We start from the raw sequence: 72,089 nt of genomic DNA on the forward strand, positions 1-72,089 counted from the left end.
TGTCTTGGCTGCTTCTATCATCCAGCTTTTGCTTCATTTTTATAATGTGACAGTCAGTTTTTATGTGCCCAACTTTACCACAATCATAACAGGTTGAAGCTGCTGATAACGGTTGATTTCACCATTATTTGTGATTCAATTTTGATACTAAATCAGCCCTTTTTTACTTAGAAACTTGCTTGAACTCTTGTTTTTAGTTTAAGTTATGAATAAAAAGAGTTGTGGTTAGAACTTGTGATTTTTATCACTAATTCCCTTGATTTTGTAGGAAATTGGAATGATTTGGAAGACGAGTTAAAGTACCAAGGAGTTGGAATCCAGAAAGGACAGAAAAAGCACCAGAAAAGAAGGCTATAGAAGGTCGCAGGACGCCTAGTTTCCCCTTTCTAGGGCCCTCAGCGCAGGATGTCTTACATGGGTGCCTGGGTGCCCTTTTCTAGAGCCCTCAGCACAGGAGGTCTCGTATCAACGCTTGGGTGCCCTTCTTGGGGCGCTGAGCGCCATCCTCCTTGTGTCGCACACCGCTTGGGCACCCTTTGAGGGGCCCTGAGCGTCACTCCTCTCGCACCAGCACATGGCTACCCTAAGTAGGGGGGCTGAGCGCCAACGTGTTGGGCTTGGAGTTTGTTTCCTGCTCTATTTAAGGATTTGTTCGTCCTAGGGTTTGTATCTTTGGGCAGCAAAGACGCAAAAACACATTCTTCCACTCTCTAGAGGCAGAATTGGATGCGAGAGCTCTCCTCTTCAGTTTCTAGGGTTTTTCTAGAGGCAAAAACACATTCCATTGTACACCTAAATTCTCCATGATTATGAAGAACTAAACTCATTTATTATTGAGGAAGATGTAACCTCTAAACTCTCATGTATTTGAATTTGTTCTGAATTATTATATGCTTTTTTCATTAATTGTTAGGGATTTTCTCCTTTGCTCTATGCTTGTTATGTTTTGATCATTCATGACATGATTTTATGGTCTTCTTTATTATTGGGAAATACCTAGAAACCACGATCTGGAGAATTTCTCCCAAAAGCAATATTGCCCAAGGATGGGGATAGGAGGTTTGGTTGTCTTAAGCTTATGTTCGTAATGCAAAATTAGTTATTAGGGATGCAAGGGATTGTGGTCTAATAATTAAGGATAGACTTTCTTCGCCGAGGGATCGGGTTTTAAGTAATTTATATAGTGACATTAACAATTGAATGAAGAAGATGAATTCTTATATGAGAGTAAGGATGGTGCTATCTAAACTCCAACAACATACTCATCTCATATTATCAAAATCATCCATTCACTTTGTGTGTGCCCCAATTGATCAAATTGCATTCATATTTACTTTTTATGCATGTTGCATTCTAAACCAATGGAATTGTTTTTAAGTCTTAATTAGTTAAGGTATTACATGATTGTCTAGTGTCGTGAATCTTCTGGGATACGATACTTGGTCTTACCATTTTATATTACTTGATATGATATGGTACACTTGCCAATGAGTTAACAGCTGCAACTCCTTTTCTCCTATTTGATCTTGTATTTCCTACAAAATCAGAATTGGATTTATTTTTGGATTTCATGACTTTGGAAAACATTTTTACCATAAGATTCATTGCTTCAAGATCTGATCTTTCAATTTCAGAATCAGCTTCTTCAACATGTCTTCTTGATGTTGTTTTACTTGTAGTCTTGAGGGCAATAATGTGTTTTTGTTCTCCTTCTTCTTCCTCTTTCAATCTTCCAAGTTCCCTCTTCTCTTTATTAAACAATCCTCTTAGAAAACCTGTAGTTGAGCTTTTTATTTGAAAATGTAAGAACTTCCAAGCTAAACGACCCTTTATTTTTAAAGGAAGTTCTTACAAACACTACATTAGAAATTATTCTGATTAGCACGTTGATCTTTATAAAGCTTATACTTTGGGTCAAGTTCTAAACCTTTAAAAGAATATCTCACTCGCTTGAAAACGTGCTAAATCAGAAGGATTGGAAAAAACATTTTTCATAAACACTATTCAACCCCCCCTTCATTATTCAACATTATTTCCCCCTTCTAGTGTTTTTGAGGTACTTGTTCATTTTGGTCTGATTACTACAGTTCTTCACACTAGGTAGGTATCTTCTCCAAGGGGCACTTGTCCATTCTAGTCCGAATGAGATTGTCTTCAGAAAACACTGTAACACTCAAGTCAACTCTGTGTGTCAAACAATGATAAATGTAATAATTAATATACCTTGTAAGACGTACTATTTGTACTATTATTCATGGACCATTACTTAGATAAGCATGGACCATTACTTGGATAAGCATGGACCATGTGACCTAATCACTTATTAATCTTAGAAATCTTTACATCATCATTTTAAGCATAAATTATCATAACTAATCCATATTGTTGGTATAAATATATTTAAACCGAATGAATATACAATGAGTGGATATATGTCAACTTAATAAGTTGACATGTAATCGGCCATAAAATCGAAATATATCTGAAGATATATCATATATTAATATTAATAATTCAATTACATTTTTTAAAATAAATTTTTTGTTAGTTTCGTTAATTATAACACTATCTTGTTTATTTTCAAGAATCTTTTCAAAAGATAAAAGAATAATAACCTTGCATGTATAAAATTGTATGATACTCATTAATTTTAAAATTTTACAAGTGACTTTTCGATACAAATTATTAAGTGATATATTAATACTTTTTTATCAGCAATTAAATTAAAAAATAATTATAGACAAATTATTTAATTTCCTTTAAAGAAAAAGAGAATCGAATATACCGTTCAAACTTTATAGAATCAAAATTAGCATTTGATAAATTATAGATCAAGTTTAATTTAACTCATTTCTTAATTTTTCTATGAACTGTGACTTAGCATTGAGATGCGCTCCGAAACGAGACAAGAGCTTCCTCAATTCACGAGGTAGACGAAACCAAAGCATCTTCGTCAGAACCTTCAAAACAAACCCGCGCTCTCATCATGAGCCTTCACAAACCCTTCTTTTTCTTTTCTTTTCTCTTCTCTTCTTTTTCTTAGCTTTTCAATTTCAAATGTGGTAAGAAAAAGTGGATTATTAAAAATAAAAATAAATCAATAATCAAAAGCCAACCATGCCCGCGATTTGCGTGCTAAGTTTATGCAAATTACTGATATGTACTGTTTATATAAAAATAAGGAAAAATTATATTGTAAATAATGGTGCGTGAGAAATAAATAATGGCCTCAGAATGTTTACGATGTTAGAATATACAAATAATATAGTATTATTATACATATATATCCGTATGTAGCGAGTATCATTTTCCGTCCTGTCATATTACCAAATTCTAAGTTCGAATTAATTTACTACTAAATACACAAACAAAAATATGCACATAGTGAAAGCCGTGTTGTTCAATTAAACATTTCTAGTACAGAATCATAACCATGTTCATAAAATTGAAATTGAGAGGTTTTCAGAAGCTTAAATTTTGAATATGACTTTAAATTACAGAAACAGAAAAATATTCTTTCATGTTAAAAGCGATGAATATAAGAAAAGAAAGATATTAATTTATATATATAGAAAGTTAAACAGCAACGGCAACAACATTGAGGAGAAGACAAATTTCTTCTTCGGTTGTAAAAAAAAGCAGAATAGAAACAAAAAACTTAAACCTGCTTTTTTTTTTCTCTTTTGTTTGGTTAATTTTAATCTATTTACATTAAAAAAATCGACCATGATGCCAGCTACTGATTTGTTAATAAACCACCGAGCCGCGAAAAAACCGGATCATTTCGCTGTTCATGCAACCTCCGGCGGAGGAGGAACATTAAGGTCGAGATCCAACACTCTCCGATGTGGGACCCGCTCGTAGTCCACGACGGAGGACGAGTCGGAATCACTCTGGGTGGTGGCGGCGACGGCGGTGCGGCGGAAGGCGGTAACGGGAAGATCGAAAGCCCGCACCTCCGCACGGGCGAACGCGTCAAAGAAAACCACGGGGCGGGCAACAGGGAAGACGAACGCCCCGGTGGCGGCGAGTGGGGTGAGAGTGAGGTCAAGCGGCGGCGGCGGAGAGGGGGACTCGAGGGTGCTGCTCTGGCTGGGGCTACGCGCCACGTGGGTAAGTTCCGCGTGTGTGGGAAAATTTGTCTTCGCCTTCGCTCCGCGGAAATCACGCGCCGCCGCATCATAAGCGCGCGCGGCCTCCTCGGCGGTGTCGAAGGTTCCGAGCCAGACGCGTGTTTTCTTCCCGGGGTCGCGGATCTCGGCGGCGTAGCGGCCCCAGGGTCTCTTCCTGACCCCGCGGTACCGGATCTCTTTGTCCAAACGGGTCGAATTGGACCCGCATACATCGTTGGATCTGTTGTCACTGGGAGCCATTGTTTTTGTTTGGGCGAGTTTGAGATTGCGAGAGACAGAGAAAAAGTGAGAGAGTAGTGTTGCAGGCTTGAAACAGGGAGACAATAGTCGTGTGGTGTTGGAAGGGTTTTTATAGCGAAAAGTTGGGTGAGAGAGAGAAGAGTGTGTGCGTGCGCGTTAAAAAAGCTACGCTCCTTTTGGGCGCTTGTTGCGTACTCAACGTAGATTCACTTGCTTAAATAATGTGCTCACTAGTCTCGTGCTCCTAATTTCATTCCTAATTATTCTTTTCATGTGGCTAGAGAGTAACACAAATGTGTTTTCAACTTTTAATAATTTAAATAATTTTATTTAGTGAAATCCATCTTGTTGATGTTTTCATAAGATTATATCCATGTTAAGCAAAATCTATCACTAATTACAATCTCAATTTCTCATTTTTAATTAATGATCATTATTTCGTTTGACTTACTTAAAGGAATCAAATACGTGTTACTCACTCGATCAGTAAAACATATTATTTTTTTCACTTTTGGAACATTTTTAAAATGTTATTAATATTATATATACTTAAAATTACTAAAGTATATATAATTAGTAAAACCTATAAAATAAAATTACAAAATGACACACATTAACTAATATGATAAAAGAAATTATAATAAAATATTAAATTTTATATTTTGTTATTTTTCAAGTATGAATAATCCAATAAATCATTGTTTTAGTTTAATAAATAATTTTAAATTAAAGTCTTAGATATGCTATAATAATACTTTTAAAAATGAGTCACAATAATTTTATTTAACTAAAACAAATTTGTTTCAGGTGAGAGATATACATTCTAAAAGATTATCTTACCAAAATATCTTTATGCTGCTGCTGCTAAATATAATACAAGTCATCGTAAACGACAAATTGTTGACATATTTTCAAAAATTTTGGTTAAGAAAACATATAGAAAAATAGAAAAGATGTTTCAAGTGTTGACAAATTTTTTAAGACAAATGTGCAGCAAGTATATAGCTAACTGTATTTTTCTTATCTTACCCTTGATTTGTAAAGAGGTAAAGGAGAATGATGAAGAATTTTAAAATTATAATATAGTTTGCATGGCAGAGAGTGCAATTTTAGAAGTGGGTAAAATTCACTATAAAATTATTTATTTATTTTTATCTATCTTTCTGTTTTCTATTATTCTTATTAAATTATACAAATTTCAAAATATTTTACCTCCATTCTTAATTTATTTATATTTTATCATACTAAAATATTTTAATCTTAGTTTTAAAATATTTTTGAACTTAATCTTTTATTTCTTTTTTAAGTAAAAAACAAGCCTTCATTCAATGATATGATACGGAGGAAGAAGGACAAATGAGAGAACTAAAAACATTATAAGAAAAATTACATCTACCTATACATAAACTTCAATATGGTAACCAATATAACACTTTGATTTATAGGATTTTAGGATTTTACAAAAATCGATAAATTTTAAAATTTTTTATTATAACACTGAAAACAAGAAAACCTTGTCCAATTACATTATTTCGAATAATAAAAATGACTAAGGAATAAAAAAACTACAATTACTTTATTTTAAAAGTTTATACCAAAAGAACTTTTAAAAAAACTCAAATTTTTTCTCGTTATCTCACAAATTTATCATGTCTCCAGAATATCTGCAATATCATCTACTCACATATAACACATTATACAATCATCGCAAATAATTTCATTCGTAAACATACAAACATAAACATGTATGGGGTAAACTACCGATAAAACAATCATAATAACAAGATACATACATACATACTGATTATATCAATCATAATCAAACATACAAGATACATACCTTCTGATTATACCAACCATAATCAAATACACAAAAAGATACATACATTCTGATTATATCAACCATAATCAAACACCCCATACATAGTAGTAATAACAATAAGATTCCTAATCATATAACATAAACAATTCAATCATACCGAATTACTCGATCCTTGATTCTTGAACTTCGATCATCGGTCCTTGATCTTTAACCCTTGATGTTATCACTAACATCTCACACATATACCCTTGGTTTATCCACTCATTAGCACCCATGTTAACTACTTACTATAACCATTATAGTAACACCATTATCAACATAACATAACTTGGAGCATCTCAAGTACCATGATCATCATCATAGATACACCACCATCATGACTATTCCAGTCATGACCAACAACATGAGCATCACCGAACCATAATACCATGGTGGAAAGAGTCCATCTCACTCTTGTACCCTACCTCACCGATTGTAGTCACTCCTACAACCCACTTGTAGCCTCCCCTACAGGACATTTGTAGTCTCCACTAGTACAAAAACAGTGTATAACGTCACGCATTTAACGCCACGCATTCAACGTCGTTTACAATTGTAATTCGACGTAAAATGATATAAAACGTCAAATGCCCCAGCGTTAGACGTCAAAAGGTTAGTGAATTCAATAAAAATTTGAGCGGTAGATTGAAAATTCATTAACTTTATCTTAGCGCGCGAGACCCTCTTTTCTTCGCAAACTTTTCTCGAACGAAGTTTGACAACCATCACATGTAATCTTTCTTTTATTTGATACAAATGCATTTTATGTATGATTTTCGTTTGTTTTGACCGATTATTTTCGTATTTTTTTCCTTTATAGGTGCATTCTGTTTTCTCTGTCACCGGTGACGACACTTTATTCCAACGAACCCACCTTTTAAATGTTAGTTTTCGTTTTCGTTTTGAAGAACTTATTTGTTGAACTTGTTTTTTATTGTTTGGTTGAACTTGTTTGTTGTTGTTGTTGTTTGATTGAACTTGTTTGTTGTTGGTTATTGTTGTTTGTTCTTGATACTACGTTCATAGTTCTTGCTTTATAAAATACCAAAAACTAAAATTTGTTGTTTTTCTGCTTTTCAGGTCTCGTAGAGTTGTAAAAAAGTATCACAATTAATTAAAAAAACAAAAAAGGTGATTAACGTCGTATATTAACAAAATTCGACGTTAAGTTAACGTCGTATATTAACAAAATTCGACGTTAAGTTAACGTCGTATATTGACAAAATTCGACGTTAACTTAACGTCGAATTTTTTAAATTCGACGTCAATTTAATGTCTCCTAATATGACGACATTCGCGAATTCGTCGTCAAAAGCCCAAAATATTCGACGTTGTATGCGATTTTTGTACTAGTGCTCCACTATAGATCATCTCCTTCCTATGCACACAAGGCAAAAGGAAGCACTTATCCGTAGATAGAACCAGGATTTACGAGATACAACAAGTAGACTTATCCTTCACTCTCATGATCATCAATCACATACTCAGGTACATACCAACACTCACTCATGCTTCACTCTCAACCATAAGTCAAACTGACCCTAAACATAACCACTAACCTCAATCTCTAATTATCATCATGTTTCATAGCTCTTTAGGCTTGGTTCACGTTCATGCTTCATCAAACTCATCATTCTTCACCAAAATGCATTGTGATAATCGATTATCACTTAAGATAATCAATTATTTCAGTGAAATTTACCCAAAAACATCATGCAGGAAGGGATAATCGATTATCATTCTAGATAATTGGTTATTCCCGAAACCACACCCAAAACCAACATGCAGATAATCGATTATAACTAATGATAATTGACTATTCCCAAATTGAAACACATGTTGGACATGATTCAAGAGTTCAAACATACGTACATCAACCCTAGATCACGTCGAAATATAGTTAACACATCATGCATGCATTCAAGCATCACATACCCATGTAAACATACTCAAACACATAACATCACTTGGATCATCCAGATCTAATCATTGACATGTTATACCCCCTAATAATAAGGTGCAAAAGGGTCTCCGATAAAAACACCAAATAGGATTTCAATAAGCCAAACTAACTAAGCATAATACTTACAAATGTGAACCAAGAAGATGAATGTTCTCCTAAATAGAGTTGTTGATCCGAACGGTCAGAATGAAGAAAGATACGTCTAGAAGCCACTGTCCAAATATTAGCCTAATCCAATGGTGAATGACTTCACAACGACGAAAACTCCAGTGAAGAATTTATGAAATTCTCCGAAACAGAGTTGCTGATGCGAGGCTTTTTTCTTCCAAACTATACACACATTCATAGGAAAAACCCAACACAAATATTACATGAATCCTATGCCCATGCATACATAAACCCTTGTCCAATAATAGCAACATATAATCATAATCATATAAACATGTATCAACAAGGATTATCAATTCAAAATAACCAAGAACACATATTAGATACAACAATAAAAAAAAAAACAAAGGTAAGTTTCCCCATTCCTTGGCCAGTCATAAGGCTTTATCTATAACTCTAAGACACCATCAATCTTCCTTTACACTAAGAGTTTTTCGTCGCTCTCTCTTCTTCTCCCAAAACATCAATGTCCTCTCTTCCTCTCTTTGCTCTCTTTGATTTAGAGTTTCTAGGGTTTCTAAACACCAAACCACCCCTTAATTAATTTCTATATCAATTAAATAAAGGTAAAAGACTCTTTTTTGCCCCTAGGTAAAAATATAAAAATAAAGAAATAACATAACAATCATGTTCTAACAAAAATATACACTCAAGAACAATAATTTCTAACAAAAACTCAAAGTCTCAAAACTACTTTATTTTTAAAATCCTTATTTTTTTGGATCTTACAAACACAAATATATGTCACTAAAATAAAATTATCAATAATTATCGACAAATTTTTTCAATAATTTAAAAATTTTGATTGTAATTATCAAGAGCAAAAAAATTAACCAGTAAATATTCATTAATTAGTATGATCCAAATATGTTGTGTATAGGGGGAGCAATGTGATCGATGAACCCAATCCCTGTTATGTTATTTTTTGATGTTGACAACACATTAATAACAATAACACATGAATGTTGTCATGTCACAATAGAAAAATGTTTCTATGTTGTGTTATACATATGTGAAATATGTACATGCTTACTGTGTTATATGCACATACTGTGATAAATGCATATGTTGGATATACTATGTTGGTTATGCATACTATATATTGTGATTATGATTTGATTATATCTATGTATGCACACTATATGTTTCTGTGTAATGAAAACCACAAGCACAAAAGCATATCTGCATGACATAATCGATTACAATGTTGTAGTAATCAATTAAGGTCATCAGACAGCTTATGTTTTGAACTGTGGCAAAACAGCTAGTTTGAATCAATTACATTAGTTGTTAAATCGATTAAACCTCGTGTGTTTGCATATATCTTTTTCAAATGTGCTGTGATGAGTTTTTGAGAAGAAAAGTTTTCAAAATCTGTCTAAGTGTTAAAACTTAATCGATTACATATGTTGTGTATTCAATTAAGTCTATTATGTTTTGAAAACTGATTTCATGCTAGTCATAACTACTTTAACGGTCATATTTTTAAATATGTTTGACTAACATTAAATGCAAATTGATTACATTAATTGAGCATTCAATTAAGAGCTGAGTTAGTTTTAATACAGTTACATTTGTTTTATGTAACCGATTACATTACTAACGTAATCGATTACTTTGCGATAGTAACTATAAATTGATGCATTGTTTGTTTCTGTAAGAACTTTTGATCATTCTAACATTTTCATATCTGATTGTTTTGATCTTATAAAGATTATAGATTGTATATACGCTCTAAGAATCGAGAAGTAAAGATTGTGAAGAGCCTTGACAGATTCTTGAGAGAAGATTGAAGAGCTTTGACAGAATGATCAAATTTGCACTGCTGAAGGTGTATTTGCTGTGATTAGAAAGGAAATTTGCACTTGTTGAGTGTGTTGTTCTCTGGACGTGTGCGTCAGGAAGAAGAGTGAGGAGCTCTTGGACTTTGAGAGGGATTCTTAAAGGGATATTGCAACAAGACCGTAGGATACTGTGTGTGCAGGTGTTTTCTGTTTCTATATTTGATTGAGAGTTTGAAAGTTGTTTACATTTGAGAAAGCTCTGTAAATCCTTGGTTGTAATACTCTGATCATTATAGTGAAATAATCTCCAATCTAAGGTTGATTGGAAGAGTGACTAGATGTATGCATTGAGGCCGAACTAGGATAAAAATCTTGAGTTTGACTTTCTTTCCTTATCTCTTTACTTTCTTTACATGCGCATTTACTTACAACACAAGAAAGCTTAAAGATCGTTCTAATTTCTCAAAAATATTTGAAAAGTTTAAGTTTTTATAAAACACCAATTCACCCTCCCCCTCTTGATATTGAGAAACAAGCATCCTTATTTCTAACATATGTCAATAATTATTTGTTTCTAAAAGTCAGTTGGTAATTGGAAACGATATAAACTGTTAGTAAAATTTATCGATAAATATCGTGATTTGATCTCTTTTTCCCTTTTTCTCTTCCATCATTCATCATCACTATTATTTTTTGTCGTCTTCACTACTACTCCATTATATTTGACTCGTCCTCTTCCTCCTTGTCATTTTTCTCCTCCTCTTTCTCTTCCTTCTCTTCAAATTTATTCTTTGTCTTTATCATCGCCAGTGTCATACAGAGTTTCTTTCATAAAATCTTTTTTCTCTCTCAAGAGAATTGTATATTGTTTTATTTTTTATAATGTAGTAGAAAATATATTCTCGAGTATATTCAATTCTTAATACAATTAATTTTTTTAATTCAAGTACGTGATAAGAATTAGATAAGTAATATAAGATTTAAATGTAAAAATAAATGAACAATTCAGTCAAATCAAGTGAAAAATATGTTGATCCAATTTAACTCACATTTTAACTAGTTTGAAAATTTTTATTCTCATGCATAACTCATACCTAGCCAAGAGGTACTTTTATTGTTAAAATAGAATGGCTCAATTTCTCATACCAGAGGGGGGGGGGGGGGGGGGGGGGGGGGGGGGGGGGGGGTGGGGGGTGTGAATTGGTGAAATGTAAAAACAAAATCTTTTAAAATCTTTTTCACAAAAATGATGCCTTGATCGCAAGGTAAAAGATTTTCAATGCAGCGAAAACTTAATCGAATGAATGCAGAACGTAATCAATTGAATAAAGAGAGTAGGGATGAGAAAATTCAAACACTGTGTTTTTATACTGGTTTGGCCAAGCCTACATCCAGTGTCCTTCCAACCACAGGAAACCAATGCACTATAATGATCAAGGTTTTTACAACAAGGCTTTTATAGCGACCACACGTCAAAAATATAAAACACCTTTCTAACCCTCTAATCAAAATATAGGCAGTACACAACAAGACCAGTAGCAAGAATCCCCTCTCCTGCTGTCTAAACCCTTTGAGACACTCTCAAAGTCAAGAACGCCACACACTCTTCTTCCTGTAATCACAACAAGGAACCTCAAACCAATCCTCAAAAGATTGCAAAATCTGATCTCTCAATGACACCCAAATGTGCAAGTTGATCAGCCTTTGAAAAACACAGCAGTCTTGCTCTTCAAGAAATCACAAGTAGTTGATCACCACGATCACTCTTGTTTCTTGGAGCTTTCTGCCAAAGATATGAAAATGTTAGAATCACAAAAGTTCTCACAAAAATCAAATTCGCGTCAATTTATAGAATAACACATCTCAAACGTAATTTAATCGACTAAGCTACTAATGCATTTGAATACAACAATTTTGTTATAACAATTAGCAGCAATCACGGCAGTTAATTGAATTCTCAATTAATGTAGTCGAATATCATTTAATGCTTGGTCAACACAATTGAAAATATGACTCCTAGACATTTATGTCAAGCATTAACAGAATTTCAAAACAATAACAGACTTAATTGAATACAACACACATGCAATCGACTAAGTAACAATGTTAAGCATAGTTTTGAAAAACTCTCTCTTTGAAAAAATCTCACAACACACTTGAAAATAGTTTGTGCAAAGACACAAGTTTTAATCGATTCATCACATAATGAAATCGACTTAAAATTGTTATTTTGCCACACATTTAAAGTTCAACATAAGTTCTTGTGGTTTTCCCCTTCAACATCATATGTCATGCATTCACATATAAAAACACATATAACATAGTGATATGCAATGAACAACACAATCATGCTCTCATATATGCTTAAACAGATTTAACACATTGATCAAAAGCATATAACATGTAAACATAGAACATGTAACACATAATACACATGTATTATTAATTATGTGTTGTCATCATCAAAAACACAAATATCACTGAGATTGTGGGTTAAGCTGAACCTTTGCTCCCCCTATCAACAATCTCAACAATTTAATTTAAAAGAAATTCAAAAAACTTTAAATTTACATGTACTTATATCATAAAAATTTTAAGGCGTTCATCCATCTTGAGTTTTCTTACCAACAACTTCTTCCTCTCAATGTGTTGATAAGGATTTTTGAAGAAGAAGCAAAAGGCCAATATTCGGTTGAATCCTTCTATCCCATTGTTTGACAACATCTTGACGAATGGGAAGAAGTGCAACATTTTCCTAGATATCATACTTTGGGACCACCAATGAAATCATTGTTGGGATTATAGCATAAGATTAGGTTGTCTACTCCTTCTCCTTATTGGGATTTTTATTCTTGAGGGTTCAACCATTTTGGAATGGGTTTTGAATATTTTCAAGAATTTGGAACTGGCTAAAGAAAGAAAAGAGTGCAAATAAGCTAAGAGATACATTTGTAAGGGAGAATAATCAATTTTTGAAGCTTCTAGATATAGGAGAGGGTCCTTAACAGTCAATTGAGTATTTTTAGGCTTCTAAGTTATATTTGTTAATAAAAACATTTTCCAAGACTTAAGGATAAACGATTATTTGTAAATAAAAACATTTTCCAAGACTTAAGGATAATCGATTATCAATCTGGATAAATGATTATTTGTGCGTTAATTTTCAAAAAAACTCTATTTTGAGTTTTCTTAGGCTTCTAAGTTATATATAGAATTCTTAAGTCACTTCTAAGCTCAAAGAATCATTCCTTAGGCAAAGCTTTGAGAAATATATCTGTTAATTGGTGCTTGGTATCAATATATTCTATCACACAATCCCTTTTTTCCATATGATCTCTTAGGAAGTGATGTCTAATCTTAATATGTTTGGTCCTAGAGTGCATTATGGGATTCTTGGTTAGTTTAATAACACTTGTATTATCATATTTTTAGTGGAATATGATTTAGGAATATATCAAAATCCTCTAGCTTTTGTTTCATCCAAAGAATTTGAGCACAATAATTGCTAACAACAATGTATTTGCCTTTTGGTTGATAGAGTAACACAAACTTATTTCTTAGAGTGCTAAGAGACTAATGAGCACCCAATGAAGTGACAAGTTACCCTAGTTATTTTTTTTATCTATTTTGCAGCCTCCATAATCAGGATCAAAATAATCTATTAAGTCAAGAAAGCCATCTAAAGGATACCATAAACCAAAACAAGTAGTTCCCTTAAGATATTTGAGGATTCTCTTAACTACTACAAGGTGTGATTCCGTAGGATTAGATGGGTATCTAACACATAAACATACATTTTTCATAATATCAGGCCTACTAGCAATAAGATAGAGTAGAGATCCAATCATACCTTTAAACATGGTTTGGTTTACCTCAACACCTGATTCATCTTTTTCCAAATAGCAGAAAGTGGTTATAGGCGTATTTGTTTCCTTTATAGGATCAATTCCAAATTTTTTTAGTATTCCCTTGAAATACTTGCTCTAAGGTATGAAGGTTTGACCTTGCATTTGCTTGATTTGTAAGCCAAGAAAGATTGTCAATTCTCCCATCCTGACATCTCAATTTCTCCCTACATAATACTTGCAAATCCTTAACATAGAGAATCATCAATGGAACAAAAAATTATATCATCAACATATACTTGAATAAGTAGAATGTGTTCTCCTACTCTCTTTATAAACAATGTTAAGTCAAATTTTCCTCTTAAAAAAATCATTTTCTAGCAGAAAATTACTAAGCCTTTCATGCTAAAATCTAGGTGTTTGTTTTAATCATATAGTGCTTTCTTTTGTTTATAAATATGATTAAAACCAGGGATTGTTGAACATAAACATCCTCTCTAATAAAACCATTCAAGAAAGCACTCTTAAGATCCATTTGATATAGTTTAAATTTTATAATAGAGGCATAAGCAAGAAGTAAACATATATCTGATGCATGATTGGTTACAGCAATGAATATGTGTTTTGGGTGACTCTTTTATAGTGCTTTTTGTGTTTTCTCTTACACTTGGAAAGGTTTTTATGTGAAGTGTGTGACTTTGAGAGCATGCAAGCCATGCTTAGTTTGAGATTGTAATAGTACATGGCATGAGTGTATATTATTTTTTTAGGTTAAATATGTTTTTACTCCCTAAACTATCAAGCGATTTTGGGTTTCGTCCCTCTTTGAAAATTTTGCTCATTTTAGTCCTCTTAGTTTTGAAACTCTTATGTTTAGTCCTTAAAATTGAACGGCGTTAAGTTTTTGTATGAGGTGGCTAACGATGAACCAAGTCTATGCCATGTTTTTTTTTCTAAAATATTTGCCACGTTTTTCCCAAACCCTTCCTTCTTCTTCCCCAATCACTCAAAACGTTTGTTCATCTCTTTCATACCCACCATTGTTGCTCTCCTTCCATCATTGTTTCTCCTTCGAAACAACTTCCCCACAGTACCTTCACCGTAAACCACCATGGAACCTGCGAAGTAGAAACCCAAGTCTGAGAATCATAAAGTCTGCAAACTGCAAGCAAACCTACCATTGTGCCTAATGAACCAGAAAACCACATCGCAAGACCTCCATGAACCCAAATCGCGATCACTATCTTCCTTCATTCTAATCAGAAACCTAGAAATCCCAATCACCTTTGAAACATAAGAGTTATATTAAAGACCTTCTCAACCGAGTTCGTATATATAAAAGTAAAAGTCGGTTCTATTACAATCAATAACACAATGCAATAGAAGTGGACTATATGAAAGACCGAACGGTGTTGGGCAAGACCGAACGATTATGGTGACGGGATGGAGTGCAATATATGAAAGACCGAACGATGTTGGGAAAGACCGAATGGTTATGGTGACGGGATGGAGTGCAATATATGAAAGACCGAACGGTGTTGGGAAAAGACCAAACGATTATGGTGACTGGATGACGATGGTGACCGAACGGTGATGGTTGCACAAGGCTAGAAGAAATAGGATTCAATCAAGCATGTGTCACTCCTCAAACGAAATCCTCCAAATACCCACTTCTCTTCCGCTAATCTGAAAGAAACCGAAAAAAAAACCACAATCATGATTCTCATCCTCTACCCCACTTCCCTTAACCCATCGCGACTTTCTCCTCCATCAACCCTCACGCTTAACAACCACCATCATCCACTACATTCATCTGCGTCACCAACATGCACAAAAACCAAAAACCAAAAACAATCACAAACTCCTCACGCCTCTACCAACTAGAAATCGCGAGTCTGAGATCGCCATTCTTCTCGTGCACCTCAGTTTCGTAGTGTCACTGTGAAAAACCACTTGTAAATTAAAACCAGGAAACCCAACTAAAATATAAGCAATTGATCAATGCAAAAAATGTCAACCTGTATTAAAACTGGTAGAAGATCCATATCTCAGTAACAGTGGTGGGTGTGAAAGAGAAGAGAGGACGTTTTAAGTGATTAGGGGAGAAGAAGGAAGGATTTGGAAAAAACGTGGCAAATATTTTAGAAAAAAAAAAGAAAAAATGTGGCATAGACCTGGTTCACCGTTAGCCACCTCATACAAAACCTTAACGTCGTTCAATTTTAAGGACTAAACATAAGAGTTTCAAAACTAAGAGGACTAAAATGAACAAAACTTTCGAAGAGGGACGAAGCCCAAAATCACTTGATAGTTTAAGGACTAAAAACATATTTAACCCTATTTTTTTTCATGCTCTATCTCAGTTTGATGCTGGGAGGATTGATGGTAAAATTATGTGTTGCATGTGTAGTGGAGACATTCAGATTGTTATGGTGGTGGTAAGGAGGATGGGTTCGAGTTGGGAAAAGGAAGAGATGCTAGAGTTGGGAAGGGTTTGTGTGGTCGTTAGGGTATAAAAGAAGAAGTGAAGAAGAAAGTAGAGGTGTTGCGAGAACGAGAGACATAAGTTATGGGTGTGAGGTTTGAATGGGTAATGGGTACGTGAATTTGAGTGTGTGAAAGAGAGAATGTTGAGTGTTATAGGTTACAGTGAAGAATTTCATTTACCTTAGGGAGTTCTGGGTTGAGTGGTGAAAGAAATGGGGTAAATGTGTGACCTTTGTGTTGTGTCTAACAAGGAGGAAGTTCACTGCGGAGACATAATAGCAATGAGATATGAACTCAACCATATAAGGATTGACACCACTCTCTACCAAAAACCTTAAGGCAATGGGTCTTTCCCCTTTATATAGTGCTCTATTTTCTCATTTTTATCCAGTGTAGGACTTAGACTCCCACTTGGATTCCCAACAATCTCCCCCTCAAGGGTGAGTCCCTTCCACATTGGTACACTCCCCCTCCAGCGGAAGCATTCCTAACCATTGAGAAGCAGTCAGGCAAGAAGCCGAAGCGCATTCGTATTGACAATTAGTGGTGAAAGGCTTCAGACAAAGAAAGAGTGTTGACTTCAATGAGATTTTCTCACCTGTGGTGAGGATGACATCCATCAGAACTGTGTTAAGTTTAGCTGCTACTTTAGATTTGGAGGTTAAGCATATGGATGTGAAGACATCTTTCCTTCATGGTGATTTGGAGGAAGAGATTGACATGAAGCAACCAGATGATTTTCTTATTGAAGGAAAAGAAAACTATGTGTGTAGGTTAGGAAAAAGCTTAAATGGTTTGAAGCAGGCTCTGAGACTATGGTATAAGAAGTTTGAGTCTGTTATGTGTGAGCAAGGCTACAAGAAGACTACTTCTGACCATTATGTTTTTGTTAGGAAATTTTCTGAGAATGATTTCATTATACTGTTGTTATATGTTGATGACATGCTTATTGTTGGGAAAGATGTATAAAAAATTGACAGGTTGAAGAAGCAACTGGGTGAGTCATTTTGCCATGAAAGACATGGGAGCTACTAAGAAGATTCTTGGTATAAGTATCACTCATGATAGAAAAGAGAAGAAACTTTGGCTATCATAGGAGCACTATATTTAGAAGGTGTTGCAAAGATTTCAAATAGAAAATGCTAAAGTTGTAAGTACTCCTGTTGCTACTCATTTTAAGTTGAGTGTTAAACAAAGTCTTTCAAATGAAATTGAGAAGATAAATATGAACAAAGTTCCTTATGCTTCTGCGTGGGTAGTTTGATGTATGTAATGGTATATACAAGGCCTGATATTGCACATGTTGTTGGTATAGTTAGTAAATTTCTGTCAAATCTGGGTAAAGAGCATTGGAATATTGTGAAATGAATTTTGAGGTATCTTCGTGGTCCTAATGGTTTGAGGCTTTGTTTTGGAGGTGATAAGCCTACTTTGGTGGGTTACTCAAATTCAGATATGACTGGAGACATTGATTCTAGAAAGTCCACTTCAGTATTTGATTCAGTTTGTAAGGGGAGCCTTGGCTTGGCAATCAAAGTTGCAAAAGTGTGTAGCATTGTCTACTATTGAGGCAGAATTCATTGCACTTACTGAAGCATGTAAGGACTTGTTATGGGTGAAGAAATTTCTTGCAGGAGCTTGGTTTTGTGCAAGGTAAATACTTGTTGTATTGTGACAGTCAAAGTGTTATTCATCTTGGTAAGAATCCAACTTTTCATTCTAAATCCAAACATATTGATGTGAGGTATAATGGGATACGTGATGTTTTGGATGCTAAGTTGTTGGAATTAGCTAAAGTTCATATAGATGATAATGGTGCTGATATGATGACCAAGGCATTGCCAAAAGGAAAGTTTGAAGTTTGTTGTGAGATCGTCGGTTTGGCAGATTTCTCCACATAGTCGTGAGGGGGAGATTTGTTGGGCTATTGGGCTCCCTTCCTATGTGGAGAATAGGCCCAAACAATGTGGGTCATTATGTCTCACTAGGTTAAACAGAGATGAGTCAGATTAGTAGGGCACATTAGAGTCATTTGAAGAGAGGCAAAAGCCAAGTGAGAGAAAAAGGAAGAGAGAAAGCCTTTCCCGCATAACCCTAAACCTGCACTGGTGTTTTCCTTGTTGTGACGTCGTTCACCATTTGATCGAGCTGATTTTTGGACAATGGGTTCCAGACATATGATTCTTCATTTTGACCGTTCGGATCATCAATCGAAGGTCTAGTTTGGGCAAAATCAGTCCCGCACCAGTAGCTCTGTTTTGGAGAATTTTCATCTTCTTTGTTCTAATTTGTAAGCATTTGTGCTTAGTTAAATTGGCTTATTGAAAATACCATTTGGTGTTATTATTGAAGACTCTTTTTCACCCTATTATTGATCATAGTGAATTTTTCTTTAGTCTGGACGACTCATGGTTTTTACCCTTGCATTGAGGGGTTTTCCACATTAAAAATTGTTGGTGTCTCTTTGTGCTTTGGATTCTACTTTTGTTCTATTTGTTTAGTGCTCCTCGTAGATTCTCACAAGAAGGGGGATTGAATTTCCGCTGTGTTATTACTCTTTGCTAAGTTGTTATATTTTTTGGCCCTTTCCCCATACTTTGGGTTGTGTTGCGAGAGTTCTAGGAGTTAGAGGTGCATGGGTGAAGTACGTGGGAAGTTGGGAGGGAGAGAGGAAGTTAGGCGTCTAGAAAAAATAGAAGAGAAACAAAGAAGAAGATGAGAAGAAAGGCTTAGTAGTGTGTGCGTGTGAGTGAACATTGAAGGAGAAAGAGAAGAGAGAGTGAGTTAGGTTGATGGAGAGGTTTTGGAGGAAACGAGTTGCATGGATTGTGTTGTGTGGGAAGAGAAAAGAAGAAGTAAGGTGAAGTAACGAGTAAGTGTGTTTTGGCTTTCGGAAGGGGTTACTTTAAGAGAAGAGAATGGTGTACATGCATGGGTTTCCTTTTCCCATGCTCAGGTGCGACGTAATTTGAGGGGTGTAAGAGTGGGGTGAATGTTTGGTGATAATTAGAGGCTGTGAAGAGGGCTTCGATTAAGATAGAAAGAGAAGAAATGAAAGGGAAGGAAGATGAAGGTGTTATAGCAGTATACTAGGTGTGTGCAGCCTTAGATTATGGGGTAAGATTTTGGCAGAGGTGTTTCTGAAGTGAGTACGGAAAAGAAGAAATAGGGTGTGAATCTTTGCATGGGAAAACTACGTCCCAGGGGTAGGAAACTGATAGGAAAATAAGTTGTGTGATTTCTTTTTTTTTTTATAAAAGCTAGGGACCTACGTGGGTTCTACTTTGTCATCCTCTTTTTTTTTTTGTTGTAGCCAGAGGAAGAAGCTCTCTTACTCTCTCGCTTTGGCTTGGGTAATACTTACCTGAAGGTGATGAATCATTATTTTCTCCTATTTACTTAGCTTTTTGTACTGAATTTAATTAGTGAAATGTGTTTAACTGTGCATTATTTTCTCATCTTTGTTATTTGGGCTTAATTTGATCAGTAATTCTTATTTTAATTAATTGGAATTATTTGAGCCTAATTATTCCCATTATTATTTTTAGGGCAATTTTGGGATTATATTTTGAGACTTAAAGAAAGTTGCCATGTCATCTACCATTTTCCACCTCAATGTTTATTTTTAATTAGTTTGTAATTTCGTTTTTTATTCCCTTTTGTAGTTTTGGGCAGACTTGACTTTTTGGGTCCATTTTAGACTATTAGGGAGAAGCCCAATTTTAGGGGTTGGTTTGGCTAGCCTAGGGTTTTGAACCCATGTAGCCATAGAGTCTATTCCATTCATTTTTTAGAACTTTTAAGGACGTGAACAATAGCAGTTGCTCTACCTTAGGTTTTATTTTCCTTCTCCTTTTATGTACTGAATTCATTTTGTAATATTATTGCAATTCCATTTCAATTTCGTTTTGCGTTTTACTGTTCCTGTTCTCTTTGTTTTGCTGCAATTCGTTTGTTCTACTACAATTCGTTTTCCATTCCCATTCCCATTTTGCTTTCCAATTTCGATTTCTTGTTCCATGTCAATCTCATTTTCAATTCTTGGTCGTTTTTCTTCTCTAATTAATCATTTCGTTTTTCTTAGTTGTTAGTTCGTTTTGAATTCGCTTATCTATTTAGCATTTTGTTGTAACGGGAGCTTGAAATCTATTGGTTGATGACTAGGCAGATTGCATTGCCTCCTTGAGATTACTCCACTATTATTATGTTTCTATTATTCTCTCCTTGCATAATGTTTAATTTGTTCTGTGTCTTTCAAATTGGTGCACGCTTAGTGTCTAAATGTTAATTTAATCTTCGTTTAGTTGATTAAAGTCGCAGTTGCTTAATCTGTGGAGGTGCAGAGTGATTAAATATGTGCATTGCGTTTGCTTAATTCACTTTTATGAAAATCATTTTAGTCTTCGCTTAGTTAGTTAATTTGTTTTGGATTAGGGGTGAGAGGAGCGGATAATTATTGTTAATTAGGGATTGGAAGCATTGAAATTGAGCTAGTGGCCTACCAGTCTTTAATTTGTGTTTAATCTAAGTCAAATTTCAATTCGTAAAGTTGCTCAACCCTCTACTATGTGTTTGATCCTTTGACGGAACCAAAATTGGTCCTTGAGAGACGACCTAGGAGTCATTACGTAGTATACTGCATTTAATTTGCACAATTAATTTTAGTCGAGTGCGATATCGACATTATGTGTGTGCACTTCTTTTGGTCCATATTTGAAAGGAAAAATCCCAGAAGCAGCTATGGTAGTGCCAATTGTGAGATACTAAAATTTTTGAAACCCGGATTTGTGAAAACTTCAAACTACCATAACTTGTGATCCTTTTATCATAATTGGACATATCATATATTCATTTAGGGTAGAAAAACGAGATCTATCAAACCTAATCATTTTCACAGTTTCATTTTTCATAGATCTCCAAAAAAGGATGTTTAGTATTTCTTTCTTATTTTTCAAGTTTTATTTCCCCATTTTCCCAAACTTTCTTTTAGTGGTTAAAATAGTTATTCTTTGAATTTTGCTTTGAAATGTTTTGTGCTATCTTTTCATAATTTTAGGGTGTTTCTCACAAATTTTCAGCTCATTTGGATAATATTTGAGTATACCTGCAGTTGTACCCTTATGTGTGCTTGTGTTGACTTTGCATGATATGCGTTGACTTAGTGCATGATTAAAGGCAATCCTGGACTTCTAACACTCTTTGATCCTTAAATTGATAGGACTTTTCATAGATTAGTTAGGCATTTTAAGAATTTATCTTTAGAATTTGTCCCTTTAAATAACATTAGTTTAAATAATTCTAAGCGTTCTTCTCCTTCTGTGCATATTGATTCTGATTCTGTTGCTTCTTATACTTAGAATGGTTGCACCTGATTTCACTTATGAAAGCTTATGTATCCAATATCCTAATGAGGTTGTTCCATATGTTCTCAAAACTAGATTGATCCATTTGTTGTCCAAGTTGCATGGTCTTGAGGATGAATGCCCACATAAGCATCAGAAAGAATTTCATATTGTTTGTTCTATAATGAAACCTCTAGATGTTCCTAAAGATCACATTTTCTTAAAGGCATTTCCGCATTCATTAGAGGGTGTGGCAAAAGACTGGTTGTACTATCTTGCACCTAGGTCCATAACTAGTTGGGATGATCTTAAGATATTGTTTCTGGAGAAATTCTTCCAGCATCTACGACCACGACCATAAGAAAAGATATTTCTAAGATTAGGCAGCTCAGTGGTGAAAGCTTGTACGAGTACTAAGAAAGATTCAAGAAGTTATGTGCAAATTGTCTGTCCTACTAGATTTTTGAGCAATTCCTTCTTCAATACTTTTATGAAGGTCTAAATAGTATGGAGACGAGTATGATTAACGCTGCCAATGGTGGAGCTCTTAGAGATATGACGCCTACTGAAGCCAGACATTTGATTGAGAAGATGACCTCTAACTTCCAACCGTTCAGTGCAAGGAATGACATCATTATTATTAGAGGAGTTCATAATGTGGCTACTCATTCTTCCTCATCTGCAGATAAGAAGCTAGAGAGCAAGTTTGATACTCTTGTCAATTTGGTGACTCAACTTGCTAGCAATCAGAAATATGCATCTGTTGCACGACTATTTAACATTGCCCATCTAATATGCTTGTCCATCAGTAATCTGTTATCCCAGATGCTCCTCAAACCTATGTTGCGAATATCTACAACAATATTCAAATTGTATAAATATCAAAATATTTATTTGCTTATATTTTGTAAAATAATTCAGTATCTTTTTATTTCATTTATTTATTTGATTCTGATCCTAAAATAAATTAATATTCACCTTCAAAATCTCCGTTTTTTTATCAATAAAAATATTATCTTTATAAATTGTATAAATCAATTTATACAATTTTAGGAAACCAATATTTATAAGATTTATATTCAAATAATATTTTTATTAATAAAAAATTTCATTAGATATACTTTAATACGAATGGAGTACCCATCTCCAATGTAACTTTTCTAACCTGCCACTGTACTATGAAGGGGGCACACGCGCGTGCATATGCATGTTCACAAAACACAACCAAGCAATCTTTTATGCCTTTTGTTATGGTTATATCTTATTCTATGTAATGTAATATTCGGCACGGTCAACGAGATTTTTAATTTTGACTGCATTGTATAGCATAAGATGCTCTGCGCCGCCCTCAACGAAACCAGGAAAACATCACCACGTGTTCCCTCGATGGACACAACATGAACTGCGGAGCGGCAGCAAAACCCTAACGGCAGTTAAAACATCTACATGTGTGTCTGTTGTGCTGCTACAAACAGAACATGACGGCAGTTTGAAGATGTTTCCCCACACATTTGTCGGTATGCTTTATCCATCACCGCCTGTAAGGGATCCTTCTGCGATCCAATCCAACAGAAAGAATTGGATCAACAAGTGATATTTTTAATTCTTTGATTTAGACTTTTTCTGTCGGTATAATATGAAAACTTAAATACATTATTAATTTTTAAGAAATCATTAAAATTAGCATCTAGAAATTATAATAACTCTTTATAGTTATTCAGTAAATATAAAAAATTATAATAAATGATGTTGAGTTTTTTTGTCTATTTGGTTTCATATAACAAACTAAGTATCAACCAACCATGTAATAGATATATCATTTTTTGAATTTTGATTTCTTTGTAAAAATATTTATTGAATTTTAATATTATACGAAATACTTATAGATTTATTTTTTTCAAGAAAATGATAGACCAAAGACATTTTTTAGTAGCCAAATTATTTCTGATAGACATGAGTTTGATTTTTTCTAAAATAAAAAATAAGCAAGATTGATTTTTGAAACAAAAAGTTATATATTCTTTAAGAAAATTAATTGCACTAAATATTTTTAAAAGGCTAAAAAAATATATTTAAACTTAATTAAGTAATAAATATATAAACTTAATTATAATTATAATCAAATAATATTATGAAAGACTTTTACTTTGCGTAAATACAGATGACGGAAGAATTTGAGGAGCTTTTGGATGTTGACACGTGAGGGATTGGATCCCAGCTTAGCCGCCCCTGCATGAATGTAGCGCCATCCATACAGAAAAGAAAGATTATTTTAATACTTTGTTGTACGGTCAAGTGGGACACAAGAATGACTGTAACACCAACTCATGCTTATGTTTCAAATTAATTTTACCAATAACTAAATAAATAAATAAATAAAACAGTTGTTTAGCATACTGTAGATATATAGACTCCACTTCTCTCTGTAAAATACACGTTGTTTCGTTTGAAGGTTTTACTATTTTTAACTCTCAAAAACAAAATACGCGTGTACTTTTTCATCCATGTTAGAACTCTTAAATACAAAAACATGCAGATATTATACTCATACTATGAGATCTACTAAAATCTGATTTTGAATAAGAGAATCTAGATATCAAAGCAATGAACTTCAAGGTAATGTGTTCACTAAATTGATGAAACCCATAAATAAATCAAGTTTTGATTTTGTAGGAAACTCAAGAACAAATAGGAGGAAAAACAAAGTTGTTGTTCCCCCAACTTGTTATAAATGTGACAAAGTTGGTCATATCAAACCTAATTGTCCAGTCTTAAAGATGAAGAAGAAGTTGGATGACAGAAGCAGACAGGACAACAGGAAGTATAGACAAAAAAATGCCTATATAGCCTCGGAAGACAGTGATTCAAACTCTCCATCAAGTGACTCTGATGAAAGCCTTGAGGAGGAGACAAACTTGTGTTTAATGGCTAGCTCAATCTGTTCAGAAAGCAGTGCAAGCAACTTTGAAGATGAGTCAATTGAGGACAGATATTATCAATTACTTGATGCATTTCAAGAATTACATGGTGAGGCAATGAAAATGCAATATCAAGTAAATAGGTTGAAAAGTGAAAATAACGACTTAGATAAGAGAATTGAAAATCTTATAAATGAGAATGATTGCTTAAAAACTGAATTAGAAACTTGATGAAAGCATCTAGGCAAGCTGAAGGTGAAAATAAAATGATGGTTCAAGAATGCATGAATTGTCCTACTCACCTAGAAAGAATTAAATACTAAATGAGCACTCTATCAAAATTCACTCTAGATAGTTCCAATCTTGAAGCTTTGTTAGGATCCCAAAGAAGTATGTTAAATAAACAAGGGATAGGATATATAGGCAAAAGTAATAAAACCAATGCTAGGAAGTTTATTGATCTTGGCAAACCATCTGTCATATCATGTTTCTACTGCAATAACATCGATCACTTGTCTAAAGCATGCTATTATAAGAAGGTTGGTGTTCCTAAAGGGAAATTCAAGTGGATTCCAAAGGAACCAACACAAGCAACTAACAAAAAAGCCCCAAATTCATTTGGGTACCTGCAACCAAACCTTTCAATTCTTTTGCAAGTAACTGAGATGAGTTGGAGACATTATGGCTCAAGGAAAGCATAAAATTGAAACAGACTCCTCATAGCTCCTTGAGTTCATCAAATGTGGTAACAGGTTGTAATATTGACAAAACATGCATAATTTATGTTTTGTATAGTCATTTGGATGTGTGTGTTGAATGTTGGTTGTTTGGCACAAAAACATTGTGTGAAAATTGTTTTAACCGATTATGTTAATAATATAATCAATTAGATTTTTCTCAAGGTTTTCTCTATTTGCCTGAAACTGGTTTCTGCTATGTCTTAATCTATTATGTGAATAATATAATCGATTAGACTTTTCTCATTGCTCTCACTGATTGATGAAACTGTACTCTACTATGCATTAATCTGTTATGCAAATAGATTAATCGATTATGTCTGATTCTGTATGGGCTTTTCAAATTTTCAAATAGGCTTCCCTCTACACCTAATCAATTAGAATGAAACCCTAATCTGTTAAATTGTTCATCCCTCTCTTTTGTTCCTAAGTTTCTAAAATCGTTTTCCAATCTTCACCTATTCCAAAATCTCTCCATCAAATTCTCCATTTCATCGACTCACATGGCTTCATCTTCCTAACCAAAACGCATGAAAAGGATTGCACACAGATCCTACTCTAGAAGGTTGGATAAGTGACTATGATGCTCAAACCAATTTTGTAGATCACTGAAGAACAAGAAAGATAATCCCTCATAAGTACATTAGTATGAGTTTCTTCAGAAGAGAAGGATTTATCTTCCAGGCTAGAGCATCAAGGGTTGAAGACTTTTGTAGAACTTGCTGATACTAGGTACCTTGACCTGCTGGATTTCACCCAGGTGGTGAAAAGACCCATCTTGGCATTGAGGATTTGTACAAGATCTCCATATATCAAGAAAGTTTAAGAAATCCAAATGCACGACGTGACTACTCCCTATACAAGACAGGAGGAATTAAAAGAGACAATCGTCTCTGTGCATTCGTTATAGCTTGGATTTTTCTTCCAAGGGGGAGCAATCATGCTCAACTAACTACAAAGGATATATGTCTGATTCATGTCCAAAAACAAAATATCCAAACTGACTGGGCTGCTGCCATTTTGGACAACATGATCAAGGTGACTAGGTTGGATGCTGCTAGTATACCGTATGCTGTTTTCATTTCTAAAGTCCTTCAACATTACAATGTTGATTGTGCTGAAGAAACCTGTGAATCATATGGAAAGAGGATTTTGGTTGACAAAAATGCTTTACATCATATGGGATTAAGGTTTGATGAGGACAACTGGGTCTTCAAGGATGAAAACCTGAATGAAGAAGAGGTTGTTCCTATTGGTTCTTCACTAACTGCTACATCTCTCAGACCAAAAATTGAGTGTGAGAAGTTTATGGTCAAGCAAATGCACTCATTATCAACTCTCTACCAGTCTCGCTTTGGTAAGTTAGATAAAGACATTGTTGTTATTCAACAGAAGTTAGGGATTCAGAGTCTAGATGATGATAATGAGGATGAGGAAATGATGATGATGAAGGAGAAACCATGGAAGATGATGTTGAAGAAGGAGATGGGAATGATCAAGAAGAAGATAGTGAAGAGGAAGAAGAAAGTAATGACAATATATTACTTAGGGACATGATTTAGTTTTAATTATGTTTTGGGAAAATTGTAATTTCTGCCATAAGGGTTTGTGTTTGAACAATTTGTTTGTTTTTTATCTTAAATTGTTTGAATAGGTAATTTGTTTGAAATTATTATGTTTCGTGAACAATGTCTTATGTTTGACTTTTAATATAATTTGGATGATAGAAATTCCTATATCCACAATATCTGAATGAATTGATTGAATCAAGTCGGAGATTGAATGAACACATTGAATGAGTGTATTGACTCTGTTCTGAATGTTGAATCTGATATATCACTTGGTCATGTGCTCAAATGTTCAATTTCATTCATTGATCATGCATTGGTATATAATTGTTGCTCAAATCATGATTATTGTGATACTAACATTGTACAATGCTAAGAGAGTTGTTCTTGCAGGTTATAAAGTGATCACAACAGGTTTCATGATCCAATACACTCTGTATAATCATATTTGCGAGTTTTAACAGATTAAACACTTGCATAATTTGTTAAATAATTTGTATTGTAGTTTATAATATGTCACATTAATAATGTAATCGATTATGTGCCTAAAATGTAATCAATTATGTGCCTAAAATTGATTTATATGCTTTTAACTGCATGTTTGAATTACTGACCTAGTCTTAAATGTCATTTTATACGTTTTTGGCTTGAATGACATATCATATGTTGCATATATCTCAAACTTACTTGGAAATCCATCATACAGTGTGAAATATGCATCGCTATGAGTTTGTAACTTTGCTGCAGATTTGCTAACACATGTATCATATATTCTACTTCATAATAGCTTATATCTTACTATCATTTGCGCAATAATACTCTTTGTTTCATCTACATTGTAGACATTACATGAGTATTGAACAATTCACTTAATATAAAATGTTATATTCATGTGAAATCAATATATTTACTTTGATACCTGAGAAATATATTTGATATACTACTTCAAATTAGTACATTGAGCTCTAATACACACTCTAATATCAATCATATACTACTCACATATTGCCATAATGTTATATCTCTTTTTGATGGGGGAAGCATCATATTATCAAATGGTTTATATGTAACTTTTGATGTTCTTTAGCACATACATATTCCATGTTACTTGTTCTGCCATTTTTTGTTAATATCCAAAGGAGGAGAGTAACTGGAAAACATGTTTCTTGTTGGTCATCATAAAAAAACAGGGAGATTGTTGATAGGGTTAAAAAAGGAGAGATTGTTGGTCATCATATAAAGGGTTATAAACCTACCATTTATATCTTTGTTTTTTATGATGAACAAGAGAATAATTTTATAGTTTCTTGCATAACAAATGACATAACAATTGTTTTATCTATATCTTGTTTGTGCTTGATATGAGAATTCATTTACATTAAATGAATCATGTATTAAACAGATTGAATATCTCCTTTCTAGAATATTTAATTTTATTACGTGTTTATTTGAACTTCAAATTTTTGTACATGTTGATTTGGACCATGTTAATTATTATCTATTTATGAATTACTTTGACATTTATGTATTACTTGTTTATGTTTTTTTGTTCATGATAGTATGTTATTTATCAATGACCAACAATATATAAATTAAATGTTATTTATCAATTAAAATAAATGATTTAATCAATGATCAATATGTACACATATTTAATACTTATAAACTGATATAGCATAATTACCATAAATATACACCACAAATCATTTAATCAATTCAAATTTTTGTCAATTACAAGATATGTTCTACATTATAACAACCAAAACGCTCTTGTAATCAATTATATTTTAATTGTAATTGATTATAGTAGCTCGTTCTAAAAAAAAATTCCTACTAATTGATTACAAGTGTCCTATAATCGGTTACAATGCATATTACCAAATTGGAAGTCATCTTATCTCAAAACGACTTTTCAATTCGAATAAAAAGTTATTTTAAGGCAATACGACTTCCAATTCGATAATATGCACTATAATCGATTATAGGATACTTGTACCTAATTATAGGGTACTTCCAACGCAATCAAAACAGAAGTCCTTTAAGGGCAAACGACTTCTTCATTTGAAGTCATATGGAGGCTTCACAACTTGTCTATTCTCGTAATTTTTTTCGAATTTTCCTATTTCTATAATTTATGTCCAAACTTACCTAGATATGTAAAAAAACCTTATTACGAAATTGTCATCATGCTAACATTCTATAGTAGTTCTAGGTATAACCATTATAGAAAGTCATCATAGAATGATATTTTTGCATCAGTGTAGTAACAAGAAGAGTTAGAAATGTTATGATATTTTTGCATTAGTGTAGTAACAAGTAGAGTTAGAAATGTTATGATTTAAAAGTACGTAACTTTGTGTTGTTGGTTTTTCACTTTAAGTTGCTATGGTGAATTGGAATCATAATAGTAAATGTTTAAAATCCATGACATTGTATTAATTGGTAATTTTTAAATTTGACGAAACTCTTGTAATTTGTTTTGATTTGCGATATTCTTGAAATGATTAAGCTAAGTTTCATATTCTACATAGTTTCCTCAACTGATATAATTACAATATGATGAGATTCATTTTCCAAGAAACATTTATTTGATATAAGACATTTGGTACCATTTTTAATTCAAAACCTTAAAATAATAGATTTATGAGTTTTTTCTTTTATATGATATTTAACTTTTTGTCATTTTTATTTGTAAGACCTTGGAAAATGAACACCATTAATCACCTGTCACATCCCCTTTAATTACTCACAAAACCCTTCTGCAGTGCATTAAAAACGCACTTCCATAACTCTGCAACTCGCGCCAAGTGTCACCAGGAAAGAATGGAAGTCAGAAATGGGGGTGCAGGTGTCGACAGGAGAAACGCACGTTCGTGTGGACGTGGGGAGAACAAAATGGATTTTTCGAAAAACTCTTCCACTCTCCTGCACGCACCTTCTTCTTCCCAAGCTCAGACCTTCCATTTCTCCTCCTTCTCTCTAGAAAACCTTTTCTTCTCTCTACTGTAACTCATCCTTCCCTTCTCCGATTCCATTTCAGAGACCATAGAAGTACTCCCGACGCCGTAAGCTTCAATTTGAACCGAACAGATCCAGAATCTGAAACTGGTAAGTTCTCGACCCCGTACGTTCGTTTCTGGGTTACATGCAAAACCAAGTTTTGGCTGCATGCAAGGGTGTAGTTTAAGTATTTCGGTTTTTCTTGTGGTTAGATTTGATTGGAAGAGTTAAGTGGCCGTTGAGGGTAGAAAACGATAGTTGGGCGAGCTGCAAATCTTGTGTTTAGGACAATTGTTCACGAATCCAGGTAAGGGAAGCTTATTAATTTAATTTATATGACTATGTGTTGCATGAACGTTCGTTGAATTGATTGGATATGAAAATTTATGATGCTATGTTATGATGTATGAAATGTATGAAATTTCTGTGATTTGATGATATAAGATATGATTATTTGAATACGGTATGATTGTAAATGAGTGAGACTATATGTTAAAAAATTGAAATGTGATAATATTGAGTATGATAAGAAATTTCCCTTATGATTGTGTACGTACGTTACTGGATGGTCTTTGACCGTTCCGTTTTCCAGTGAAAATGATTTGGTATGGGATTCTTTCATTCGGAAGGAATCCTAGTTGAGGACGAACGCCCTCTTTTATTAGTGCTACGTTTGAGCGTTCGGCCAAACGTAGACATCTCGAGTGTTGTGTGAGGAATTGAGAAGCTTGTAAACATAATTGGACACTTAGTCATTTTTTTTTATTATTCTATCTTCACCCTCTCGTATTATCTTTATTTCTAATTCTATTGTGAGTACAAGTTTGCGATGGGTCTCGACCCAAAGCGTTCGTTATGAGTGGCGCTCGGTCTTATATCGAACGCTCGTCCTAGTATTAAAATACCAAATGGATAGAAATAGCGTTCGTCCAAAATTTCTATAAATCAGTATACCGCGTTCGGTCATTGATTGGCAGTCGGCTTCTATAAAATAAATTGTTCTCGGTATGGTCATCTACTCGTATTGAGGAGTCTTTATCTCTTTGGATTCGACCTAAATATTTCCTATCTAAATTATTCTTTGAGTAAGGATTCGATCTTCCTATAGTCAGTTCATTCAACTGATTCGAATAGAAAATGACGTTCGGTAAATATGATGTGTCGGTTTCATTCGGTTCTGAAACGAGGAGTTCTCGATCTAGTTTTTCACGTTCGTCCTCGTTATGAAGAGGGCTGAACGCTCGTTATTTTATGAAATTGTAATGGAAGATAAAAATGAGGTTAAAGTGAAGAATGGTAATGAATGAACAGTATATGAGATGAAATAATGATTATGGATTTTGAACGAGCGTTCCAGGGAGGAACGACTCTTGTATGGATGAATATGAATATGGAATTTTGTAAAGTATGACTGTGGGCATGCTAATGCTGGCTGTCCATCCTGATGTTCCGTGAGTACTCATCCTCACTTAGAGGATGGTAGGTCATGTGTGGGAACGGCAGGAGGTCCGAGTCCTTAGGGGTGCTTTGGATAGGGCTAACCTCGGGTGGCAGCTGATGTGATTATTCCAGTTACTACATCACCCGGGTGCAAGGGACGCCTGTAGCTACACAGATTCATACAGTCCGGACGGTCCGTCTAGTAATAGTTTTGGATGATTATTCATGTTGAAATATTCTGGTGTGTTTGAATTGTTGAATTTTTATGTTAAGGTATGAATTAAATTACATAAGCTTACCCTTCGTTTTTCCTTGTGTTGTCCCTCGTCCTTGTACGTCCGTCTTGTCTTCGCGATGATCATCCGTGTGGATGGGAGCAGATGGAAGTGAGCTACTTGAAGAGGCGCTGGAAGAAGAAAATTTGGAAGATGCGAGCCTCGTAGATGTGGAAGTAAAGAACGAGCCCTAGCGCGCTCGTTTGTTTAGTTTTGAATTGTTTAGTCTTATTAGTGAACGTTCGGTTATTTGGTTTTGTAAAACCGTTCGTCCCTGACTCTTCCTATCTCTGCTGTATTGTATTTTGGTTTCTGTATTTTAAGCCGTCCGGCTTTTTAAACCCAGTTTTAATGTAAGACTGCTTTGTTTAATTGATTAATGTAATTAATTCTAATTTATAGTGATTACTGTATTTTGGGATGTTACATTATTCAATGCAAACTTTTGACTGGTACTTAGATTATTTTTAACATTTTTAATCATTAATACGCTTATTTTTATGACATTATAGACAGATCATTAACTTTGTACGTTAAAAAGTAAATGATATTTTGTGAATAAAAAAACTCATTACTAATTAACAATAGATTTGTTATAAGTAAAACGAGTGAATAGTAATTTTAAATTGTAACTTGATAAAGAAAAATTAGGAGCTCCATACTTGAATAGTAAATCGGTTTGCTCTAGTCTTCAAATAAGTTTTTTTCATTAAAGTTTCAAAAAAGTCTTCAAATGGATTGGTTTGTTCCATTCCAAAAGTCTTCTACTTGTTTCTCTTAAGCATAAATTCTAAAAAAATTTATTCCTTAGATGCTTTGTTGTGACACACTAATAGGAGTACAATTGTAGAATTGGAAGTCCTTACACAAAATATATAAGGCACTTATTGAAGGAAGGGAACAAAAAGAAACAATGAGACACACTTGATCACTATAAGTTACATAATAGAACAAATAGTACTTTTGGTTTTTCATAACACATGTTTTGTCTTCGTCTCACCAAGAGAAGCCTCTTACACAACAAACAAGGTAACAAACGTACGTTAAATTTCTTTAGGACACCAAGCTACGCGTAAAAGTTGGAAGTCTCAACATTATAGTATAGTTGGAAGTCTTAAAAACAATGAACAATGAAAACCCTCACGAGGGACTTCTTACAGCCATCCGATTGAGCTCATATTCACTACACAAAATTGACCATTTATAAGTCACTTCAAACAATTCTTGCTCGACTTTTCTTTGATCTTCCACCATTTGAGATTTGTTTTTTCTCACATTTTCAAGCTCTTTTTCGTACCTTATAGTTTCCACAATGCATTTATTTTTTCCCTCATCTAGAGATGATAAGGCAGCCTCACAAACTTTTATTTCTTCCTTCAACCTAATGATTTGTTCCTTCAAAACCACTTCCTTCAGTCGAGCTTCATTATTAAAATTCTCTGCCTTAGAAGTTTTAATGACCACCTCATTCTGATGAGCTTCAAGTTCTGCCAACTTGTCAATGGTAGCAAAGCGTTGCTTAAAGGAGCATAGAATGGTTGGGAAGTGTTGGTGCATAGTCTCTATAATATGTTTGAGTCCATCTGATAGAGTCACATCTTTGAAAGGAAGGTTGGACAGGAAATTAAGAGTAGAAAAAAGACGGAGAGTGTTAGTCTCAGAACTAACTATGTCCTTGAGAGACATCTTCAGATACTTTTCCAACTCAACAAGGGTCTTTAGAACTAGATTATCTTCACCCTCTTTCCCCAAAGCAATTGGTATCATATCATTGCCCCCAGAGTCTTCAATGAGTTTATGATGGCCTTCACTTTCTTTAGCAATATGCGCCTCAATTTGGCTGCTCTTAATTTCACTCTGGACAGGAATAAGAAGAAAATATAACAAAATAAACGTTAGGTAGCATCAAGCCATAATAGTCGTAAAGCATTGAGTTTCTTAATACCAATTTGGATGCATCATATAAGTTTTAGTAGAAGTTAAATTGTGTTGTTGTTGTTTTTCTTTTGAGAGGTTATTAGGGAGAGATTATATAAATGTGACCTTTAGTTCAATCTAAATCATTAACAACATTTTCAACCCAAAATCTTAAAGACAATAGATTTATTAAGCTTATTTCTTATATTATATTGTGTTTAACTTGTGAAGGTTGTAAAATAAGAGATAAACTAGGTTACAGAGTTTTTGTTGAGAAAATACATTATGGAAGGGAGATAAAGAATTTTCTACAATATGTGTGTGCAGTGGGTTATATTTCACAGAAAGGTATCTCTCTTATTAATAAGAGAGATGTAAGCCTACAAACAATAAATGCTATTACTCTTAATCATACAATCAACTTTCCCACAAAACAAGGTTTTTAATTAATATCAATCTTACATTACTTAACAAATAAGATATAAGATCTTAGAGTATCTAGAAAAAGTCTCATTTTCTAACACTATCAAACGTGAGACCTTAGACTTATACTCAGATTATTCTTTACATTCTCCCTCTCAAGAGTGAGTTCATTTTATATAGTATATTTGTCCTCAAGTGTAGGGTGACATTTACTTATATTGTCATTGTTGTCATGTTGTTGGGTTGTGTTATTTTTATCATAATTATCTAATTTATGGCAAACTATTGACTTTGATACCATTTTTTAAACTTTTAGTGATTTTGGAAATATATGAGAAATATGTTATAGAGAAAAACTTGTTATTTTATTTTATTCATGTACTCCAAATCAAAATAATAACTAATTTTTAAGACTGAAAAATATTTCTAAAATTGAAATATTTTCCAAAAAGTAATTTAAATAAAAAGATATTAAATTAATATTATCAACAATATTCCATTGTGATGGTAAGTATTAAGATGTTATCAGAATGGTTTTTTTAGTAGAAAATATATTTTTAGTCATGGACATTATTTGATGGGCATAACTGTGAACATTGTTTAATTATTAATTAGAAAATATATTATTATAACATAATTATGGATATTATTTGATGGACATAATTATAAACATACATAATTTTTTATAGACATAATTATGGACATTATTTAATTAATATTATGAATATTATTTGATGAATAATTTTAGGATTGATATTTTTTTGTCTTTATTTAGTTGAATGTGTTAAGAAAATCTCACATTACAGTCAGATATTTTATTAAAATTAAGTCTTTTATTCATTGATAATTGAAAGACTTTAAATAGTCATGACACTTACAATATTACGAAAATAAAAATAAAATATGAAAATAAAATATCAATTATTTTAAAAATAAAATCTGTTTAATCTATCATAAAATAATATTGTACCTAGATGAATAGAAAATTATAACTACCTATCCCTATTTTATCTCTATCAAAATCAAACTAAATATTACTAGACCCAAAACTAATAAAATAAGATTTAAACAAAATTATTAATAAAACCCTAAAATTTAAGTTTATCCCAACAAACTCCCCAAAAACTTAAATTATTCCTTCCTTCATTCGGCTTTCCATGTGCATCATCTCACACCGGGTTTCCTTATGGCCCTCCTGCCATTTACCTTGGTTGACCTCTTTAATCCTTTGACTGACTTTGTTATGTCCAACTTCTCAATATCCTTGACCAACTCGTTTCTAACCTTAGGCGATTTCTCAACAATCTTGGCCGACATCTTCATCGGCTTCTTCTCAACATTTTCATCTTCCTCTTCGTTTGGTTCAAGAACACCATATGCTTTCTCTATTTTTTCAAGAGCCTCCTTCTTCAGATATTCAAGCTCAACCCTTTGTTTATTCATAATTTCATTAGCTTCATCTAGAAGCCTCCCTATCCGCTCAATCTCTTCATCTTTTTGTTTGAGTTCTTTCTCCAGGTTTTCCTTCTCCACAATTGTTGCATCCTTTACCGAGATCCCTTCATCCATTGTTGGGATTGGGCTCTCCATGTCCACTGCATCTGAGCTCTTTGCCATCAACAAGATTTCACACTTTTCTTTATCTTCTTCTTCTATAAGAAGGTTTCTCTCACTTTTCTTCTCAACTCGACAAAATTTAGCAATTGTCCGCGACTTACCACAATGGTAGCACTTTTTTTATCTACACTCATTTGCATAGTGTTCATACTTGCCATACTTAAAACACTTCACTCCTAACCGATCTCCTCAGCCTTTCCTTTGTCCTTAGTCACGCCAATTCTGTTGACCGGTTTGCTGCCAATTCTGTTGACCGGTTTGCTTTTCACTATCATTCTCAAAATTATCTCGGCCACGTCTACCTCATCCTCAACTTCCTCGCCCTCTGTCGCCAGGACCTCAACTCTGAGTAATCTGTGTTTTGTGAAAGGGATAGTCCTGAAACCAAAAACTCTTAAGAAATTGGAGGACTAGATAGTAGTGAATTTGATGCTCGTATCGTGGTTGCTCAACATTATCGAGCCATTGTTACGCTTTACCCTTTCTTATTAAGATGGTGCACAATCCTTATGGATACATCTCATACAACGTTTATCCATTGTGAACAAAACATGTATTTTCCAATTAAGGACATCTTAAGGAAAATGTAAACAATACAAGAGTTAAGAGGTGTCGACTTACTTTCGTTGTCTATCTAGATTATGGGATTGTAACTTATGAAAAAAACTGACTTGCAAATTTGCAAAATGTACATGTGACATAGCCAAACAAGCGACTACTTTTCAAACAAAAAGATTACTTGCATCATTTTCTTATTGGTCTAGATAAGGCTTATGTGACCATTTGTTTTAATTTGTTTTCTCAAGATCCATTACCAACCATTGATCAAGCATATTAATGTGTCATACGCGATGAATGACTATTGTGGGAACAATCTTCCACTGTATTTCATGATGAAAATGTCATGGTTTTTAGAACTACATCTGATGCATGAGGTAAATCGAAACGTATGGATAATTCTGACAAATTTTGTACTCACTACAACAAAGGGGACACGATGTAAGCTCGTGTTTTAAGCTTCATGGGTTCCCCAACTAGTGGGGGGACCGACCTCAGGGTGATCAAGTATTAGGCCGTTCTAGAGGGCATGTGGATTATTTTGACAAATTTTATACTCATTGCAATAGAGATGAACATGATGCAAGCTCATGTTTTCAACTTCACAGGTTCCTCGACTGGTGGGAGGATTGACCTTAGGGTGATCGAGGATCCCAGGCCATTCTGGAGGGTGTGGTAAGGGCACAAACAATGCTTTTGTGTATGCCAACAAAGAGCAGTAGCAATAAAGGTGTGTAGTTTCAGGTCCTATCAGGTAAGTCAATAGTGATATTTAACATCACTCAAGCTTAATGGCAATAACTTGTTGCCATTTTGAATGTTCCCGAAACAAAGTATATACCATTATCGGTAGGCATGCCATTCCTTGGATTATTGACAATGGAGCCTCATAACATGTACAAGAAATGTATCTGGTTTGATAGATGTGAAAAAATTACAAACATACTAGTAGGATTGTCGAATGGAAAGAATGACATTGCTATGAAGAAGGGTAGTGAGATTTGAATGGTGGTTTACAACTTGATAATGTTTTGTTTGTGCCTCAATTAACTTGCAATTTAATTTTTATATCACAACTAATTAATGTTTCTGATTGTATGGTTTAATTTACTAATGCTAATGCATTGTGCAGGACCGCCCAACGAGGATGTTGATTGGAGCATGTGAACGAATAGATGGACTTTTTTTTTCTCATTGTATACCGAAGGTGCATGCATTGACATTGGAAAGGAATTTGTTAATTGATATGTGGCCTAAGTGTTTGGGTCACCCATTAGAAAAACAGGTGCATATATATTGCCTTGCAAGAAGAACAATTTTTAAGCAAGATTGTGTGGAGATTGTAATGAAAAGGAGGGAGACAATGTGAGTGGTGTGTGAATGGTGAGGCAATGTCTCCACATGGTGGTACAAGAAAAAAATATGAAAACGAATTTAGGAAGGACATGAGAAACAAAATTTCATCGACGAAATATAAGGATTTTGTCCTTCATTGTGTAAAATGGGAAGGGAAAGTAAATCTTTTGCGCAAGTTAGGCATCAAGATCTTCATACTCCAACATTGAGATATTATCATTATAGTTATTTATTTTATTAGGAGATATAATCTTTATTTAATTGAGTGTATATCTATATATATATATTTTGGTGGCCTATAAATAAAATGATGATGAGTAGGTGTAAAATGTATGAGTAACAAATATATTAAATTTAAATTCCAACCTAGAAATTTAGTACTTTTTGTTTTGGGAAATGTGAATTGCAAAAAATAACTTACATGTGGAATGGATTTACTTTGGAAAGTAACTTTTGGGTCCAACTGAGAGCTGGCGGATTCAGAAAGAATTGATGAAGCTGCCATATTGGTGTTCTTTGCTATGGTTTCCTTTACAGCAACTTGCTCAAGACTCTGCGCAAGAACAAATGATAGGTAGCTTTGGTGTAATAAGTTGCAGACTTGACTTCTTTCTATGACGTACTAACAGGCTTATTGTTGATGGCAAGTGGACATGCATATTAATTTAGAATAATTTAAGGTGTTTTTGTTTCTCATTTACCTGAGAAATTTCACCAAGTGGTTTTTTCTGGTTCATCATACACGGTTCACGAGTCTGTTGCGAGTTCACCAATGCCTAAACAAAGTAATGAACAGGTGTAAAATCACAATAGAATCAGTATTTTTATTTCATCCAATACTCAAAAAGATTTATTAAACTCACAAATTCCTCCTCTGCTTCTTTATTTCTCGGATCCACAATGCGGTCTTTAGAAACAACACCTATTTCACCTTCTTTATCAACCAAGTTAGAACCTTCTTCCAAGCTACTGTTAACATTTTGGATCTTCCACGTAGAAGTTCCTTCCCAGTCTTTATTAGGCCCATCACCTTGTTCAACAGCCTGGGACCTGTGTAACAAACTTAAATTCCTTGCCACAGAACAAAATACTCAAAAACTGATGCTATTTATCTTGTTAGAATTGCATTTACCATCAAATGTATATCTAAAGAGAAACACATACATTTTAATTGGCATCAATAAAGTCAGTAAGATTCATTCTTTACTTTACACCGTCAAGAATTTAAATAGAAATACCTCTTAGAATTTTCATCTATTTGTCTCTTAGCAATGTCCTCTCCCAGCTTATGATCCCTCGCCACAACACGTTGACGCATTTCTTCTACCCATGAACTCTCAAATCCAACTTCAATAGCTTCTTCACATAGTTTATGGAACTCTTTTTCTCTTTGAGGAATGATATTATCCCCACTTTCCTTCTGAAGGAGCAACAACATATCTGCCAAAATTTTCAACCTCCAAGCTTGAAAGCGCTCACTAAACCTCTCACAAGCATTCCAAAGATGAGGATATGTTGCTATTGCCTCCACCAGAAGAGAAATTTGTCCCTCATCCAGTTCAACAAAATGTTTATATTCTCCCAATCTTATACGGATATCTGCAGAAGCTGTGCAAAGTTTGAGAGGCTGATATGAAAATATAGGATGGAAATGACATAAAAAGAAATAAAAAAACCTGGAGAAATATCACTGTTGTTGTTCGAAACAATATCTATTCCCTCTTGTTTATCCAACAGATTCAACCCTTCTTCTATTTGGATTCCTTTACTTAACACTATTCCTGGCTTTCCTTCATTCATCTTATCATCTTGTTCAACAAGATTTGAATCTAGTGCAGGTATGTCCATGCCACTAGACTCAATGTGAGTTGCAACACCACCTTCAATGCTAATGTCTTCAACACCATTTGGCAAAGATTTTGTCTTAGCTCCCTCTGCTGCAGCTTTAATACTCTCATTTCCTATATCCCCAGTCTCCTGTGTATCACAAATTGAAAAAATATGATTGAGTGGGCCATTAGTTTTTAATGTTCATCATGTGAGAAATGAGCGATTTTTAGTGGTTTTCTTACTATCACAAAATCCATTTTTAAGTTTAGTAATTATTCCACATATATGATAAGGTATTTTACACAGAGAAGATCCCATACAAATTGAAGGTGGGCCTCTAAGTGCTAAAATACTATAGTCGGCACTGCTAGTCTCACTAACGCTACAACTTTTCCAGTAAGTGTAGTTAGTTTCATCAATACACTTTACAATTCTAAAGATAAGTTTTGTAAGGTAACTTTCATTACTATACTTCCTTCTTCTCCATATCTAGTTTACTAATATCTAGCTGATTCTTAGTTAGGTAGCATATCATGACATTATCTAATTCAAACTGCACAAATATAGAAGATTTGTAATTTGGTAGAATACTTTTCATTCGGTTTTTTAGAATGAAATGCAAATATATACAGATAAACCTCAAGCCATTTGAAAGGGAACAAGCAATGGTATTTTTTTCTGAATGAGGGAGCAGAGTCAACCATTTGAATGAGTGAACAAGCAATTGGTTGGTTCTGACCTGTGATGAACGGAACTCACTGCTACCGCTCATAGTCGAATCTTCATTCAATAATCTTATGATGCCCTCAAACTCCCATCTTTCAACTACAGTGTTTTTAAAATCTGTAACAAAAAAAAAAATATATTAGGGAATTCATGTGACAATGAAACACAAAACAAAAGGGAAAACATCCTCAACTTTCCATGATGAATCATTATATCATAAAAAAAAGTTTATGATAGGAATTTTATATCACCCAACAAAATTCTACGTTTTAAGAATCGTTTCCTTTATAACAGTGTTCTTCATAACGAAAATTACTAAAGCTTAAAATTAAAGATCTTGCAACCTTCCAATAACAGTTTATATTTAAAGATTCCATATAGTATTTACCTTCTTCATAAGGAAAATTTTCAATAAGCTTCCCAAGAGTAGTTGTTGAAGTGAAAGAGAGTTTTGGACAATTGTAGACAACACAATTCTTTAAATTCGACAAATGAGTATCTAGGTGGAAGTTTGAAAGATGCATAAATATTAGAAGTTTGATTTTTGGAAGCTCAGCTTTAGTATTTCCTATCTCGTCACAATTTCCTTGTTCACATCCAACAAGATCTTCTAGTTCAAAGGCTCCATTTATGATCAAAAGATGAAGATTGGGAAGGTCATTAGATGCAGATCCAGAGAATAATCTTTTCATCTTGTGGCAATGTCCAACATACAGCGCTTCTAGTTTTGGAAAGCATGGTTGAGGAGAAATATGATTAGACAATTTTTTATCCTCTTCAATTATTTGTTTTAATTTTTCGCATTTTCTGATCTGCAGAAGATTCAACTCTGGTAAGCATCTTAAAACATACTTCGAAAATATTACTTCTAATTTTGGACATCCAAATATTTCTAATCTTTTAAGATTTGGAAAGGTAAAAGAATTCTTTGATTCTTCTTTTTCACACCCTACAATCTGCTTCAGTTCCATGCATTCTGATATGGTTAGGCTCTTCAACTCTGGTAAGCTTCTTAAAACACAGGAAGGAAAGATTACTTCCAACTTTCCACATCCCCTTATTTTTAATGTGGTAAGATGTTGGAGAGTAAATGAATTCTTGGGACCCACCCAAATATAAGTCATTTGAGGTAGATATTCCAACGACAAATACCTTAACCTTAAACTCACTTGTTGCTCAGTCATTTCATGTCCATTAAGGAAAAAAATACATTCTAGTCCAGAACTCCATATGCCTAGAGTTTGCAAAGTGAGGAAATGGTTTAGAATCCCTTTTGGATCCTGCAGAATATTAATAAAAATTGTAAAAAATTCCAAATAGAAAATACAAAGGAAAAATAATTAATAATCATAAAAAAAAAAAGACAAGACTACCTTCGTACTTGTGATAATCGTCAAACAATTAATAGAACCATAAAAGGGATAGAAACAACTGTAACAATGAAAGTTCTTCAAAGATGGCCACGTCACAGTGAGAGTGTTGGTAGAACAAATGCTAACAAAGTTTGGTAGATCATGAAGAGAGAGTATTTCCAATGCTGAGAATTGAACATGAATCTCCTTATAATCCTTATTAGCTTCGTGATATTGGCCAAACATATATTTCAACCGGAAACATTTATACACATATAGCTCTTTTAAGTTAGGAAAGATAGCCTTCATATTCTCTTTGCCATATTCATCATCAGTGTCTATAATGTACTCAAGTCCATCACATTCCGTAATTCTCAAAATTTCCAACATCAATGATGATGCAATGGACAGTTTAAAAAGGTACCTTGCCTTATCAAAGCCTTTCAGTTCAATCTCTCTAATATTGTGTATCATAATCAAGTTCAAACCATGTGGTTGTTTTGAAAGACATTCTTCAACACTTTCAACCGGGGAAACAAAATCCAAGTTCGATATCTGCAATTTATACACCAAAATACTTCTTAAACCAAACTAAATATTATCTTAACTCTGATTATTAATGTATTCAATTTCTATCGTATTGTTCGTATAGATAAAAGTTTAAGCAAAGTCTATAATTATTTAGATTCACTTGTTTGTTAGCAAAACTTGCTTTCTGTTTAGCCTATTAAGAGAAAGTTGAAAAGAAAATAATTTTCCAAAGTTAATCTATTCCTAATAATCTATCCCAATATTTAAATATTAAAAATTTATGTTGCACCTATGGTATGAATTCAGGTCACTAGTAGCACGGCATGTAAGACCATTTATTACTTTTAGCACAACATCTTCTTCAAATTCAAATATTTAAATTAATTTTTGTAAATTCACAAAGAGAGAAACAATGTAAATGATGGTTTTTCATACCTTGATTGCAATAAAATCTCTTTTTGTAGCTTCTGAAGCATCTGTTGAACAATTTATGTTGAAAAACCCAACATATCTCCCAATATCCAATGATAGTGTTCTTAAAGACGGACATATCACATTATAACTACCAACAATTATTCTATCCCTAATATGATCAAGTTCAAGTACTTGTAAAGCAGGAAGCTCAATTTGAGTATTATTTCGACTAGAGAAGTCTTTCAAATCAGCATCCTCTTTATTTGTTATATCATTCAATTCTCCAACAAAAGAAACGGGGAATATACCCTCCAATAAGTCACATTCACTGATATGTAGCTTTTTCAAACTTTGGAAGATTGAAATATCACTCTGACAATCATGCTCATCCTCAACAATGATTTCCTCCTGATTTTTATTGACCCTTTTGTGAGTTACTATATCTTTCAAACTTTTGCACCCATGTATGTACAATTCTTCCAAAGAAGTCAAGGTCTTAGCAATAGATGCTGTAAAAATTGAGTCTAAATTCCCGCAACATGTTATCTTAAGGCTTGCAAGGTTGGATAAAGTTCCTGAAAAGCAATTATAAAACCACAATCTAAAGAGTCATATTTATAAATGAAAAAAGAAAAATGTAACTAGGCTATGCTTCACAAATTGAAGGGCTATAGAAATATGGATGCTTACCTTCCTCAAGTATTTCATCAAGTTCTTCTTTTCTATCCTGGTCTGTTAAGGGAACAATATCTGAAATTATTTGATCTAACATGTCACATTCTTTTATCTCGAGAACTTTCAATTGAGTTAAGCCTCCAACAATGTTGGCTGGGAATATATGTTTTAATTCTGGACAGCTATATACCTCTACTTCCTGAAGATTTTGGAAGACTTGTACAGGATGCCCTGTGGTGAATTCATCCTGACCTTTTCCCGTTTTGTCATCATCTGCTACTATGTGCTTCAGTTCATCACATCTTGATATTTTTAATATTTTCAATTGTACCAAACTTCGAGCAACAACATACGTGAAGAGAGAAGTCAGCCGTGGACAAACACTCAAATCCAGCTTCTCTAAGTTCTTAAAAGGCCCATTGACAGGTAGAAAACAATGCCATATAGCTTTTAGATTTTCCATGCAGTCGATTTTCAACGTATGCAAGTTGGACAAAAGAGTTGCCACCTCACTCGAGTGACTACTAGTAATAATCAAACATTCTAACTCTTCAGAATCACGTATCTCCAACGTATTCAACTCATTCAAACACCCTCCTTCAATTTGAAATATATCAGGGATGATACTTTTTGCGCCTCCGTGAATATTACTTACAAATAGATCCTTTGCATTTTTTGCCAAACCCTTCATTACCTCATTTGATACGTCAAAATAGTTGAGTAATAAAGTTCTATGATGAGAGGAAAATACTTTAAAATTACCACCATCAAAATAACGAGATCCTAATACAATTCCATACCTTTGTAGAGTTTCGGGTACACTAAACGTCTTAAAGAATTCAATATTGTCTTCACTGTTAGCATACCATTGTCCTTCAATATCTATAATGTACAACTCTTCCAAAAGCGGGATTCTCTTCACCACTTCAAAATTCTTCACTTTAATGTCGCATTCATTCAACTCTAACAATTTTAAGGTTGTTGGTGTAATTGCAACACTGGTTTTTAATTCAGGAAATGAAGGCAGTAAACAATTAAATAACGAGAGACTTTGAAGATTTTTCATACCGCCTAAAAATGAGAAGTCGCTCAATTCCCAATTGGAAATTAATAGATCTCGAAGATTTGTTAATGTATTGAAAGATACTGTTGACAATGGAGTTTTTCCATCCTCATCATTGACAAGAATCAAAACTTTGAGCACTCCCATTCTTTCGAAAATCCCATCAAGTTCTTTCATCTTTGTCCGTAAAAATAAAAACTCAAGATTTGAGCAATCCAAATCCTTTGGAAATTTCACACACCATAGATATCTGATTGAATTTTTTTCCACTATAACATCTTTTTGCTCTTCACACTTGATCATCTTATTCTCATTTTTTGCTATTATGTGGGCCACATCACGAACTAAGTCATGCATTTTGACACGTTGATAATCTGCATCCAACAACAAACAACAACTAACAAGCTTAATTTTAGCTGCAATCACTTCATTCCTTGCCTCTTCATATGAGAGAGTTTCTCCAACTACACCTACTCCTATTGCACATCTTGTTAAAGTGATTTAGCTTCTTCAGTATCCAAATTATCATAGCTCAACTGCAAGCACTTGTAGGGATCAGTCAAACCTCTTTCAATATTTATTGGCTTAGAATGCTTCAATTTATCCAATGCAACCCTCCATTCCGGCTCTTCTTTTCTCTTTAAACTACAAGCAACAGCTGCAATGGCAACCGGCAATCCTTTACATTCATTGGAAATTAATCTTCCCAGACCCTTTAAGGTATCAGGGGTGCCTTCTGATATAAATGCTTTATTTTGGAAAAGAGTCCATGCTTCTTCCTCCGTTAAAACTGGCAAGTAAATCTTTCTTTGACAATCCATTAAAGAACAAACTGAATCTGATCTAGTGGTAATGAGAATCTTGCAGCCGGGTTTAGAAGAAGGAATCCCAATACGACCAAAGTCAAGCTTCTCCCACACATCATCTAGTATTATAAAAATATTTTTCTCTTGAGTTAATCTCAAGCATAATCTTTGGGCTCTTTCCATTTCTTCAGCTTCTGGAAATTCAAACTGTATTGAACTTGCAATTTTTTTTTGGATACTTCGAACTTCCACTGTACTAGAAATAGGCACAAAAAGAACTTTGTCAAAAAGATGTTCTGCTTCAACGAACTTCCTGGTTTCCATTGCTAATGTAGTTTTACCACAACCTCCCATCCCATACAACCCAATCATGGAAACATCTTTATTTTTCACTGCATCCAATAGTTGCTCATATGCCGATTGTCTACTCTCAAAATTCATGCATTTTTCCAAAAGAATATCAAGGGTGTTTGAAGGAAGCGTAGTGATCCGGTCAAATGGCACGTATTTTTTACCACTTTCAATGAACTTTTCGAGGTCCATAGTTTTATTTGCTAACTTTTTTCCAATATGGTATCGCCAAATCCAATTTGGGCAGTGCCCAAAGCAACAATGATTTTTTGTTTTTGCCTCTTTCAGCAACTGATTCACATTGTGTACATCATCGTTAGCATCTTCCAGCCACTTGTCCACAATTTCACTAGGTTTTTTCGTTTGTTTCTTGCTCTGCGCAACAAATTTTTGGACACTATCCCTCGTTATAATCAAATCGCTCTCTTCTTGTTCGAGCCTTTTGACGAAATTGTTAAAGCAACAAGGATAACGTAATTGATTTAATGCTCCACATACTAAATCTCTTGAAAGAGAAGATGCGAAACCCAAGAGACACTCCATCAATTTAGTCCAACATGTACAACTTTCTTAAACCTGAACAAGAAAAGATAAACACACTTATAGTAAGTGTTGCAATTATATTTAAATGTATTAGATAACAAAATGATTTTAAAATCATTTATTACATCTTCCAGTACATCACTTTTATAGTAAAATTATATAAAAAGGTTATCAAGTTATGTGTAGTAATTAAATTTAATGTTTTCTATCCTAAATAGTGAATTATGGTATACAAAATAAAAAAATCTAATACTTTAATCATTGGTTTTAAAAATTTAAGTGTGATAAGAGTTTTTAAATATTTTTTTGGTCACATTGATAATTTTGTCGGAACATTTTCTCAAAATAATTTTTTGTAGTTGTTGTACACTCGCTCCAAACAAAAAAATAAATAAACAAAAAATAAATCATGTTCAAACATACAAGTAACTAGTGCAGTCAACGGAAATGGTTATTTTCGTTTATAGGCAGCGGTTTCGCAACCGAGACATATACAAGCGAGGTAAAAAGGATAAACTTTTTGTCTCGGTTCTAAACCGAGTAAAAAGAGTTCAGATTTTGCCTCGGTTCACAGACAACCGAGGCAGTGGAGTGTTTTTAAATTTTTTTAATCTCAATTGAGATCACTTGTTCAAAGCACTCTCGGTATTGAAGACCGGACAGGCGTTGCTCAAAGAGGATGGACGTTGCTCAAAGCACTCCAAGTTGAAGATCGGACAGACATTGCTCAAGGCGGACGGACGTTGCTCGAAGCGGACGGACGTTGCTCAAAGCACTCCAGGTTGTATTGCTCGTTCTCCCTCCTCCTTCTCCAAGCCATGGGGGCAGGTTCTTGTCAAAGACACTTCGACGCTCAAGTTAGTAATGTAGTTGGCACAACAAGTAATGCATATATTGTGCATCGTGTCCTCAAAGTCATACCTAGGACCTTTATTTATACTAGTTAGTGATGGGTCTTTACCTTTCGCTGGTCTAATGACGACTCAATCACACCTTAATCTGCATTAAAGGCTTAATGAGTCATTACTAGTGGGCATGACCTAGGTGGACGACCATGGGAGGACGAAAGACGACTTGGGAGGTCGTCCTGGGAGGATGGCCATGGGAGGACCGTACGAGAGGATGGCCGTGTGGTAGGATCGTACGGTCATGTGGGAGGACCGTACGATACACAAGTCCCCCAAGCCCGAGCATGATGTTATTCTGCAAAGGGGGTTTTGTACATGACCTTCTTGATACGGACGAATTTTTCGGTTGGTTTTTGTTTCTATCCTCTCTGTTCGTTGATCACAATGGGTGGTTGGAAAAATGGGTCTTACCTTTGTTTCTATATACGCTATTGATCCTTCAATTAGACCGGCTGGAATTCCTTTGGTGAAGATCCACGGTAGCCGACCTTCGGTGAGGCCGACTGAGATTTCTTTGGTGAAGATCCATGGTAGGTGACCTTTGGTGAGGCCGGCTGGGATTCCTTTGGTGAAGATCCACGGGGGTCGACCTTCGGTGAGGCCGGCCGGGATTCCATTGGTGAAGATCCACGGTTGTCGACCTTCAATGAGGCCGGTCGGGATTCCTTTGGTGAAGATCCACGGTTGTCGACCTTCAGTGAGGCCAGTCGGGATTCCTTTGGTGAAGATCCACGGTCGCCGACCTTCAGTGTGGTCGGTCGGGATTCCTTTGGTGAAGATCCACGGGTGTCAACCTTCAGTGAGGCCTGCTGGGATTCTTTTGATGAAGATCCACGGTCGCCAACCTTCAGTGAGGCCAGCCGGGATTCCTTAAGAAATGGTCGAACGGTTGTGGCCAAACACTAGAGGTCAAATTTAGCTAAGAGGTTGAGGTTGAATACGTACCTGTGAGGCCATGGGAGGCCGAGAGGTTGAGGCTAAGGTATGGTCAAACGATGGAGGCTGAACACTTCAGACCAAATTTGGCTAAGTACCTAAGGCCGAATGGCCAAACAATTGAGGCCGAATGGCCAAACAATTGAGGTCAAATGGCCAAACAATTGAGGCTGAATGGCCAAATGGTTGAGGCCGAATGCCCGAACAGTTGAGGCCAAATGATCGAATTGTTCAGGCCAAATTTGGCTAAGAGATTGAGGCCGAATGGACAAACAGTTGAGGTTGGATGACCGAATTTTTGAGGCCGAATGGTCGGTACCTATGAGTTCTCATTGTTCAATGGAAAGTATGAAACCACAAACTTAACAAATAAAGTACATATAAACAAAACCTATGATTGTGCTGGAAAAAAAGAAGGAAAGAAAACATGAATGACAGAAGGAAGAAAATAGACAGAAACACAGTTTTGAGACTAAGTAGTAACAAAAATAAAACAATATGTGCAATATATCTATTTCCTTGTCCTAATTTCCAACATGTCTTTGTAATACACGATAAAAGACTACACGTAGTAACTGATGAATCATGAAATGAAAACATTTTTTTGTGTGTTTTTTTCCTCAATTGTGGTGAGTGGATGAACAATGGCGCTACTACCAGAAACAAGAGGAAGAGTCGATTTTGCGGTTGTGGGCATTGAGAAGGTGTGAAAACCTTCTCCTACGATAATAGAAGCCGCATTTTATTCTGATTCTTGAAACCACCAACCTCCTGAGTTTCTTAGCAGATCGCAGCCTTAGCCACAAAACCTTCTTGACACGAACCAAAGAGCCTTTCACACTCTCTTCCAGACTCTTATTTTGACAGAATCGATAGCTTCTCAAGAATAGTTGACTCTTCTCCATCATAGTATAGTTGTGCTCAGCGTCAGGGTAGTAATGCCCGAAAGACTCACTCTGAAATAACGGGTTCGGACTAACACTACCCATCAGTGCGTTTTCACTACCTTTCCTCTGATTATCACGAATCAGTATCATGGTGGCACCCAAACTCCAACCTACACTAACAACCCAGATTTTCAACCACAATCATCATCATCCACCCCAAGACCTTTCCCAGTGAGCAATCAAAAGTCGTAGAGAAAACTAAGAAGCAGAACCCCAATTCGAGAGGCGAATCCAAACTGCAAACACTATCCATTTCGTCATCCACCTGCAGAGAAACAAAACCAAAAACCCAAGGAAGAGAAACGCAGATCTAGCGCTTAACCACCACCATGCCGTCGCGTCCTCGTTGAGCCATGAGAAAAGAGTTTCCTCCCGATCTCGCGAAACTCCGCCAAGCCCAACGAAAATGAAAGGAAGAACGCCTCCCTAAGTCGTGCCATTGCTGCTCCACCGACTACGCCCTAGCCACACCGTTGCTGCACTCTCGCTGCTCTCTCACTGCACCTTCGCGAGCTCTCACTACCATCGCAGCATCGTCGTTGCTCTCTCGCCGCACCATCGCATACTCTCACTGCCATCGCAGCATTGTCGAGAAATAGAGAAGAGTAGAGGTGCTAGGTTTTCTTGACTTGAATGAGGCATTTAGGGAAAAATTTCCTCTTTCACTTATTAGAAAGGCTTATATGTCTCGATTCATCCTACCAACCGAGACAGTATCTTTGTCATTGAGTGAAAGGTCTAATTAGTGTAGTATCTGTGGGGTTTATGCCTCAGTTCACCCTGCCAAATGAGGCAGTATTCTCTTTAGACATCGGTTGCTTGACAACCAAGACATATAGTATTCTAAAAATTACGAAACTGTCATCGCGTTTTGATACACTTCGGTTTTTCTAGAACTGAAGCGTAATGTGCGAGTTAAAAATGCGATTTTTTACTAGTGTACGTAGATGAGAAGATTTGTTAAATAGAAAAAAAAATTGTACCACTACAAAATATATTTAACCAAAGCTTAAACTAAAACATGCATTATATACAAAATTAACATTATACTTTTCTTTTGTAAGTTTAATTTTTTTATATTTATTTAAATTCATATCAACACTTTTAGATTATATCAATTTTAGATAAAATTTAAAAATAAAAAAAAAACAAAAATGCACAATTTCTTAAAATGTTCATTGTGTAAAGATATAATAAATAACACAACAAATTATCTGAACTACTTAGTAACCGAGTAAATAAGAAATATAAATAGAAAAATATAATATTTGACCGAGTATATTATACTAGCCGAGTACAAAGAAATTAAAACAGAAATTGTGCCACAACTGAAAACAAAAACTGATAACGTATAGTAACAGAAAAAATCAGAAGAAACTTAAACTTAAACGTAATTGTAATTAAACTCCTAAAATTTAAATTTATTCTAACAAAACTTTCTTATAAAATTAATTTTTTCGTCCTTCATCCCTCACCTGGCATATTCCTTTATCGTGGATGTTTTGTTTTTCATCTTGGTCGAATTCTCCAATGTTTTGGTCGACTTTCCAATGACTTTCGCCAACTTGTTCTTCAACTTGATCATCTTCTTATTAATCATGACTAGCTTCTCATTAATTGGATTCCTCTATACATCTTCGTCTTTATCTTTCCTAAGGCAACTATCTCCACACTTGTTGCACATCATTCCTCCTCCAATACACACTTTGTTCTCATTCATCACTTCCCAATCGTGTTTATTGCTTTTGAAATTCGGCTTGTCAACAGGGACTTCACCATGATGGCGGTTCTCCTTGCTAACATTAGCAAACTCCTCTTCTAAATTTCTTGGTGTCAATTACCTCCATATCCGGTTTTCCATGCTGAGATTCTTCATTGTTTCTTCAAGCATCCAATTGAGCTTTTCTAGACATTGACTCTCCTCATCTTTTTCTTTGAGTTTCTTCTCCACAACCTCTTGTATCACCTCGATCTTTTCTCTACTCGTCATGTCATCACTTTGTAAATTATCAAGCTTTGCTATCAACTTCTAGAACTTCTCCTTCTTCACCATGTTAAATTCTTTGCCCAATAAGTTAACTAAGTTGATCTCATTCTTATTCGAAGTAACCTCATGATCGTTCAAGCTGACCTCATCCAGCACAAGGCTCTCCACTTCCTCCTTGACCTTTAACTCATGATCAACAAAGTTAACCTCATCCATCACTAAGCTCTGCATGTCTCTTTTTGGGCTATCTAAGATCTCCACACTTTTTGCCAAGCTTTCTAGGCTATCCAAGCATCCCATTAAGTTGATCGAGCTTGTCTCATGCCCCACCGAGCTCCCTATATTCTCCTCTGAGCTATGTAGAAGCATCACCAAGCTAATCGAGTCGGTCTCACGTCCTATCGAGCTACTTGGTCTCCACACAGAGATATCCGAGCTTTCCGCCTACTCTACTGGGCTAACCAAGCTCTCTAGTTACTAGTCCAAGCTCTTCACCGCGGTCTCTACTAACTTATCCACTAAGCCCTTTATACAGTCTTCTTAGCGCTCTACCGAGCTCTCAAATGAATTCACCACCGAGCCCTCCAACGAGCTAACATTGTGCTCTTCCAAGTTGACGACATGCTCCACCAAGCTCCTCATCAGACCCTCCATCGAGCTTTGCGCTGAGCCTTTAACCGATCTCTCTACCGAGCTCTATGTCGAGCTCTTCGTCGAGCTCTCTATGTGATCTTTCAAGCTTTGCACCAAGTTCTTCAGAATACTCTCCATTGAGATCTACATCATGCTTTTCATCGAGTTCTCCACCGAGCTCGAGCTCTTCACTAAACTGTCACGGCCACGGGTTGTGTGAACTTTCCATAAGTTCTTTTGAGCTTTCATTAAACCTCTCTAGGCTACTCTATTGTCTGGCCAACCTATCCATGATACTCAACTGCCTTGCCGAGTTCACATGTCTACTCGGCATTTTTGTCCAGTTTTTCTTACCATTTAGTAAATTTGTCGATCTCTCCTTTCTACTCGACAATGTTCTTGAGCTTTCCTTACTGTTTGGAAAAGTTATTGAATTGTCCTTATACTTGGCACTTGATCTCCAATTCAACATAACTCATCTTCTGATCTCCTTGACATCATATAACTCGGCATCCGGTTTCCTTGTCATGACCTAACCCAAACGCAGCTCGACATTTGATCTTTAGCTTAATAGCTCAGCATCTAAGCTCCTTAACAGCATCAAAATCATTTCTCTCAGCCTTTACAATGTAACCAGCCACGCCAGTTAACCCGATCTACTCTCTATTGCCTTCAATATCACCTCGACCTTTTCTACTACAATGTTAGCTTTGAGTGTTTTGAGCTCCTCCCTTCAGGTTTGCTTGAAGTACTCAATCAAGTGGCTTATAGTTCTTCCTTCTATACTGCTCGTGTGCCTCCATAGGCCCAACAAGCTCTCCAACAGAGAGTATTGACAAATCCTTAGACTCCTCTAGGGTGCAAACGATATTCTTAAATTCATTTGTCAATGACCTCGGAATCTTCTCCACAATTCGGTAGATAAGCAACGATTCTCCATTTTTGCGGAGTCAATTTGACACGATCTCCACCGAGTTAGGTACTCGGGTACACATTCTCTCTCTTCCATTCTCAAGTTTTCAAACTTGCATTTGAGAGTTTGAAGTCAGACTTTCTTAACATGGTCAACCCCTCTATATCCTTCTCTAATCTTCTGTGCTCTGTACACATACAAAATTGATTTGTCCTTTACTCTCATTTTTCTCATCGGATTTTTCTCAATGCAACAATATATGCAAATGTTTGCTCTTCTTTCTCTGTTGGTTCTTGGTACTCATTTTCTACTACATCACACAGGTTTAGGAATCTAAAAAGAGTCTTCATCTGACTCCAATTATCATCATTAATTTTCTTCATCAATTGTGGCACAAACATACCATTTACAAGATTGGCCATGTCACTCTCTCTTTCTCAAACACACGCTTTCTCTCTTTTCTTCTCAAACACTTTTTTTCTCATTTAGACACTCAAGAGAGAACTCTGATTCCAATTTGTAAAGAAAAATGACACAACAAATGATATGAATCACTTCCTCTATATTCATTTACTTGTACAAACCATTCAATAGTCGTGGCTCAGTAACCGAGTACATTGGAAATATAAATAGAAAAATATAATTCTTGACCAAGTATATTATACCGGTCAGGTACAAAGAAATTAAAACAAGTATATTATACTGGTTGGGTACAGAGAAATAAAAACAAAAACTATGCGACAATTGAAAACAAAAACCAACAATGTATAACAACAGAAAAAAAAAAACAGAAACTAGAAACTTAAACATAAACGTAATTGCATATAAACATCTAAAATTTAAATTTATTCTAACAAATTATGATAGAAGATCGTAGGAATTAAGTGATTATATGCAAGATCCAATTCGTGACTTGATGAGTAACAAGAGTTTTACACGTTACACCGAAAATCACTTTATAAATAATTCGTTATACAAAACTATACTTTCAAGTCTTCAACGTACTTGTATTAATTCATTATAATTAAATATATTAATTTACTATTTTCCTCACTTAAATTGTTAAGATCAATTTTATCATATACTCTCTCTTCAAAAAGATTCCGTTATTATAACTTTGCTTTCTTATCTCTAATTTAATTTTCAATTTTTTATTTTAAACACAAAATCTCCACTTTAATTCCTTATTTCTTTTATAAGACTAAAGTAATTTTTTCAATAGCTTTCCGTATCAATTTGGAAATTTTGAGTGAGGTGACATTTTCCACAAATTCCCATATGTCATCAAGACAAAATTATTAGGCTAAACTAACAATATATCATTAAATTGACTAAATTAGTATGTTAAGTTATTAAAAGTTTCTTCTTGATTTGATCGAAAAGCTTTAAAAAGTCAAAGTAAAACTTTTAAACTCTAGAATCAAAATAAAATATGGATGATGGATCAAAACTTTTTAGTAAAAAATTATCATCATTAATTAGGACAGAAGGGTTACATTTTAACTAAATAAAATGTGACAAACAAAGAAGGTTAAAAGAGAAATTATTGGTCCAATATACAATAGCTTAGTAACACTCATATTTAAAAGTCTTTTTTAATATTCTGACTTAAGACTAAAGGGTTATGTAAAGGTGTCAAGGGGAATCAACTTAATTCACATGAATTGGCTTGTCATATGTTGAGTTAAAAAGAGTTAGTTCAACTTAATTTGATTTTTTATGACCTAGAAATTTTATAGCCATATTTTATCCATCAGAAGTTGGTGGATTAAGTAGATGACTTAATTAAAGAGGTTGCTCTTTCAATTTATTTTATGTATTTATCACAATAGAATCAAAGTTTATTCAATATAAGAACAAGGCAGATGGTATCCTCCATTTCAAGAATAGGGTATGCGTTCTGACAAAGTTAGATTTGAGAAAGACAATTCTAGAGGAAGGACATAAGAGTCATCTTAGCATAGATCCAAGTATGACTAAGATGTATAAGGATTAAAGAAATCATTCTAATAAAGTGGGCTGAAGAAAGATGTAGTTGAGTTTGTATTGTCACGCTTGGTTTGTCAAAAAGCAAAGATTGAACACCAAGGACCAAGAGGAATGTTATAGTAGTTAGAAATTCCTTAGTGGAAGTAAGACAGTATATCAATAGACTTTGTAACTCATCTTCCAAGGTCGACAAAGGTCATGACTCCGTTTAGGTGGTTGTGGATAGATTGACGAAGTGTGTGCACTTCTTTCAAGTCAATAAAGGATGTGAATGGATAAGTTGGCAAGCTTTATATTAGAGAGATTGTAAGATTACATAGGGTGCCAACGAGCAATATTTTAAATCGTGATCCAAGGTTCAAATGACGTTTTTGGAAGATGTTACAGGAGGCTTTAGGTATGTAGTTAAGGATGAGCTCAACTTATCATCCATAGACATATGGACAGTCTAAGAGGATTATTCAGTCTTTGAAGGATTTGTTGAGAACATGTGTTTTTTATCATCTTGGAAGTTGGAATGAGATCTTATCGTTGATATAGTTCACCTACAATAATAGTTATCATTCTAGCATTGGAATGACATTGTATGAAGCCTTGTATGGAAGAAGATGTTGAAAACCTTTGTGTTGGTATAAAGATGGTGAAGCGGTTACAATGGGTCCTGAGTTGTTAAAACAAACTATGGAGAAGATTAACCTAATCCAAGATCATATGCAAGCAACTTAGAGTAGACAAAAATCTTATGTTAACAAGAGAAGAATACCTCTTGAGTTTGAAATAGGAGATCATGTGTTTCTTTGGGTAACGCCAACAACGGGAATTGGGAGAGCTATCAAGTCAAAGAAGTTGTTTCCTAAGTTTCTCGAACCTTTTCAAATCAATAGAAGGATTGGATCGGTAGCGTATGAGATAACTTTACCGCCACAATTGACAAATCTACACAATGTGTTCCATGTGTCTCAATTAAGAAAGTATGAATCGAGTCTAGAGCACGTGCTTGAAGTAGACGACATTCAAATTAGAGAAGATTTATCACTGGATGTTAGAGTTGTACGAATTTTGACAATCAGACCAAATGACTTTGAGGGAAGGATATTAATACGGTTAAGGTATTATGGACGAAAAAAGTCAAGAGGTTCCTAGGAATAGGAAGAAGATGTGCGGAAAGCCTTCCCATATCTATTTTCTTGATAGCCAACAATTTTCGAGGATGAAATTTTTTTTTAATGGGAAGAATATACAATCCATGGATTTTTACATGGGAAAAGTGTAGATTTAGTGTCTAGGCGAGTGTTTTCCAATAGTTGGACGAGTGACTCGTATTTGGGAGAGACAAGTGGACCAAAAAGGAATCTCACAGCTTTGAATACCCTTTTCACTCGCTTGGCGGCGAGCAAAATAGGTAGTTGGGCGAGTAGCCTCGTTTCTTAAAAAAGCCAAATTCCCTCTAAAAAAGCACCTAACATCCTGGAAAGTTGCCTCTCACTAGCCGAGCAAAGCCACTTGGTTGGCGAGCAATGCAGTCTCGCTGGGCGAGCTGCTTTTCGTTGGGCGAGCTGCTTTGTCATTTAGAATGATGTAGTTGGTCTTTTTACATGAGAGTGAGGCAGAGGAGGGATCTCAAGTTGAAGCTGGTTAGTAGAGAAGATCTGAGGGGAGATCTTGGCATCAGAGAAGGTCTAAGGCGGGATCTTTGAGTATGTAGAGTGGGCTAAGTTCTGGAAGGGCGACTAGATGGTGTTTTCGATCAAGAGCATGAGGAGAAAACGATAAGGGGAGTTATCCTTAATCTTTGGATTATTGTGTGTTACTCTAATTATGTTTATGTGTATGTTGATATGAGTAAACCACTAAATGTTTTAATTACGTTGATGAATCAAGAAAGGTAAATCATTAGTGTTATTTTCTTTGTTCTATGTTCGACTCTGAAAGGATGATGGGTGAAATGCTTGGTAGTGGTACTCGTTTGTTTTATTTGATTCGTGATGAAATGATATTTGAGTTTTGATTTTGAACCATGAAAAAGTCTGTAGTGAAGTCTGCACTTGGAATATCTTTCTTTGTCATTAAGTAAACTATAATTAGGGATGACAAAAAAATTCACACTTACGAATATCTGTGGATAAAATCCATGACGGATAATTAGTATTTGTGGATATTTACTACCCGCGGGTTGCAGGTAGAGGATATTTTAATACCCGCTTATAAACGGGTTCGGTGGGGTATTATACTATCCGACCCGTGGATACCCATTATTAGAGGTGTCATTTGAGCCCCTGGCCCATGGGTTGACCCTGACCCCTTCTAAAATCAAGCCCCAATTTTCTAGCCCACTTAATAGGAGGCTTTTTAAAAGCCCCAACCCCTAAAGCCCCACATAAAGTGGGCTGGGGTAGGGTTAGGATGGGGCTAGGCCCCAAACTAAATTAATTCATTTTTAATGTTTTTTTAGTTATTTCTTTTATTTACTTTACAAGTTCAATAATTTCCAAAATTTACATGATATTTAATATCTTTTTAATTAAATATAAATGTATAAATATTGATTTTATAAAAAATTATTTAAAATAATTTTTTAATTATAAGTATATTTTAAATATATAATTTTATTATTTTGGAAAGTTAAAAAAGAAAAATTTTATTATTATTTTTATTTAAAAGAAAATGAAAAAAAATTTCAAAAAAGAAATTATAAAAGTAACACAGTTGAAAATTCCATTTTTCAATAATCGAATTTTGATATCTATATAAATATTTGAAATATTAATTATGGATAGATTTTAAATTCAAATATACTGATTGGATGAAATTTTAATATCGGTGTAAAATTTTTATTTTTTATAGTTTGTCATATAAAATTCTTTTGTTGAATGTTTTGTATAGATATATATACATTAAAAAATTAAACCACAAACTTTATAAAGTTTAAAATTAATTTCACGTAATAAAAGAACTAACTTTTTAGTGAAAATTCTTGTTAGGCAAAATTGTTGTAAATATCATATATGTTAGTATACAAGATCTAGATGTAATCCTAGTGGTTATAAAATCAGATTTTTTTTCTAACCTTTTAGATTAAATTAATATTTTAAAATCAGACTTATCTTTATCCAACAAAGATCGATTTTATTGAATTATTTATCATAATTGAACCGATTGTAATAAAAAATAATTAAATAATAGATACAATATTTTTAAATAAATACATGTTATAATTTATAATACTAAAATTAAAATTATTATTGTATTTAATTATTAACATATAAAATAAATAAAAATTATAATAATTATAATAATAAATAAATTACAAATGTCTCTTAATAAAAACTAATAAAAAAGACAAATGAATATAATATAAAATATATGAAAAAGACATAAAAATATATAAATTGATGTAAATGACTAAATTATACGTTTTATAAATTTTTTTTAAAAGAATTATATAACTTTATAAATAGTAAATATTTATTTTATTAAATTTGGAAAATTAAAAAAGTTAAAAAGTTATTAAGTCAAAATTTTAACATGTTCACACCAATTAAAAATAATGTAATTTTGATCACAAATCTTAATTGAATGATATTGATTTAAACTAGTCACAAAATAGATTATCATCTATAAATAAATTCGTTAGTTCATCAAAATTTTACAAATTAAATTAAACTTTTTAACTTGTAAACCTATTTTATGTGGATATCTCTAAACCGTCAAATTTACAAACCAAAATTAAGAAACCAAAATTAAGATAAAAAAATTATCAAAACAAAATTTGGAAATTAAGGAATAATTGTATAAAAGCATTATTATTAAACTAATTAATATAGAAACAGTTATGAAGTAGAAAATTAATTTTATTGGTAAAAAAATATAATTACACATGAATCAATTATGGTTATAAGTTATTACTAACAAAAATAAAATGAAAGCTGGATAAAAAATACACATGATTTGTGATTACTTGTATGATGATATTATGTTTCTAGACGTTAAATTTTGTAAAAAGGAAAGCCCATGGGCTGGCCCTGGCCTATAGGGCTTTAGGGGTTTTTAGCCCTATGGGCTTTTTTAATAAAGAGTTTTTTTGGCCCTGTGAGCTTTTTTGGCCCCAACCCACATGGGCTAGGGTCAAATCTTATTAAAGGGGCTCGTTTGACAGCTCTACCCGTTATCCACAAAAAATAAAAATAATAATTTAATTTATATTTAATTTAATTTAAAATAAAACTGATTTATATTTTTTTAGATTAAATTTAATTAAAATTAAAATTTTAGTTAATATTTTATTTCATTTATATTAAAATTTATATATTTTTCTGTAATTTTATTTTAAAAATGTATAAAATATATATTTTTTAATATTTGCGGATACCTGCGAATTGTAAAATATTCGTGGATTTTTTTGAAACGGATATTCACACGGATAACGGGTCGAGTTATGGGTAGAATTTTCATTTTCAAATTGAGTTGCTGATAGGTACTATCCTACTCGATCCAACCTGTTGTCATCCTTAATTATAATTTAGGTTTTCTCAAATTAAACTGAGAGCGAATTCCTTTTAAAATTTTACACAAATTTTCCATTTGTATATGAAATATCACTTTTTTTTTTACATTATCTGAAGTTAGTGAATGTAAGCATAATTTGAGAAAGCATATTGCATTTTACTCATCCATTTATTATTCAGATGATGTTAATTGCATGTCATTTTAATAAAAGCTTCCGATGTTAAAAATGTTCATCTTCTACATATATGATGCATAATTGATAATGGGATGTAAAATAAAAATCATGTTTCTAATATAATACTATTCAAACAACTCGCAAAAGGAAATTGTAATTTGATAGTTATTTTTAAAAAAATAGAACTCGTCAATTTTATCTTCCTAATTGATAATAAATCATGTGATTAGTATGTTAATCCAAAAAAAAATTATTAAATACCGTAGTAAAATTATTTTAAGAGGCGTATTCTTTTACACTTAATTAATATATTTTTAAGATAAACAATTGAAACAACAGCGAATAGGCGTACGTGTGTTTCTTTTTATTTTATGATGATAAAAATAAAAAATTAATTTTTATAATTAAATTTATAAAATTATATTCATAAAAAGTAATTACGAAATAAATATTTTTTATAATTTTATTATTATAAAATGGTTAAAAAATTATTCTCTTTAATCTTAATCATACTAATGATATATGTAATGAGTATAATAATTTACACTAGATAATTAATAAGTTATTTTACTAATTATTATTACTCTTCGTCCCATAAAAAATACAATTTAGTTATTTATTTAAATTTAAATTTACTAATTATTATTTAGTTATTGATTTATTTATTTTTAATATATATTGGATTTGTGGTCTTGAGTGTACTTTGAAGATTAAAAATGTATAAAATGATATCGTTGTTGACCTGGTAGAGATGATAGTGGATTTTTAAAAATCTTCCATAACCATTTCTAAGTTTATACATGCATTTGGTCTGATTATAGGTTTTTTAAGTGAGGTATACGATGAAGAATAAAACAAAAGATTAAATTGAGGAGTTTCGTACAAAAAAGACAGTATGTGAAGCAAAGAAAAAGTGAAAAATGAATAAGATGCAGTTGTTAGTGTTTTGGTGAATAAGAAGAAGCAGATGGCCTCAGACTAATATCTAAGTAATTTGGAAGTGTAAAATGATAAAAGATTACTTTACCTTCTTTAACTAATAGGCAGAGAGAATTGAGAATTGGCTAGAACCAAGCAAGTTGTGATCCATTATTTCAAAGAGACTCTGAAACGTTAAGTTAGTGTAAATACAGACATAAACACAAACACATAATCTGCAACTTCCATTGAAAAGGAAACAATTATAATTTCAAATCAGAGCAGAACTAGAAGTTAACTTTACACTGATCGATACCTCCAGAGAGATGAATGTACTCCGTTGCTTGAATCAATATGCTATAAAATGCTCACTCTCACTACTGTTGCAAGAGATAAGAATGAAAGCACATCCTTTTCTAACCACAATTTCTCTTCATCCTATTCACCTATTATTATTATTATTATTATTATTATTATTATTATTATTATTAATACTTATTCTGCCTGATTGAGGGAGACTATGACTACCGTCTTTGAGAAGTCTTCGTCGTTTATTTATTATTGTTATGTGGTGGGTGCTATTAGAATTCAGAACTATCTACAGATTTAACTTTTGTAAATTTATCTTTCTTGCAAAATTTGTGAGTTGAACGAATTAATTTGCATCTAGAAATTTAGGTTCTGTGGTTACATGTAACCTGTAAAGGCAAATTACTGGGTAAAGACTAATTACTGGGATCAGTCTATTTACAGTTAAAAAAATTCAGGTTTAATTAAATTTTGAATTTATGATAAATTTAATAACTCTAAAATATATTTGTATTATTTATTGAATACCTAATAAAATTATATATTTTAAGTTTATTGTTTAATTTTTCTATTAATTATATGATGTGGTAGCTAAGTGGATTATGTTGTTAAGTGGATGATGTTAATATTTTTAGTTATAATCATAGGTAATTTTATAATTTTATGAAATCATGATTTTATAATTTTGTAATTGTATAATTTATAATTTTATAATGTTATAATTTTATATAAAAATCAGAACTTTACTCTACACTTTATATTACATTATACAATTAACTAAAAAGTTAAACACCAAGAATTCAATTGAAAACTACAAATCTGTTAAATATGCAATAGATCATAAAAATTTATTACTGACTCAATTGAAAGTTTCTGAGTTTAAAGGGACTCAAAACTTAATTAAATTAAGAAAATATTATAATTTTTAAATAAATTTTACTTTTATCTTGTTTACATAATATTTGAAATTAAAATCTAGTATAAATGTTTCAACCCAAATTTAAATTCACCCAAAAAATCTAGTGTGAAAATGAAAAGTATAAAAATGTTCTTTTAAAATTCTTATACTTTTCTTAAAGATATTATTTAAAATTTATAAAAAGTAAAGGAGAGAAAATTGAATTTTGTATTTATTTCGGTAACCAGGTTGAGATTATTTAAGTTTTGTATGTCTAGATACTCGTCTTCGTAATCTGATATTCGTTTTTTGTAACACCCTAATAAGATGTTACGTATAAAAGAATTGCGGAAGCAAAACGATAAACATATCATATGTTTGTATATTACAACAAAATAAATTTTACTTCTCCTTTAAAATACCAAAATCAAACATACTTAAATAAAAATAATATAAAAATCCCAACAATTATTATTCCTCGTTTCTTTTTGTTGGGTCTATCGAGGAGAAGGTTCACCTGGGATAATACCAAATGAGATATGAGTCTAACCATTTAAAGGATTGACACCACTCTTTATCTAAAGGCAATGGATTAATGGGTCTTCACCTTTATATAGTGTTCTATTTTCTCATTTTTATCCAATGTGGGACTTAGACTCCCACTTGGATTCCTAATAATCTCCCCCTCAAAGGTGAGTCCCTTCCACATAGGTACACTCCCCCTCCAGTATAAGCATTCCCAACTAAGAGCAAATCTGTGAGGGCTTGATCCAAAGCGGACAATATCTTACCAATGTGGAGATCTATGTGTGTGTTGAACCTCCCTACACTATTGAAGCTTACGAACAAATATTGAAAAGGCATGAAGAAGACTCGGTCGAAAATTCCTTTCAATCAAATCTGAAATTATAGTCTTAGAATAAAGAATATCTATGTTTTTGATAATGAACAAAAGAATGGTTTTATAGTTTCTTGCACAACAAATGGCATAACAATTGCTTTATCTTTATTGTGTTTGTGCTTGATATATGAATTCATTGTTTGTAAATGACTCATGTTTTAAACATATTGAACATATCATTTATGGTAGAAATAATCGGTTAAGCAATATATATATATATATATATATATATATATATATATAATCTTTTAGATTTCTCGAGATCACTTGTATGCTTAATAAGGGAAAATAGTTGTGTAGTAATCGATTACATAAGTTGTATAATCAATTAAAACACGAAGTTATGCCAATATGTTTCATTAGTGTATTGATTTGTTCAAGAATGAAAATTGATTTGAAAATTTGCTTAAGTGTTGACATGATCGATTAAATAAGTTTCATAATCGGTTAAGTATGTTTCATATGTCAAAATCAATTTCATTTAATAATTTGAATTGTTTTAACGATCAAATAAATTTATTGTTGGCTAATGATAATTATATAATCGATTGTATGCGCTGTATAATTTGTTCAATCAAAAACAGAAACAAACCTGCGAGAATATGTTAAAGTATAAGGAAAAACTTAACAGATTACATGAGTTTTGTAGTCTATTATATTGTGTCAGGATTATGAAAATTCTATAAATAACTATCTTGTGGGTTGTTTCAAAACAATTCAATTGCAATCAATTTCATAACTAAATTGTATTCATTGAGTTTTGATTACAAGAGCGTCCAAGAAGTGTCTTGAAGAATCAAGGATCAAATTTGGGTTTACACATTAAGATTCTATCAAGAAATTGAGCTGAATTATTTTGATTGAATCTACACTACTGGAGTGTACTTAGAAGATCAGTTTCATCATTTACAATCTATGGATTATGTTCTTATGCAGGTGTGTTAGGGTAGAGAGTCGATAATGTTCTCATTGAGAGTTGGGATTGTTCTCAAGGTGTTAAGAGAGTTATGTTTGTTCTCTATGTGGTAAGAGTGTAAGGGTGGTACCCTGACTTGGTGAAGGTTTTCTATGTGAACCTTAAAGTTGAAAATGATCTCATTTGTTCAAGAGTTAAGGGGGTTGACATCAAGCTGGATGAAGCAATTTAGTCAACTATTGCTAACTTCAGGCCAAATGGTCACAAGTCTCACTTAAGCGTACCTAGAATCAACAAAATGACAATATACAAAGCTTTTCTGAGAAACCCTAATGAACCCAAGGACTTCACCTTGTTTAAAGCAGGTGGATTAAGAAGGGATGATCGACTATGCACATTTATGATCGTTTGACTTTTATTACCCAGAGAAGGTATACGTGCACAATTCACCATAGAAGATGTATACCTTATTCATGCTTTAAAAGAGAGATTACAACTGACTAGACTGTTGTTGTTTGTGACCATATGGTGAAAATCTCCAAATAGAACATTTCTAGCCTTTCATATGTTGTGTTCTTGAGCAAAGTCATGCGTCATTACTTTGTTGATCTTACTGATGAAGTGACATTAAGCTATACTAAGAAAAAGTTGATCGAAAAACTTGCCTTCCATAATATGGGTCTAAGGAAGAGTGAGGTTGGATGGACGTTTAAGGATGAACATGTACTTATGGTTGAAGAAGATGTTGTGCCTTTAAAGGTTGGCAAGTCATAATCTAAATATACCTTTCAACCAAAGACAGACTTCAAATATTCATGGTCAATCAAATGAAGAATCATTTGGCCAGACTCAACAAGATTGAGAAATCTCTTGTCAAAATCCATAAAAAGTTGGATGATGGATTTGACAATGCAGAGATTTTTGGGAGTACCTCTAAAGATGAAGATATGATGAGGATGACCAGGCGAATGAAGAATTCATTGATATCTCTAATTAGAATAGGAATTTGTTTTGGTTTAAATATTTTGTAACTAAGCCATAAGGTTTTACTTTTGAACAATTTGTCTCTATTTGCATGAATATCTAGTTTAATATATTTTGTTGTATGAAAAATATCCCGTGTTTATCATTTTAAATATAATTTGGATGGTTGCATTGATTTCTATACTTGCAATGTTTGAATGGAATGATTGAACTGTATTTGTGATTGATTGAATCTGTTTTGAATGTTATAATCTGGAATATCACTTGATAATGTGCTTAAATGTTCATTTTTCATTCATTGATCATACATTGTTACACAATTGCTGCTCATATCATGTTTATTATGATACTAACATTATACACTATTGATAAAGTTGTGTTTGTAGGTTACAAAGTGATCAAAACAGGTTAAATAATCAAACAATATGATTATGATCATATCTACAAAATTTAAGAAATTAAATAGTTTCATAATCTGTTAAAGAATCTCGACTGCAACTTCTTAATCTGTTACATTAGGAATGTAATTGATTATGTTATAAAATTTGGTTATATATTTTTATAACTGATTTTTGAGTTGTTGGACTAGTTTCAAATGTTCTTACATACATGTTTGGTATAAAACACATATCATATGTTGCATATTGCTCAAATTTGTTTTGAAATCCATCATATATGCACCACTATGAGCTGATAACTCTGTTGTAGATAAGTTAACATATATCATATATTATCCTGCATCATAAGTTGATATCTTAATTACATTTCTACAAGTATACTCTATGCTTTATCTACATTGCACACATTATCTTGAGTATTAGAAAATGCACATGTATATTCATTTGAATTCAGTATAAACACTCTAATATGTATTTGTCATATACATATGATATATTGTTTCAAACTATTAAATTAAGCAACATTAATCATATACTGCTCAAACAATGTTATAGTGCTACATCTCTTTATGATAAAGGGAGCATCATATTCTTAATGATTTGTAAGTATTTTTTATGTTCTTCAGCACATGCTTTATTCCATGTTACTTGTTCTGCCATATTTTGTTAATGCCTAAAGGGAGAGAGTAACTAAAAAACATGTTTCTTGTTGGTCATCATAAAAAAAATGGGAGATTGTTGATAGGGAGAGCTATCCAACCCTTTATATCTATGTTTTTATGATGAACAGAAAAATGACTTTATAGTTTCTTGCACAACAACTGACATAACAATTGCTTTATCTTTATTGTGTTTGTGCTTGATATATCAATTCATCGTTTGTAATTGAAACATGTTTTAAACAGATTGAACATATCATTTCTGGTATAAATAATCGGTTAAGAAATGTATATAATCTGTTAGATTTCTCCATGTCACTTGTATGCTTAACATGGGCAAATAGTTGTGTAATAATCGATTACATAAGTTGTATAATCGATTAAAACATGAAGCTATGTCAATATATGTTTCATTAGTGTATAGATCTGTTCAAGAATAAAAGTTGATTTGAAAATTTGCTTAAGTGTTGAACTATATAATCGATTGTATGCCCCGTATAATCTGTTAAATCAAAATAAAAGAAAACCAAAGAGAATATTTTAAAATAGAAGGAAAAAACTTAACATATTACATAAGTTTTTTAATCGATTATATTGCGTCAAGATTCTAAAAATTCTATAAATAATTGTCATGCGCGTTGTTTTAAAACAATTCAATTGCAATTAATTTCACAACTAATTGTATTCATTGAGTTTTGATTACAGGAGCTGAGCTGAATTGGGTTTACCCATCAAGATTCTATTAAGAATCTGAGCTGAATTGTTCTGATTGAATCCTCACTACTAGAGTGTACCTAGAAGATCAGTTTTGTCATTTACATTCTGTGGATTGCGTTCCTGTGCAGGTGTGTCAGAGGAGAGAGCCGAGAGTGATCTCATTGAGAGCTAAGATTGTTCTCAAGGTATTAAGAGAGTTGTGTTTGTTCTCTGTGTGGTAAGAGTGTGAAGGTGTTCATGTTTTGTTTACTATAGTGATTTTGAGTGGGGTGAGAAGTACATTGAAAGGGAATATCTCTGTATTCTTATTATGATAGTGGAATCCCTTCAACTCAGGTTATTGAAGGAGGACTGGATGTAGGATTGGTAAAACCAGTATAAATTGCTTCTATGAATCTTTCTCTATCTTTTCTCTTTTATTGTTGATTCATCACTAGTTATTTTATTAATTTCAAGAAAACCAAAGATTTTGCAAAAAGCTTTTGAAAAGATCATTTTTTAAAGCAAAATCCAATATACCTCCTCTTGGTTTGAGATATAAGGCATCTCCTTAAGAGTTGATGAAACGTATTTTAGAAGCTTGGTTGGAAGTCTAATTTGTCTTACATTTATAAGGTTTGACATTTTATTTCCAGTTAGCATGTTGTCACGGTTCATGCACTATGCTAGTGTGGTTCACTTGAAGTCAACAAAAAGAGTGGTGAGATACATCAAGGGGACTATCAATTATGGAGTTATATAGTACAAGTGGTGTTATTATTCGCCTTGTTAGAATTATTCGCCTTGTTCATACTTGGTGTTCATTTCCTTGACCAAAGTATGCGGTTTGATGTCCGATTAGAACATGAATTCGCAACTAGAGTATCACTTTTGGGGGTCTCTGGTATACTCTATGGTTTTAATAGCCTATCAGTCAGAGGCCTCTCTAGAGTTTATATATGACTAAATAATTCACGATGATACTGTACAGGAGCAAAGATTAAGTGATGCACCTGCAGCATCATGTGCAGGATTATAACAACAATCAATTTTCACCTGTGAGGGGAAATACAATTAAGTTTATGGAGGCATTGCATTATAAAACATGGAAAAAAGTACAACAAAGGCAAATTACGAGGATGTTGTTCAAATCAATGGCTCTATATAATGATGGTACACATGAAGTATGGAATTGTAAACCAATTTGAACAACACCAAGGAAGACTAAATACAATGTTTGAACAGAGATGAAAAAATCTGCAGAAAGTCTTCACTGGCACCTCATTTTACCCGAAGTAAACAAGCAATAGGATTGGTTCATGCAGTGGCTTCGGGAACTGGGATATACCAGCCATGGTGGATCTCCACCGCCTTCTTCCTTCGCGCAAGTCGAGCCTTTCGATTTGCTCCAGTGTTCCTGTGCAGTGTTCCTGCTCTCACAGCTTTATCAATTGTTGAGTATGCCTCTCCAATCAACTTCTCAATAGGGAGGATTTCTCCGGATACTGCATCTTGTTTCTTCTTCAGAACTTCCAGAGCTTCCAAAACCTGATCAAATATTATTATATAAAAGCTAGAAGTTGAGATGGTAGCACAGAAGACAAGAGTTATTAACACCAGTTCTTCTCACAAGAATTAGGAGTGGTATTGTCAGAGTATTTTATGTTTTAAGCAAGATCAGAAGCGTTTACTGCAGTTTAATGTACCCATAACTACAAGTCACAATGTTAAGTAAGACATAAATCTTATTTTGCAAGAGCTCAACATAAGTACTGCAGTTATTACATTGGTTATCACATAAAGATTCACAATTGTTTTTGGAGTCTAATATTGGGTTAGAGTAGACTGAGCTTGCACAAGTAATTGTACAAGAATACTCAATACTGTTACAGTAACAGAAACTAGGAAAACTAGTAAAGTGTTTTATATCATGCATGTCATACTAACATGAGTCCTATTTTTCTCACCCTTTTTCATCTTTTGCTGACAATTCCAACTTCTTTAATTAGAAATTTCCTGAGAAACTAGAAGAATGCTGCAAGAGGTGGAATCACCTATGGGTTGTAGGAAGACATGCCATACTTGGTATAAACAAATTGCTCTAAATAAGAACAATCATGTCATACACCCTAGAGTGTGATGCCAACAGAAAACCAAAGTGTTTTTCTCAAGCATAGCTTGGTACAATTAAAAGTAGGGATGAAAAGGATATTGAGCACTATCTGTTGCAATAATTTATAAGGATGTAACCACTTAATTTTAGACACTAGTAGAAGTAAAGATTTATCACAATCTTTTCCCATGAAAGAAAAACATTAAATTAGTGTGAACATAAAAAAAATTAATTAAAAAAAATGAATGACATTCTTATTCCTTTTCAGTTTATACTAGCAACCTACCAAAACTTGGTTGAAAAGAAAATCCATGCCTCTTGAAAAAAAAATAAGATACAAACTATTTAAACCAACCCTGCACACAGCATCCTACAGTCAGTGTAAGTCCAAAGTCCACCGTATCATCTTCTCCTTCATTGCTCTCATACTCCATATCATTAACATGTATTTTTCTTCTTTCTCTCTATCTCTCCTATTTCTAACATATTGTAAGCCCATATTTCCCAGTGGGAGTCAAGACAGTTTCACATTAAAGACAACTGACATTACTTCATAGCAAAAATACAAATACAATACAACTAATTAATCAAATTAACAATTGAGTGAAACTTGATAAGATTTAATTAAAAAAGAGTGACTACAAACTACAGGGTTCGGAGCCTAAAACATTAAATTTTTTACTCATCTTCTTCAGGTGAAACAACATATATAATTGGTCATCCACAACACATAATAATGAAAAAACTAGGTTCCATTCTATATAGAATTAACTTATAAATAGGCTAATTTAAAAAATTTCTCTCATTCAACTTTTCCAAAAACCAATTTTAACTTGTGCATAAGTGAATTTTAACTCATGAAAAAAACTTAATTCATTTTACCTTTATTATTAGCGAGAATTTATCTAAACAAGACCTAAAACTGTCTTCTGAATGTCTGAGGATGAGTTTATGTGAAATTGAAAGTAGTGAAATGTAAAATAGAAACAACATAATATAATGCAGAAGGGAGCATAGTTGGAATTTAATTAGATGCACTACCAGTGTAAAGATCTTTTATACTATTTATAATGTTGGTGAGATTGATGACTTTTCTTATAACTACTTCAAAAGACATACCTGGACCGTTTCTAAAAAATTGACTGTACACATAATGTTTGAAAATTAAACACATAAAATTAAAATTCTATAGTTTAGACATTTTTAAACAAACAAAAATGAAATTAACTTCACCATTCTTAAGATCAACTCCATGCCAAACAAAAAAAAATGCAAGTTCTCCAGTGTAATCTAACAAATTCAAACCATTCAATTGAAGCATAAAACCAAACCAAAACAACTCCTTTTACATTACAGAGAGCTTTCACCTTCTTGGTACGGGTTTTTATCTCAGATTTACGAGCTTTGTTGTAAATGCGGCGGTTCTCGGCTTGGCGAGCTCTCTTCACAGCGGAGTCCACCTTTTTCTTCGGGGCAGCCTCGCAAACCACAGACGCGCGTCTTTGCACTGTGCTCAGCGGCAAGCAGTTACCTGAAAACAAACCAAACCCGACACAGACCCACAATTGAAAACTCCACAAAAACCGAATCTTTCGCGTCTTCTGATGGAAATAAGGGAAAAAAGAGAAGCCCCGTCAAATGGGGTGGTTGGTGGAAGGTACCTTGTGAGAAGAGAGGGAGAGAGAGGCTTTTGGAGAAACTGAGAGAACTGGAATTGGAAATGGGATGGGAATAGGAAGTGAGAGAAATGTTCTTCATTTGGGAGGAAAGGGTAACCCATGAGCACGAAACAGCGGTTGCCATATCTCCCTGTGTGAGTAAAGAGGCAATTCTCTCTCTTATCCGATGAGAAAAGATGACGATGATTGGTCTTTGTTGAACGTTCTATGCGATATTTACATACTACCCTTACTGTTTTCTTTATTACAAATTTTTGTAAATATTTTTAGAAACCAAATTGCTTAGCTACGAGGTTGTATTCCAAACTATACACATTCTTAGCCAGAAATAGTTTCTTTCCAGGTAATACTGAGATTCTGAGCATGGATCAATATTTAGTCTTAATCAGATATTAATATTATCCAGCTCCAAAAAATTTTAAATACACAAATTAACTCTCTGTTTTATTGTATATTCTACTTAATTTTCACAAAATTTAAAAACAAAACATCCAATACTCATTTCTATGATATGTTTTTCACGATCACCATTAAAAGTTTTAAAATATGTTCGAGAACCTATTTATAAAATTATTAGATGACGTCGTGAAAATCTTTTAAACAAGTTTTAATGGTAAGATTCAATCGTATTTTAAAGATAACAAGGCTTTGACAGCAAATGTAACACTATTGATTTATGAGATGTCACGTATTATTAAAAATCAATAAATTTTAAAATTATTATAGTATGAAAATGTATTTAAAGAAAATTTTATCCGATTATATTGTTCGTAAAAACAAAATAACTATAAATGAATTTCAAGGTTATTCTTTGTCTCTCTCTAGTCAATCATGTCTTTGGAACATTTGTAACAATATTTGCTCACGTATAACACATTATACGATCATAGCCGATAACTTCATTCACAAATACACAAACATAAACATGTATAGGGTAAGCTACCGATAAAACAATCATAACAACAAGATACATATATACTAATTATATCAAGGTTTAATGTCTTCATAAGTCCCTATTTATATCTAGAATTTCAAATAGGACCCTTTCTTTTTTGGCGTCTCAATTGGGTCCTTATTTTTGTAAAATTGAATCAAATAGGAACTTTCCGTCAAATTGATCAAACAACGTTAAAGATTGTGTCACCTGGCATGATGACAGTGTTGTTTTAACATATGTGTCATTAAAAACGTGACTCAATTCTATTATTTTAAATTTTGAATTAAAAAAATTAAGTAAACAGAATGGAAATTCAATTAAAGAAAGGACAAAGTTGGAAATTGGTATTATACATTCTCTTGAAATTGCTACGTCGAAATGAAATTGGGGAAATTTGAGTCACAGGGCTCATCATTCATCCACAAAATCGTTGTTGTTGAAGTAGATGCAAGTGTTGGTGGGGGAAGAACATGGTTTGAAACAAGTTGAAGCACGACCACCTTGCTCATTTCGTCGTGGCCCACCATCATTGTTCATCTACACCGTTAGTGCCGCTGCAGAGTCGCGAGCCTCCACAACCACCACCATCAGAATCGCGACACACCCCCATCATCTTCTTTGTCAATCAAAGCACAAAATCGCAGAAACCTAAATAGAGAAAACCAATTCGCAAAATCATCATCGCGCGCCTCCACCATCATCATCCTCGTCGGAGCGAAAGTCGCCACCACCAACGCCATGAACCCCAATCCGCGCAAAGCAGACAACCCAGTCGCACCACCCAAATCGCCAACCTCTATGACCACCGCGACACAGACAAAGTTCGTCCAATCTTACCTCGCGCTACCATGGACACCGTCGCGAGAACCTTTAGACCATGTCTTTCCATCATTGCGAGTGCGCCGCGACATCTTTGTCTTCTCCACTATCGCATAACCAGTAGCGTGTTCCTCTCTGCCAAATCGCAAGATTCAATCTCCTCCACGCTCCAACTGCAAGCACTAAAACTATCGCTCCCCACCATCACCGGACTAGCAAAGCCAAACCAGAAAAACCCAAAAAACCCCAAATCTGGTCACAACAGAAACCCTCAAAATGCATCCATAGCACCACTGTGAATCTCTATCCAGCTCCTCTAAGCCAGAATCTCAATCGCAACCTGCAAGGGAAACCACCTTCAAGGTTCGTGCATTCCCAATTCAAAAGAACCAAAACGCAGCCATGGAAATTTGGGACGCAGGAGCGAGAATGTGGAGGTAGAAGAAGAAACAGAAAGTATTTATTTTTCCCACTTTGCCCTTTCAAAAAGCTTATTACACCATCATGCATTCATAACTTTTAATACAAAATTAATTTATAATGCCACGTCTCATTAACTTGCAGTTTGACCATGCCATGTAATCAACACTTAAACGGTTTGCCTAATTTAACGGCAGACCTTTAATTGCTCAAATTTTACAAAAATAAGGATCAAATTGAGATGCCAAAAAAGAAAGGGTCCTATTTGAAATTCTGGATAAAAATAGGGACTTATGAAGACATTAAACCTTATATCAACCATAATCAAACACACAACAAGATACATATCTTCTAATTATACCAACCATAATCAAACACACAACAAGATACATACCTTCTGATTATATCAACCATAATCAAACACCTCACATATAATAGTAATAACAACAAGATTCATAATCATCTAATATAAACATTTCAATCATAATGAATTACTCAATCTTCAATCCCCGGTCCTTGAACTTC

At 33.6% G+C, this 72,089-nt stretch overlaps 5 protein-coding genes across 11 annotated transcripts; all 5 read right to left on the bottom strand.

Moving 5' to 3' along the window:
* Positions 1-3,539: 3,539 nt before the first annotated feature.
* LOC108339945 (ethylene-responsive transcription factor 4) lies at positions 3,540-4,554 on the bottom strand. Its single transcript, XM_017577171.2, has one exon. The coding sequence runs from the start codon at positions 4,371-4,373 to the stop codon at positions 3,792-3,794; it is 582 nt and encodes a 193-aa protein (XP_017432660.1). The 5' UTR covers positions 4,374-4,554; the 3' UTR covers positions 3,540-3,791.
* An 18,503-nt stretch (positions 4,555-23,057) lies between these two features.
* LOC108340379 (uncharacterized) lies at positions 23,058-60,284 on the bottom strand. Of its 7 annotated transcripts, XM_052877473.1 has the most exons (14): positions 60,152-60,284; positions 59,945-60,022; positions 43,176-45,956; positions 42,507-43,060; positions 41,562-42,095; positions 40,577-41,468; positions 40,202-40,305; positions 39,309-39,609; positions 38,871-39,240; positions 38,496-38,682; positions 38,334-38,408; positions 38,054-38,185; positions 23,970-24,052; positions 23,058-23,376 (listed from the first exon to the last, which is right to left on the bottom strand). In XM_052877473.1, exons 3-14 carry the CDS (start codon positions 44,578-44,580, stop codon positions 23,355-23,357), a joined length of 4,659 nt encoding a protein of 1,552 aa, XP_052733433.1. In that variant the 5' UTR covers positions 44,581-45,956; positions 59,945-60,022; positions 60,152-60,284; the 3' UTR covers positions 23,058-23,354. The 7 variants fall into 7 exon arrangements, with proteins under 7 accessions (XP_052733433.1, XP_052733434.1, XP_017433213.1 ...); XM_052877474.1 differs by lacking the exons at positions 23,058-23,376; positions 23,970-24,052 and adding an exon at positions 24,487-24,761; XM_017577724.2 differs by lacking the exons at positions 23,058-23,376; positions 23,970-24,052 and adding an exon at positions 32,663-33,618 and having other exon boundaries at positions 38,871-39,231.
* On the bottom strand, positions 44,715-45,923 carry LOC108339165 (probable disease resistance protein At1g61310). The gene has a single exon (XM_017576308.1). The coding sequence runs from the start codon at positions 45,921-45,923 to the stop codon at positions 44,715-44,717; it is 1,209 nt and encodes a 402-aa protein (XP_017431797.1).
* LOC108340381 (uncharacterized) lies at positions 48,305-49,592 on the bottom strand. The gene has a single exon (XM_017577725.2). It carries the CDS (start codon positions 48,802-48,804, stop codon positions 48,421-48,423), a length of 384 nt encoding a protein of 127 aa, XP_017433214.1. The 5' UTR covers positions 48,805-49,592; the 3' UTR covers positions 48,305-48,420.
* A 6,386-nt stretch (positions 60,285-66,670) lies between the features above and the next one.
* LOC108338975 (30S ribosomal protein S20, chloroplastic) lies at positions 66,671-69,587 on the bottom strand. The gene is made up of 3 exons (XM_017576069.2): positions 69,371-69,587; positions 69,077-69,240; positions 66,671-67,144 (listed from the first exon to the last, which is right to left on the bottom strand). The coding sequence occupies exons 1-3, from the start codon at positions 69,510-69,512 to the stop codon at positions 66,914-66,916; spliced, it is 537 nt and encodes a 178-aa protein (XP_017431558.1). The 5' UTR covers positions 69,513-69,587; the 3' UTR covers positions 66,671-66,913.
* Between the last annotated feature and the right edge of the window lie 2,502 nt (positions 69,588-72,089).

This window comes from Vigna angularis, chromosome 5 (genome assembly GCF_016808095.1).
Source record: "Vigna angularis cultivar LongXiaoDou No.4 chromosome 5, ASM1680809v1, whole genome shotgun sequence".
Classification (NCBI taxonomy): domain Eukaryota; kingdom Viridiplantae; phylum Streptophyta; class Magnoliopsida; order Fabales; family Fabaceae; genus Vigna; species Vigna angularis.

What these genes read in the sequence shown, in the direction of transcription:
- LOC108340381 (XM_017577725.2), bottom strand. Translation starts at nt 48,804, where the DNA reads ATGATACTGATTCGTGATAATCAGAGGAAAGGTAGTGAAAACGCACTG.
- LOC108339165 (XM_017576308.1), bottom strand. Translation starts at nt 45,923, where the DNA reads ATGGAGTGTCTCTTGGGTTTCGCATCTTCTCTTTCAAGAGATTTAGTA.
- LOC108339945 (XM_017577171.2), bottom strand. Translation starts at nt 4,373, where the DNA reads ATGGCTCCCAGTGACAACAGATCCAACGATGTATGCGGGTCCAATTCG.
- LOC108340379 (XM_017577720.2), bottom strand. Translation starts at nt 44,580, where the DNA reads ATGCATGACTTAGTTCGTGATGTGGCCCACATAATAGCAAAAAATGAG. An exon ending in GAGATTTTATTGCAATCAAG is followed by an intron (nt 42,096 to 42,506) that starts GTATGAAAAACC and finishes TATAAATTGCAG; the next exon opens with ATATCGAACTTGGATTTTGT. An exon ending in CAACAGTGATATTTCTCCAG is followed by an intron (nt 39,241 to 39,308) that starts GTTTTTTTATTT and finishes AACTTTGCACAG; the next exon opens with CTTCTGCAGATATCCGTATA.
- LOC108338975 (XM_017576069.2), bottom strand. Translation starts at nt 69,512, where the DNA reads ATGGCAACCGCTGTTTCGTGCTCATGGGTTACCCTTTCCTCCCAAATG. An exon ending in TCTCCCTCTCTTCTCACAAG is followed by an intron (nt 69,241 to 69,370) that starts GTACCTTCCACC and finishes GTTTGTTTTCAG; the next exon opens with GTAACTGCTTGCCGCTGAGC. An exon ending in TAAAAACCCGTACCAAGAAG is followed by an intron (nt 67,145 to 69,076) that starts GTGAAAGCTCTC and finishes ATATTTGATCAG; the next exon opens with GTTTTGGAAGCTCTGGAAGT.